This window comes from Mytilus trossulus, unplaced genomic scaffold (assembly GCF_036588685.1).
Source record: "Mytilus trossulus isolate FHL-02 unplaced genomic scaffold, PNRI_Mtr1.1.1.hap1 h1tg000122l__unscaffolded, whole genome shotgun sequence".
Taxonomy (NCBI): Eukaryota; Metazoa; Mollusca; class Bivalvia; order Mytilida; family Mytilidae; genus Mytilus; species Mytilus trossulus.
In genome coordinates this window covers 2,383,512-2,455,600 of record NW_026963298.1, presented here as the reverse complement: position 1 = coordinate 2,455,600, position 72,089 = coordinate 2,383,512, and the positions used below count along the sequence as shown (strand labels likewise).

At 31.8% G+C, this 72,089-nt stretch overlaps 2 protein-coding genes across 2 annotated transcripts; both read right to left on the bottom strand.

Moving 5' to 3' along the window:
- Nucleotides 1–14,042: 14,042 nt before the first annotated feature.
- LOC134700149 (perlucin-like protein) lies at nt 14,043–18,381 on the bottom strand. Its single transcript, XM_063561515.1, has 5 exons — nt 18,274–18,381; nt 17,462–17,562; nt 16,515–16,605; nt 15,562–15,769; nt 14,043–14,156 (listed from the first exon to the last, which is right to left on the bottom strand). The coding sequence occupies exons 1-5, from the start codon at nt 18,323–18,325 to the stop codon at nt 14,120–14,122; spliced, it is 489 nt and encodes a 162-aa protein (XP_063417585.1). The 5' UTR covers nt 18,326–18,381; the 3' UTR covers nt 14,043–14,119.
- A 2,584-nt stretch (nt 18,382–20,965) lies between these two features.
- On the bottom strand, nt 20,966–69,661 carry LOC134700111 (BMP-binding endothelial regulator protein-like). Its single transcript, XM_063561484.1, has 13 exons — nt 68,823–69,661; nt 54,951–55,033; nt 42,262–42,453; nt 37,403–37,493; nt 31,563–31,645; nt 30,982–31,081; nt 30,066–30,175; nt 29,111–29,248; nt 28,225–28,329; nt 26,709–26,760; nt 25,122–25,788; nt 24,344–24,474; nt 20,966–22,627 (listed from the first exon to the last, which is right to left on the bottom strand). Exons 1-13 carry the CDS (start codon nt 68,926–68,928, stop codon nt 22,446–22,448), a joined length of 2,040 nt encoding a protein of 679 aa, XP_063417554.1. The 5' UTR covers nt 68,929–69,661; the 3' UTR covers nt 20,966–22,445.
- Nucleotides 69,662–72,089: the final 2,428 nt, after the last annotated feature.

Sequence of the window (72,089 nt, the reverse complement as noted above, 5' to 3'; positions counted from 1 at the left end):
TTTTATATGCAGGGTTGGAGTAAAATAGTTTCCATGAATAAGAAACAATAGATTAATATAACATTGATTTCATCAAAAAGTTCTTAGAATTGTACAGTCCGTTTGTGATACTTCTTCTTTTTTAAATACATACACACAAATATAATAAGACAACTAATTTTCGTTTGTACGATATGTGTTTCCAAATAAAATTTTGCCACTTAAAAAAAAAGTCAAAATTATGTATGTTTGACAATTAAAATCACAATCATTAGACGACATCTTATGATGTACACATTCACATTGAATGTACACCGTACGGGCTTCAACAATAACCAAAACCATCACCGTAACGTAAGGTCAGCCATAAACTTTTAAGGTGCTTGACTTAAACCAATATACAGTTTCTGAAAGCTCAAACTTTAAGTTCGTTTGAAACTTGCATCTCAAATGGCATCAATGATAATGATAATAATGATGATAATATGTGTTTTGCTTTGAATTGATTTCTAAAAACAATTGATAACTTTTGTTTCAGATTTTTGAGTTGGGTTTATTTATCTTTCACCCGAGGTACTTTAATTTAGATTTCATATCGGTTGGACTAGGTCCGCATGCTATATGTTGTATGGACTGACACTAGACCGTGTTAATGTTATTCTTAGACCTATATCTTCCTCTTGAAGAAGAGTAAAATACAGAGTGTCATTGATAATGTGAACATGATATGATATTACTTTTCACACAATATGTGGCGTGTGTAAGATTTATTAATGGAAAATGGACATGAATTTGGCATATCAAAAAAGTAAAATTACTGTACGACTGTGTATATGAATTTCACTTTATGTGGTATTAATTCCAGCAAAACGCCATCCAGAAGGGACGATATAGCTCTGATATAAAAAAAAAAAAAAAAAAAAGACTATTGGACGACCTTCAATAATGGGCAAGACGCAAATATGAAGATCAGCATTAAAAGACCTGTTTGTGATAAAGTAAAACGAACAGTTTGTGTATGTTCAATTATTTATAAGATACCAGACGTATAATGTAATACACTTTTATGTATTGTGTCTGTTTATTCAACGCATCAATGTCATTATAACGGAATTTGATGAGACTGTCATTAAAGTGAGAGGGTTAGCGCTATAGAACCAGGTTTAATCAACCATTTTCTACATTTGAAAATGCCTGCAAAAAGTCAGGAATATGACCGTTCTTGTCCATTCATTGTTGATAAGTTTTGTTATTTGATTTTGCCATGTGATTATAGACTTTTCATATTGATTTTCCTCTAAGTTCAGTATTTTTTGTGATTTTACTTTTTACACAAGACGCACGTTTTGTCTACAAAAGACTCATCGGTGAAGCTAAGATCAAAATAGTACAAACAATTAACAAAAAACATATGATAGATAGAAATAAACAACAATTATTGAATTACAGATTTCGTACTTGATTACGAACAGAAACGATGTTTGATTCCTAACATGTTGTTATTTTTCTTCAAAAAATCTTGGAATGCAAATATTTTATTTGTCAAATGATACCACTAAAACCATTGAATTAATTAATTAAAACAAATATTTCTTCTGTTTCTGTGTTTTAACCAGAAAAAGAGAAGATGTCGTCAAATAACCAATGCGTCCATTCTGCAGATAAGACAACATGACAAACATATTAACAACTGTATGAACTGTACGGTCTACAACATTGGGCAAACACACAAACATGTTTTCATTTTGATGTTAGATCGAACTTTGCCATAAATATCATCCTCTGGCAGGGAACTGTACCAAGTCATGAAAATTGCCATTGTTATAATATAGTTCATGTTTGTGTATGTTGCATTTTTATGTTTCTATTGTGTCGTTGTTCTCCTCTTATTTTTAATGTGTTTCCCTTATTTAAAAAAAATTAAGATAATGTGGTATGATTGCCAATGAGACAATTGTCCAGAAAAAAACAAAATGATACATTTTAGATAATTATAGGCCACCGCACATCCTTCAACAATGAGCAAATTCCATACCGCATAGTCAGCTATAAAAGGCCCCGATATGACAATGTAAAACAATTCAAAAAAGAAAACTACCGGCCTGATTTATATAACAAAAGAACAAAAAACAAATATGCAACACATAAACAATTAAACGACAACCACTGAATTATAGACTCCTGATTTGGGACAGGCACATACATAAATAATGTATTAAACATGTGTTAAATATGAAAGCGGAATCCAAACGCTCCCCCTAACATGGGACAGTGGTATACCAGTTAAACATCAGAACGAACTATAAAAATCAGTTGAAGAGACTTAACTCATCAGATCGACAAAACTTCAAATGGACGTGGCCGGGTACTTGTACATCCCGACAAAAAAAAAGACACTAGGTTTAGTTTGTTACCCTGATTTGTTTCGTTTTTTCTTAATAGATTTATGAATTAAATTTCGAAAAGCGGTATATTACAGCTACCTTTATTAGTCAGGTATCGAAGACTTCGAATTTCCATAAAATTGAACCAACGGTCCTATTTATGTAAGACAATGAACGAAATACTAATATGATGAGTATACATTTCTCTATTTTGAAGATAAAAGGATACAAAAATCGAATATATTCAATACACAGAATCTGACGTTTGTAAATACTTGAAAAATCACTCTTGAATACAAACAGAAACGTATATTCATGTATTACACAATGTGCTATTTTTAATTAATTAAAAATATATAATTGGCGACTGGAAATAAAAGAAATAGACTTTATACTATTCGAATTATCTCGGTTCTTTACATACAGCTAATGATATAACTTGTTATGAATTTTATAACATAAAAATGCATTTTGATTGGTTCTTTTATATACTTGTGATCTAAAGAATTTTAAGTTTTTCATTCTGCCGTCGATAGCCGAAAACTAATGTTGTGTTTTCCGTTAAAAGTTCATCCTGTGAGGCATGGCAACTTCTTTTGATTTATTTGAGCTTTGAAACTTTTGTATCTTTATTTTTCGTCAGTACTTATTTTGTTGACTAATTTCCCTTTTGTTTTTTAAATTTTTTATCAAGTCGTTTGTTGGCAAGAATTTATACATTTTTTTTAAAGTTGCCCTGTCTTACACAGGAGGCTTACCATGCCTTTAACTCGAAAAAAAGCTAGAAAAAAAATATAAATTTTAAGTGAATTTGGTTTTGATCAGGACGTACTCGATGTGTCGGATCCAACTTCTGACATTTTTGATCATGAGACTTCACCTGACGATGAAGTGGATGGATTGGAACATCGGATCCACAATTTAGAAATAAGTATTTCGGAAAAAGAAAGAAAACTTGAGTGAAATCTACTGTAATACCCGGTAAAAAGACCGAGTCAGCGAAAACAAAGGACTCCAGGGACTCCAAAAGTGTTAAAAGGAAGGATGAGATCAATTTAGAAAAATTAAGAAAAAAGAAAGTGTTGACAAAATCAGTAGAGAAGCAATTATCAGATATTTTAAAAAAGAATAATTTAATAGATTTAGTTGATTCTAGTGAAATTGCCCAAGATAGTTCTACTAGTGAGAATGATGTTTCTTCGCATATACGTAAACGTAAAAACAAATCTTTGAAAAAGAAGAGTTCAAAAGTTCCTTTACAATATTCTGATTCCGATTCGGAAGACAGTATTCATGTCCCGAAGATTAAATCGGCTAAGGCCAAAAAGTTTTAAAAGTCGGGTAGCTCAATGGTGACAAAACACAAGTCAAGAGTAATATCAGAGTCTTCTGAAAGTTCTGATTCTGATTCATTTGAGTCTAGTACTGATGATGATACTTCTAGTACATCCGGTACAGATTCGTCATGTAAAAAGAAATCACTTAAAAACATCAACGCATAAAATTCTGATTAGAGGTGTAGAACGTGAGGTTAATCATTTTTGTGCCACTTGTTATAGATTAGACACAATTAAAAGTCATCATCCAGAATGTTCTTCTGCATGTTTTCATAATGAATGACTAAATCAACATGTTCAGTTACCTGATTTTCAAAAGACATTATGGGGTTCTAGACATTCATCTACCAACATTACTTTAATTCTTAAATTTTACATCAATACAACAAAAAAGTAAATGAAAAAAGATTTAGTAAGCTTGATATATATCTAAGATAGCTGCATAGTTTGATGAAAATCCAAGTTGATTTGAAAAAGTTATTAAAAGAATTAAAGTGTACTAGCTCTATTTTGTCCAAATTGCAAATTCTAGCTTTTTTTACCGAGATGACTTTAATTCATAAATTTTACAGCAATACAACAAAATAGTAAATGAAATTGGATTCATAAAGCTTGATATATATCTAAGATAGCTGCATAGTTTGATGACAATCCAAGTTGATTTGAAAAAGTTATTAAAAAAATTAAAGTGTACTATCTCTATTTTGTCCAAATTGCAAATCCTAGCTTTTTTTACCGAGATGACTTTAATTCATGAATTTTACAGCAATACAACAAAATAGTAAATGAAATTGGATTCAGTAAGCTTGATATATATATATCTAAGCTAGCTGCCTAGTTTGATGAAATTCCAAGTTGATTTGTAAAAGTTATAAAAACAATTAATGTGGACTATCTCTATTTTGTCCGAAATTGCAAATCCTAGCATTTTTTACCAACAATTTTAATTCTTAAATTTTACAGCAATACAACAAAAAAGTGAATGAAATGGGATTCAGTAATGACAATCCAAGTTGATTTGAAAAAGTAATAAAAAAAAATTAAAGATGCCTATCTGAATTTATATAATAATTTTTATTTTTACCTATTGTAAATTTTTTTTTTTTTTTCATTTCACAGCCAGTAATCAAACTACCTAATAAGCTTGAATTTTGTAAGATCAATATTTAATTTAGTTAGATTGGCTTCTTTATACTTGTCAAATCTGAATTTGAAGGTCATGACTTGTCGAGACTGGTTCAGACTGAGTCGAGACTAGTCGAAACATGTCGGGACTGGTTCAGACTGAGTCAAGACTGGTCGAGACAGGTCGAGACTGGTTCAGACTGAGTTGAGACAGGCCGAGCCTTGGTCAAGACCATTTCAGACTTATTAATATGGTCGAGACCTAGTCGAGTACACTTAAGAACAGTTAAGTCCAGTCGAGACAATGTCGAGACTAGTCGAGTAAAATATGTGCTCGATTTTACTGGTCGAGCACAACAACTGGTCAATTCAGACTCTGGGCAGTTTGTAGTTTCACTTAAATGCAATCTTTGTTGTAACAGTAATTTGGGTATAGATAATAGGCAAAATGTTGTATCTATTCATAACATTATTAACAAATCTGGATTGTAAAATTTTTAGGGTTGTAGAATTTCAATTTACTCTAAAATTAATAAAAAAAAATTGAGAAGTTTGTTACAAAATTATAGTGACGCTCAGGTTTGTGACTTTTTGGAGTATGGATGGCCGGTGGGTCATGATGGGAGCCCGTTCGGGTCATCTTCTTTCCGTAATCATTCGGGGGCTACTGATTTTCCAGATGATATTGCTAAATATTTGAAAAAGAAAGTTCGTATAAAGCAATTGTTGAACCATTTAAGGCAATCCGTTCAGCTGTCCTTCAGCTTTATCTCCTTTAAATTCCGTTTCTAAAGAGAATTCAATAGAACGCAGGGATATTGTTGACTTGAGCTTTCCAGAGGGCGAGGCGGTTAATTCTGGTATTTTCAAAGATCGTTATTTAGGCGATGAAATTTCAGTTTCGTATCCCACGGTTGAGGATTTTATTATCTTAATTCTAAGAGTAAAGGTCAAGGTTGCAGAATGTTTCAGAGGAACCTGCAACGGGCTTATAGACAATCAGTCGTTGACCCGGGTGATATCCATCTATTAGGTTACAAAGGGAGAGGCCACTTGTATTACGATCGTGTATTAACAATGGGGTTCAGATCTGCGGCATATATATGTATGCGAACAACAAATGCTATTGCATGTATGTGTCAAAACATGGGCATAGATATTTTGAACTATTTAGATGATTTGGCTGGATGTGATATTCATCCAGCAGTGATGATGCTTATGCTAAATTGGGTCTTATTTTACAGAATTGTGGCATTGAAGAATCAATCGATAAAGCTTGTCCGCCTAGTACAAAAATGATGTGTATAGGCATTTTATTTGATTTTGATAACATGACAATGTCTATTGATACCCAAAGACTGTAAGAGATTCTGCAGTTAGTTTCTAATTGTCTCTGTAGCACAAATTGTTCAAGGAGAGAATTACAATCCTTACTGGGAAAATTAAATTATGTATCTCAATGTGTGCGTTCCGGCCAAATTTTTGTGTCAAGGCTGTTAAATTGGTTAAGAGATTTCCCCGATAATGGGAAAATAGTAATTCCAACTGATTTTAAACGTGACTTATTCTGGTGGCAGAAATTTTTGCCCAGTTTAAATGGAATTTCTATGATTTTATCAGATGAATTCTCAATCCCTGATCAATTGTTTTCTGTTGATGCATGTTTGACAGGATGTTGCGGATGGATGGACGGAAGATATTTTTACTGTTCATTTCCGGAGTTTATTTTAGATCAAAACCTGCATATAAATTTATTAGAGATGTTGACGATTGTAGTAGCCTTAAAATATGGGGTAAACATTTCACCAATTTAAAGGTGATTATTTATTGCGATAATATGGTATCAGTACGTATTTTAAATACAGGCGCCACCAGAAATGAGTTCCTGCAGTTGTGTTTACGGGAGGTTTGTTGGAATGCAGCTGTAAATAATTTTGAGTTAAAAGCTATACATATTTCAGGTTGCGATAACCGTTGACCAGATCCTTTGTCTAGATGGGATTTATATTATAAATTTCATTTAGACTTTTACGAAAGGACAAAAGGCATGTCCCTATTAAGAGATTTGATTTCTAAAGAATTGTTTCAGTTTGAACATATTTGGTAATTGTTTATTAGTGTTTTTGTAGATTTGCAAGTACTCAGACGATATATGTTCGTGACTAGGATTTTGGCTTTTGCGAAAGGTATTTTGGTTAAATTTAAAACGCAGAGGAGAGCTTATTTATTGTTTTGTAATTAATTTCATTTAGAACCTTTTGATATTGATTCTGAATTATTATGCACTTATTCAGAGTTTCACATTAGAAGTTTCAGTTCAGCTCAATCTATTCGCAATTATTTAAATGGAGTAAAAGTTCTTTTCCTGTTGTTAGGATTACATGTGTATGTATTTTCGTCTTACGAATTGAAGTTGACGATGAAAGGCTTAGATAGAAAATTAAAACATTTATCTAAACAGGCATTTCCTATTACTTTTCAAAAATATTTGCGAACATTTAAATTTGAATACGCCGCTAGATGCGACATATTGGTGTTTATTTCTTTTTGCTTTATTACTTTTAAGCAGGAAGTCTAATTTAGTTCCAGTATCAACCAAGAAATTTGACAAAATAAACAGCTGTGCAGAGGTGATGTCAAAGTCTTTCCGTCTCTTATAATAGTTGCATTCAAATGGACAAAATCAATTCAGTTGGGTAATCGTATTTTAAGGATACCTTTGCTTGCATATCCTCTATCTAAATTTTGCCCAGTAAATGCGTATTAAAGGATGTGTTCTTTAAATCCTTGCACTTCAGATGATGCCGCTTTTTCTTGTACAAAAAAGGGGAAATGCATAACAATTACTTATAATCAGTTTCAGAATAAACTGAGAGAAATACTTTGTAAAATTGGTTTAAATCCAAAATTATTTTCTTCTCGTAGTTTCCGAAGAGGTGGAGCAACGTTGGCATCGAAAGCAGGGTCCTAGTTCTATCCAATTGATGGGTGATTGGAAAAGCAATTGCTATACTAAATATATTGTCAGTTCTTTGTTTGATAAAATCAATGTAAAATTAAAGACTTTGTTTTAAAATGAAATTTGCTCTTTATATATTTTAGGTATACTCTGGTGTGCGATTCCATAGCAAAGCATGTTAAAACTTTTAGAAGGTGTCACCTGCAAGCCTTTCCTGGAGCAAATATTTGGAATATTTTCAATTTGCTTAAGTGTGGAACAATTCAGGTAAATTATGATATAATTCTGATGCATGTAGGAACCAATAATGTTGGCACCTATGAGGTTGCTGATTTTGATATAGACTATAATGTGCTTATCTCTACAATTGAGAAATTAGTTAAGCCACATACTGTAATAGTTATGTCAGCAATTATTCCACGTTTACTTGATTTTCAGAATACATGTTATTTTGTCACGACTATTAATTCTAGATAAAGAAGATTATGCTTTAAACGTAGTGTTCAGTTTGTAGCTACTTATAAACCTTTTTTGAAGTTTTGGGATGCCAGTTTGTGAACTTTATTCACCCATTTGTAAGTTAAATTTGAATTATTTTGGTAATTTAAAGTTGACAATTTTTTTTGTTCAAGTAATGTCTCATTTTTAAACCAGAGGATGTTAAGTCTGATCTTGTTACTGTTAATCAGAAGGAGCAATCTTATTTTGTGCCTTTTTGTTCAATTGTGCTTACAGTAGTGGGTGATTGTATATATTCTTAAGGGAACATTTTGTTTTCTGGTCAATTTTGTCATAAAGAATAAAGATCTGACCATTCATGTCAGTGGTATTGTTTAATATCTGACCATTCATGTCGGTATTATTATATATTTTGTTTTTGTTAGAAATATCTTGCCATTCATGGCAGTGATATTTTTGATTTCTGACCATTCACGTCAGGGATATTTGTGATTTCTGACATTCATGTCAGGGTTATTTGTGATTTCTGACCATTCATGTCAGTATTTTCATTATTTTTGTTTTCACTCTTATTTGTATATAAGGTGAAACATGGCTTTAGATGAGCCCTGTAACTTAAATAGCTTTTAAATTTTGTTAAGTAGCAATCAATTGGTTTTGGTTGGCCGTTTGGGTTTTGGTGCTGAACATTGATTGAATTAACTTTAACCTCTTTTATTGTTTTTTCATATGAAATTGTAATAATTTGCCAAAATTAAATGTTTTATTTTAATTCTTTTCAATTCTTACTGAGCATTTATTGCTTTGCATCCAGTCGTCTCATATGTTTTATATATCTGCCTCTATTTACTTCGAAATATCAAATTGAAAAACATTATTTCGACATGTTCGATGTGCTGTTTCATCAATATCTAATAAATGCATTTAATAAAATGATATGCACTTATATATGAAACTTCAGCATATTTTACACAGCAAATACAATAGATTTTTGTTATATATATATATTTCAAGGAACAATCAAGATTACTATCACAATATTGTGTTTCTTTTTGTTTCTAGATCATAATCCTTGAACCTTTGATAACTATTATGCTTATGTTTGGTATAAGCCTCAATCTGATTCTTCCTGTCCTTATCATTGGAGATTCCTATACATGTATTAATGTGACAATATGTCGTCGCGAGAGAAATAGACTATTAAAAAATGATACAGGAAACAAACAAAGTAAGTAATTTATTTGAACTAAACAAATTAAAAATAATATGCAATTGAGGTTGGGCCTATCCAGATTTTAAAGCAACATACGGTTTAGAAAAAATAATAAAACAAAAATACTAGATCGTAAAATACAAAGATAAACGTGACAACTGCATACTCCAATACATTGAAATGATACATACTCATAGTGACCTGCAAAATAAAATAAGTAGGTGATATATTACTACAAGCAACAGAGCCCGAATGACGGAATTGTAAGCAGTCGCAGAACACCGAATGGCATTTAGCAATACGTAGAACAAATACCGCAAATATTTTTAAGAGAGCCTTGTCATTATTATATACTTATCAATTAATTCTACATTATGACAAATCTTTCTTTTAAGTTACAATTTCTAAAAGATAACGACCCTAAAATTACCACAAATGTAAAAAGACAAATTCATCAAAACATTTATTATTCTTGTAATAGGTTAAAAATGATCATTTATAATGTTCCTTTTGTAATAATTAAGATGTAAGTTGCTACGTGTTCCTTTCAAAACGAATTGTCTTTTATCTGAATTTGTTATTGTGTTTCTGTGAGTTTAAAAGAAGAAGATGTGGTATAATATCCAATGAGACAACACTCCACAAGAAACCAAAATGACATAGCAATTAACAACTATATGCACCTATTTCATGTATTTCCAATGGAAACAAGTAATTGTGCCTCGCCTTTCAATACAATTATTCAAAGCATGATCCCACAAAAAAAGATAAATCCTTACAAACCAGTGTCTATCGATTACCGATAAAGGTCACGTGATTTGAAACCCCTAAATCATGGCTGAAAATAAATTGAAATCATAACAGATACTGTCAATTATTCGTACTGTCTGTTTTTCTGTACATTTAGTTTTGGAAGTTCTCTCAGTTTCAATTTCTAATTCATTTGATGTTCTATAACATTTTTTACCATTTGTTTTAACTTACCACACAGAACTTGGATGCACTGTCGATATACTCTTAGCATAATTTTGTCATATAATCTTGTTAAACCATGATGGACTTAACATTAAGTAGAGTGCATATTCACTAAAAATAATAGTCTACATGAATTTAATTTTTTTGCTGAGATTGGACATAATATACATTTTTGGGCAAAGATTCCTTTTAATAACAAGTCACAAAAATTATCAAAACAATACTAAACTAATAAGACACTAATCGAAAAATGTGCATATGATAAAGTGTACTTCTATTTCTGTATATCTAGTTTTTCTTACTATTTCTGTTCACGAAATATTTTTTTTCGTCAGTTATTTAAGATTTTTTCTTCTAGATACATGCTCACCATTTCCTATCCTATGTTAATGTATGTCGATATAAAGAGTAAAATATGTATGAAATTATTTAAACCATCTAAATCTTACGGTTTACTTAAACTTTCAAAGAGTAAGAAAAAGATTACTATTTTAGGAGCTTATTTCATGTTAAATGTTTGTTAAAACTGCACGACAGGGAAATTAGACAGAATTCGAGACACAGAAAAAAAGTAGAGAATCAGCTGTTTTCACCTGGAATGGGGCTCGCCAAATTGATAGAACACAGTGACGGCTCACACTCTGGAACAGATATTGTTTTAATATTTGAAATTGATTGTATTGGTAAATTGTACAGTAAACGTTATTGGTAAATATGAGTTGTCATCGAAGGAATGATTTAAAAAAAAAAACACTTCTGAAAAATTGAATACTAGCTGCCATAGATGATATGCAAGCGCACATGAAAGGTTGCGTCTTTCTCCGGATTCTCAACGAATATGTTTTGGAAGTCCTGAAACAGGCCATGTCTTTTAGTCGTGAAGATGAAGGCCTCTTCATGGACAAAGTAACTAGAATAGTTTAAAGAGTTAAGTTTGTAACTATACTAAGGTTTACAGGGACATTCAATGTAGGCTTTCCGAATGAATCAGTTCCACAATCTTTGAGACATCTTACTCTCTATTTGAGAACAGATAAGTTGCAGTTGTATCCTTTCGACGACCAGTTGCACAATTGAACTATAGTAGCTGAGAAATGGTTAGTCTTGTCTGCCACTCAACGATATTTCTGGACTGTGTCTTGATGATTGGCAAATATTTTTAAGAGAGCCTTGTCATTATTATATACTTATCAATTAATTCTACATTATGACAAATCTTTCTTTTAAGTTACAATTTCTAAAAGATAACGACCATAAAATTACCACAAATGTAAGAAGACAAATTGATCAAAACATTTATTATTCTTGTAATAGGTTAAAAATGATCATTTATAATGTTCCTTTTGTAATAATTAAGATGTAAGTTGCTACGTGTACCTTTCAAACCGAATTTTCTTTTATCTGAATTTGATATTGTGTTTCTGTGAGTTTAAAAGAAGAAGATGAAGTATCATATCCAATGAGACAACACTCCACAAGAAACCAAAATGACACAGCAATTAACAACTATATGCACCTATTTCCAATGGAAACAAGTAATTGTGCCTCGCCTTTCAATACAATTATTCAAAGCATGTTCCCACAAAAATAAGATAAATCCTTACAAACCAGTGTCTATCGATTACCGATAAAGGTCACGTGACTTGAAACCCCTAAATCATGGCTGAAAATAAATTGAAAGCATAACAGATACTGTCAATTATTTGTACTGTCTGTTTTTCTGTACATTTAGTTTTGGAAGTTCTCTCAGTTTCAATTTCTTATTCATTTGATGTTCTATAACATCTTTTACCATTTGTTTTAACTTACCACACAGAACATGGATGCACTGTCGATATACTCTTAGCATAATTTTGTCATATGATCTTGTTAAACCATGATGGACTTAACATTAAGTAGAGTGCATATTCACTAAAAATAAAAGTTAACATGAATTTATTTTTTTTGCTGAGATTGGACATAATATATATTTTTGGGCAAAGATTCCTTTTAATAACAAGTCACAAAACTTATCAAAACAATACTTAACTAATAAGACACTAATCGCAAAATGTGCATTTGATAAATTGTACTTCTATTTCTGTATATCTAGTTTTTCCTACTATTGCTGTTCACGAATTATTTTTTTTTCGTCAGTTATTTAAGATTTTTTCTTCTAGATACATGCTCACCATTCCCTAACCTATGTTCATAGATGTTAATGTATGTCGATATAAAGAGTAAAATATGTATGAAATTATTTAAACCATCTAAATCTTACGGTTTACTTAAACTTTCAAAGAGTAAGAAAAAAAGCAAATTATAGTTAATATTATATGATTAATTTTCATCAAACAAATGATCTTTGGAATACTGATAATGCCTTAAATCATTTTAGGAAATTTGTACATTAATTATTTAAATGTTCATTGATTATGTAAAATGACTTGTCATTTATAGGGAATATGTAGAATCACTAACGATTTAAGTGATTCTACATATTCCCTGAATAATCAGGGATTTTTACATACTTCCTGATTATACAAATTCCCTGTAAATAGTTATCAAAGGTACCAGGATTATAATTAAGTACGCCAGACGCGCGTTTAGTCTACATCACATTATTTTGGCTTTTTGAAGATCAAAAGAAGACGGTTGTCTTGGTTTTTTATAACTACTGCGATTGGTCGATTTTGCAGTGTCGTACAACAGAAGTTCATCCAATACTCATGTTACGTGTCGCATCTTTTATCTGTAAAAAAAACCTAACAAAACTGTGATAGCAGGTTTTATCTGTTAAACATTAACAAATCTATCTTAGCCGGTTTTATTTGCAATTATACCATCTTATTGCTCTTTATCTCTCACCCATAAAGTTTTTTTTCATATTGCTTTTTTTCTATACTCGATTGTTGTTTAATAAATAGGAAATGTTTGTGGGATTTTTTCTTTTTCTTCTTGGATTGAAACGGGGTTATGAGGTTCGATTGTTGGGTTTTTCCCTAAATCATTTCTTGTAAAGCATATTCTTTTATTAATGACTTCTTTTTTGAACACACAATTACCGTTTAAATCATTTATCTCAGCAATTGATTTTGTTATCAGTAAATTAAAAGCAAACTAAAAATTATTAGTATGGTATATATATACACACATTCATGGGTCTACACTCTGTCGATACCTGTAAATTGGCATTGCAGTGTACAAGGTCATGTTTTTCTCTAACGGTTTCTTGCGTCTTTATACTAAATCCATTGGATGTTGGATGTGTACAGCTTGATAGTTTAGTCTTAGATGCATGATTTTTTTATTAGTTGTTAGGGGCTTTGCACTAGCTGTCAGATAACTGCGAGTACTCTCAGATCTTTTCTAATTGTCTTTTTGTTGTCGGGAGGTACTAGTACATGGCCATGTCCACTTCAGTGTTTGTCCATCTGATGAGTTAAGCCTTTTCAACTGATTTTTATATTTCGTTCTTATGTTGTACTGTTATACCACTGTCCCAGGTTAGGGGGAGGGTCGGGATCCCGCTAACATGTTTAACCCGCCACATTATTTATGTAATTGCAATTTTGTTTTATATATACAAATAAGATTGGGAACAGTTAAGTTGCCAGAAGGAAGCCCTCAAATTTAATGTACTTCTCGATCGACACTTGTGCTGTTAAGTCATCATATGATAAAAGGTAAAAGTCGATTCTAACAATATTTATTTCCCAATAATTGCACCACCAGATCCAGAAATTCTGAAAGGAAATCAGGATTTTGTAAATAGATTACAATAGAAATACGACAGAAAGTTATATATAAACATCATGATAATAATAATACAATAAATTCATACAATCGTGTCTTTCATTAACAGTACAGCAATGATAAAGCCATTCGATAAGGATTTCATCCCACGGTGATTGGTGTCCGAACTATTTTCCACCTATATATACTGTACATAGAAGTAACCTGTTAATTTCGGTAACATTTTACGAATCATTATTATGAAGTAGTTCGAAATGATATAACAGTGTATGATAATAGTATTTGAACTAAATTCTTAATTTATTGAAGTAAATAAAACGTGATGACGGTTTACACACTTTAATCAAAAGGCTAAATTTTAGTAACAAGTCCGTCTTTAAGTGAGCAGTATTCAATTCAATTAAAATTTCACACAAACTCGATTCTACAATCTAACCGATTTGCCACAAAATATTTATAGTGTAGGAAATGTTTAAATTGTGCTATACACAAAATCAGATATATTATATCTATATAAACATAGATACTTTTTCACTCTTTTGGTCTTTTGGAAAATGTTGTTTGTGCTGTTTTTAGACCCTTCTACAACGAAATTTGTTTGACATGCACACGTATAAAAATTGCGGTTTTTATCCAACGCAGTCATAGGTTTGAACGTAGTTTTCAATTTAGACTCGTTTATATAAACATAGATATATACGTATTTCTGGATATTAAGAAAATATTAAGGTTTTATTTTATGACTGGTTTACAAAGTTGAAATATTTGCTGCCTGATTTTAAACACTTGGTCCCACGATTTGAAAGATTATTGTGTGTACCCTCTAATCGTATACGCTATTAAACCAAGAGTTCCAAATGGTGAAGCTGAAATCATCCCTTCGTAATTTTTTACGACGCCATCACGAGTTGGTTGGCCGTTATGGAATTACCGTTTCACAGATGATAACGGATCGGATATATCTTTTATGTCGAAACTACAATCCAATTTCATTTCACAACGAATGTTACCTACCAAAATCACTTATTTACCGTGTTTTTGATAATATGACCATCATGGCTGATGCCATATGTGGAGCAAGATTTGCTTACCCTGACATGTGAGATAACTCTCAGTAATTGGTGGGGTTCGTGATGTTAAGGTGTTAGTTTTTTTTAAATTGTGTCTTGTGTACTATGTTTTGGGTGTTTATCTTTTATCTTATAGTCCTGGTGTTTATTTTTGATTTATGACATCAACTGTACCTCTGGTATCTTTTTTTTTCGTTTATAAAACATAGCATTAGTATATGTTTAAATTAAATGTAAAATGATATAACTTTCTGCAGAAAATATCGGCTTCTTTCGATGATCTTGCGTAATCTACCGACTTTTGCTGAATCGAAAACAAACTTACGACTTTTCACATATATAATAAGAATGCGATGCACATAACCAATCATTCCATTCCCACGAACTCGCTTTCCAAAGTGACAGACAGTCTTCTCCTTGTGAATTATCTGGTTGTGAAGGTATCCAGTCAGTGAAATCGAATGGCTCATCCGTTTCAGCCCACGTCCATTCCCCTTCTATAAGATCGTCCTCACCACCGACCCAAAAGTTAGCTGTGAATGAGTAATGAAATCATTTGTGGTGTTATGGTTCCTCAGTGTTTTATTGTGTGTGCTGTTGTTTATCTTTTTGTTGTTTTTCATGTTTTCATTTGCCAAGGCATTGGAAGCTTATTTTCTTATCTTATGATTTTAAAAATATAATGAGTATATTTCACCTCCTCTCAATTAAGGAACATTAAAATATTGTTAAATACGCTTGATATCTTGACTTTCAAATAATGAAGTTGAAGTTCTGCAATTTACGGTATTTGGACACAACATGTGCAGTGTTGTAACTATATATACTCTATCACAACCTTTTGTAGTTTGATTTATGTGTTGTAACAAAATTAGAGAGAGAGAGAAAAAAAAGAAAGTATGCTGGTTATCCTTATTGGAAATGTGAAGATGTTTTCCCCAGTAAAACATATCATCCTGGACGTGTGCACCTGTCCCAGTTTGAGAATCTTCTTAGTGGTTGTCTTTTATTTATGTGTTTCAGAAGAGTCGATTTAAAGTAGATTAAACCCTTGATTTTTCCTGTAGGAACTGTTTTTCACTTGTCATTTAATGGTCAGATAGATTACTGTTCGGATTGAGCCATGGCTCCGTGTTGAAGGTTGTAATTTTGATCTACAATTGTAAACGGTTATACATTGTGACTTTAAATAACAGTGAGGCACTCATATTACATATTCTTATTTCTAATTACCCCGAACTAAAAAATTCACCTTCACAGACTTAAACCAATACATACCATTTATTATTTTTGACTGAGCTTTAAGAAAAGCGTTTTCGTCTGATGTTTCAATTGTTGCTAAGTAACCTGTATGGGCTTTACACGCACTCTAAAGTTAAAACAGTACACTTTTTATTTGAAAATGTAAAAGAGTTAAGTAAATAAGAAAAAGCAAGGCACACACCACAACTATTTCTCTTTGATGGACGAAGGGGATTTTCCTCCAATGATTAAAAATGTCAAAAACTGTAATATCTTATTTTTGATTTGATGTTTCAAAAAATAAAAATAATCAGTGTTAAAAATAAAAAGTTGTGTATTTTTCTTTAGTAGATTGGTTACATCACTGTACAATGTTAGCGGGAGGGTTAGAGCACTTGCAAATATATATTAACCAAGTATATTTCTAATACTTTTTTTTTTAAAAAGAGTTTGTAATTTATTGGCTGTCCTTTGTTATTGTATATCAAAATTGTTTTGCGTTTAATGTTTTATTTATAAATAAAAACATTCATTTCCTCGACTAAATTAATCTACATTTGCCATTGGTGGGCTTTTCATATATTATGCAATAGGGGATTTGTGTATTGTTGAAAGCTGTACTGTGACCTATATTAAGCTGCTTATATTCATCGTTTAGTCTAAGTTGGTTACATATCTAATTGTTTTTTAATGTTAATTCTTATCACTGGGAAATTATCAACCATTAGACTTGGAACGATATTTTGGACTATATTATGGAGTCCACCGTTTATCCCTGGACGATTGGTCATTGTAAACATAGGGCCCCTTGTGTTTACTCCGAAATTCCTAGGTTATACAAGGTTAATTATATAAAGGTAGGTGATTTTCAAAAATGTATTTCAAATCTTAAAAAAAACACGATATTTTGAGTTTAAAGAGACAAACCTTTAAGTAAGATATAACAAGAAAGTATCGTCCTAAGATTTCATTTGTCTACTTACAGATGCGTCATACCAGCTTACTAGATGTTTAAAGAAACCATAACAGTGTCCACTATGAGGTAGCCATCCATGTGGGCAGTTTGATATGAGAAGACTGTCAACTATATAAAGGATCGTTTTCATTTTTGTGATAAAAATCAGTTAGATCGTAGTCATTTTCTGAGCATTCTTTTTAAAAATGTTGAAAGAAAAGTGGTTGTTTTTTTACAAATATGTATCGTGTTAATCAAGCTTTATTTTATATATAACAGACACGTACAAATGTTGCAACTGAAAGATAAAACATTTTAAAAACAAAATTACGGATTTTGTTGGTCCTCAATGATCTTCAACTTCGTACTTTATATGGTATCTCAACATCTTTTGATGCGAGCGTTACTGATGAGTCTTATGTAGACGAAAAGGGCGTCTTGCAAAAATATAAAATGTTCATCCTGGTATTTATGATAAGTTTATTTAGACACCCCAAATACCTAAATTAGCCGAATTTACATTAAGCGTTATCATATTCTATCACGTTATGAAACCTATGAGTATCTTACGAATCAACTTAAAATGTGCTCTTGAATATTTGACCAATCAATAATTTTTAACAACATCAAGTCATTTTGTTCTATGAATCCATGTTAACTACATTAGTTTGAGAATGTTGATACAATGGCAGAGAAATTCTTTAGCTTTACTTTAACAAATAAAACACAACTTTGTAAAATAGATGTATAACCATGGTTATTAAATTTTGCGATTGAAGCTACTTATCTAGTAACATAATAAACACAAAAATTCATTATTAAAAAATTAATATATCTCACCATCAACAAATCGTACAAATAGTACTATCAACACATATCCAACCAATTTCATGATTTGTAAGAGGTATTCCGTTTGTGATTCGTATGTCCGAATTCAATGTATTGACCTTATATAACCTTTATAATAATCATGTCGTTCATAGATAATTTTATCAAGACCTACATAAGTTCCTTGTACGTTCTGTAAATTTAGAAATGGATACGTGTGGTTTATATTACGATTATAATACAATTGACAAGTTTGCAAAATTAGGTATTCCTTTTAAGGAAATTTTGACTACCAAATAGTGCAACCTATACATTTAGACTTTCTAGTAACACTAGACAAATTCTTTATATAGATTCGTTAACATAAAAAGTTAATTTTGAATAAAGTGGTGAATCAATGTTAAGTAAATGAAATTGAGAAAAACAAAACTAGATTTACCCCTTCATATGATATTCTAAGACAGTCATCACTGAAAACTTTTGTTGTAATCCTTTTGAAAATAAGATAAAACAAACAACAAAAATTCAGGCTTGTAATTTGATGTCAGAAGCAGATCAGTGATATATTCATTCGTGTATATAAGTAACTATTGACAGCGTGGTGACTACCTTGTTCTAATCTTTACAATAGAACATAAAACAAGCTAGCTCAACATGCAGTTATGTCTACTTCTAATCTGTCTTTATATTTAAAAGATTTCTGTGACGGTCAGTTGTACTTGGTTAAACTTTTAGGAATGTTTGGTCCTTAATGCTCTTCGACTTCGTACTTGGGTTGGGCCTTTTAACCATTTTTTTTATTCTAGCGTCACAGACGAGTCTTATGAAGTCGAAACGCGTCGAGACGAAACAATTTAATCCTGGTATCTATGACGAGTTAATTTGAAAACATTAAGAATGAGTTCAATTTTCCAATGTACAGGTAGCAATAACTCGACAGCGCCTGCATATAGAACATATATATTAAAGTTTAATTGATATTGAAAAGTTTGTGGTTACTATCAATATGTACTAAATAGTTGGTTTCCTTCTAACAAGGAAGTTATTAAACTAAGGGTTTCATGTGTTGAATTTGATGACAGATTTAATCATCGCCATCACTTTTTTCTTGTCTATTATAGACAGATGACCGCTTATAGGTTTCAATTGTCGTAACAACAACTCGGTTTTCTCGAAATGAAATTTATCACCGAAATTATGAGTAACACAACCAGTGTCACAAATGGAACAGGGATACTTCCGGAACAGCCGAGATACTATGAGTTTATTTACAACCACTGGGTCGATGCGACTGCTGGTGGAGATTTATTTCCCCGAGGGTATCACAAGCCTAGTAGTCAGCAATGTTTGTGCTGACATTAATTGTCATTGATATGGTTATATTTATAAATTTATTGTTTACCATTTTATTTTTTTTTAAATACTAAGACTGTTCTACCTCAAGCATAGATTACACTAGCTGTATTTGGCTAAACTTTAAGAAATGTCGGTCCTCAATGCTCTTCAGCTTCGAACTTTATTTGGCCTTTTTAATTTTATTGGATTCGAGCGTCACTGATGAGTCTTTTTTATACGAAACGAGCGTCTGGCGTATATACTAGATTTAGTCCTGGTATCTATGATGAGTTTTATTTAAAGGATGTTGTGTTGTACTTATGATTTTGGATTGTTGTGTATTTGTACTTTTAATTGTCAAATGTTTGCGTGTTTTAACCTATAACAGTTTTGTTTATCCTTTGTTAAAGATCATGTGTTCAAATTCAAATTACATCTTCTTTCAGTTTAACAAAAAAAAACATGTTTATACTTCCATGCATCATAAGATCTTTTCTGGATTTATGTTCATCAGGAACACAGTAAGCCGAATAATTGAAAGGATAAACAAACACTAGTAAGATGACCGATATTAATCATGTTTATGAAATTGGTGACGGTGTATGAATAGATAATATTTATCTTACATATATTGTGTGATCCTTTACGTTATGTCGGGGCTCATGTTGCTTAGTCTGTATTGTTCCTTTTTTTTCTTGTCGTCGTTTTTAATAGAATTTATCATTGATTTGACACTCATAGCTTTTATAGATCCATTTTTTTATAAACTTTTTCAACCAAGAAGTATACAAGATTTAAGGTATAGACCTCTAAATGGATGAATAACAGGAGATGCATAAACTGTTGACAAACCTAGTTTTCCGCCTTTTTGGAGACTTTTAACGTTTATTGTTAGTTACCTAGACTGCGATTTACAAAGTTGCATTATTGGTAAAGTACAGTCGCCTTTATTCAAACCATGTTCAGTTTTATACAAGCCATCGTTTGTGTTTCAATTTTGCTAAAACATTAACAAAAAGGTTAGCTTTGCAAAACTTTTGAGTCCAAATTTAAAAACCCATATCAAAAGCTCAAACTCATGTAACTTATGATGAAAATTTACATGATGCAAATTTACATTTTCTGAGTTTTTAAGCAGTTATTGCCAACATTTTGAAATGCAACTTGTCGTGTTCATCACAGCAAACAAAATTTCGGTGAAAACTCGCATGTATGGATGTACATATTTTGGCGTTATGATTTTAGCAAAGTATCAATACATTATGGTTGTGTCAAATAAAGAAACAAAATAAAAGTTTCTTCAGATCTTTTATAAAAAATACAAATAACATAATAAATAATGTTAAATATTACAATGTACAATCCTGAACATAAACAAAATGATTAGAAAGAACTTTGGCAAAAATGTTCATGGAGTATATTAGGTCAAACATACAAGGAATACACAAAATTATGAATTGAGACAAGTTGTATGAATCAGATTTCCTTTCATATAGGTAACAGGGGCTGTTCCAACCATTTTAAAATAGGGAGGTTCCAACCCAGGATAAGGGGGAGGGGTCATATGTCCCAATTGAACTGCAGTGGTCGGCCAACAAAGGGGGTTCCATCCCCGGAATCCCCCCTGGATCTGCCACCGGGTAACGAAAACTAGTAAGTCCATTTGCTCTTTAACTTTGTACTTATTTGGCTTTATAACTTTTTAGATCTGAGCGTCACTGCTGAGTCTTATGTAGTCGAAACGCGCGTCTTGTGTACTTAATTATAATCCTGATACCTTTGATAACTATCTTAGGAATGACATGAAGTTGTCAGACATTAATTTTGTAAGATATTGACAAAAAAAAGTTTCGTTTATGGTGTGATACATTTGTAAACTCGAGGTATCGTTCTGATTGTACTTCTTTAACGATTATATTTTAAATAATTCTTGGACTTTACTGAGAAATAAAAATTCAGAATGTTTAACGAGCATATTTTGATTAGAATAGCTAAAAGATTGGTTTAATTCAATTTAATTTAGATTCAACTTCAAACGTCATTTGTGTTGGAAAAAAACTAAAAGCTAAAATGCTATTTCTATATATATATTTTTTTAATATCTTTTATGACTGAAAAGAGTATTCTATTCATCTCATTATATGTTTTTCTTGTCTTATTTTATTAAAATCCAATGATAAAACTTTAACCTTTCAAAACATAAACAAAACAGATCGTACACGTGAGAAAAAAGGTTATTCGGAGATAAAAGTTGAATACGTATCTTAAAAATCGTCACTTGCTCGAGTGTTTTGCAATGTTACCAATTCAAAGATACTGTTTTTTCTCCAATCGATCATTGTGTCTTCATATATGTTATGATTTCAATCTGACACCTGTACATCAGACGACATATTTTATATGTATTGAATTTGATTAAAAAAGAAAATAATTATTTACGAAACACTAAACAATTGTTATTGAAAAAAACACAATAATGTTACAAACATCAACGTAAATGCAGACTTCAAATCATTACATTAATTTGGTTTTGAATTACTGTGGATACATTTATTTTCGTGGGTACTAATTTTCGTGGATTGAGGAAAACTTGCATTTTCGTAGATATTTGATTTTGTAGTTTTGCCAATCTCTGTATACGCATCCTATAGAAAAATTGTAAATTCGTTGCATATTTTAATTCGTGGTCACCTGTACCTACAAAACCATGAAAATTGGTATCCCAAAAATAATAATGAATCCACAGTACTACACAATGGAATATCATTACTGGCCATAAATAATTCATTGCACATCACAAGGATTACATATTGAGCAGGACGGACTTATAAGACTAGATTGATCCTGTTTTACCGCGTGGGACAGTCTCTTTTCATAACACACTTCTTGTTTAACAAAACGTGTCCTTTCGGACAAAGGCATTCTGGGGCACAAGTGTCTCTACATATTTTTCGCCTTGTGTATGGATTATCACAGGTTCGTTCACATTTTTTTGTACATTTTTTGAAACGTGCACCTTCTGGGCATTGATCTGAAAAAACAAAGAGCACATTTAGTATTTGCGTTACACATGTATATGAAAACAGATTGTAACAAAAAAAATCACAATCACAAGTAAACTCAAAAGTTGAAAACGCCATTTAAACTTCTAGACTATATCAACAATTACCCTACCTTCATTAGATTTATATAGATATGATTGATTAAAGACATCACGTGGTGACTATGTATATTTAATAAAGGTTGTCCTAACAAAAATATAGGGTTAGTTACCATATGGGGTATGTAAGGAGTTACTTTCCTTTCAAAAAAAGACCCTTATTTTAAACAACACGTTCTTGAAGAAAATTAAGAAAGGAACACTTGATGATGATGGATTGAAATGAGTTAATTGAGTAACACGTTGTTATTGTTGGTATGACGGAGTTAATTCCCTTTCAAAACAAAAAAAAGAAATCTGAAAGGATTTGACAGACAAAGAAATGTAAATATGTAATGAACGATTGAAATAAAATTTGTCAAATAAACATAAAGCTAAAAGTTGTTATTGTTGGCATTGTTTTTCTGTATAGACAAATTGAAGTAGGATCTTAATACCAAGTATTAAAGATTTGATCACTTTGATATGCCGCTTGTCAAAATACCACATTTGAAGATGAATTCGTTAAAGGGTGTGCTATTGATCTAATACGATATATATGGAGTCAGTTAATTTCACCCCATATGGAATGTATTGACCCCATATATATATATATATGAAGGTAGGGTAATTGTTGATATAGTCTAGAAGTTTAAATGGCGTTTTCAACTTCAAGATTAAACATTATCGTCGGTACTTGTAACGCATAACAGACGAAGTTGACATATACAGCAGCCTTTGTGTTAGTGTGTATGTTTGTATATTAACAAATTAACTTGAGCCGACTATTAACTTATCGAAATGTCTACCATCATTAAATATAAATGACTGTATAATATTGGTCTTCGTTTAGTTTGGAATAGTTTTTAACATTGTATGTGTATATAATGTCTTGATTGTCATTTTGTCTGAATTGTGGTAAAGCAAACTATAAATAGCATATATATATATATATATGTGTGTTACAAAAGAGATACTTCTTAGATAGTATTAACAACCCCTCACTTGTAATATTTTCAAAGAATTTAACAAAAATTACAATATGGCTTTTCATTGTTTTTACCAACAGTACTTTTATTTTGTTTGAGTTAAAGTAGAACATGTAGAAAACAAATGATGTTTACATATTGCAAATCTAACGATTTATAACGCATGTCCTTTTTTTTAATTGATCTTTTTAGATTCTGTTACACCAAATACAGATGATTAGTAAATGTAAATCTGATTTAAAATTCATGTTTACACTGAATTATAAAGGTATTGGAAACCAAAAACCATGCACGTGTATGTAAAAATATTATTATTAGTAACATAACATTTGAAATGATCAATTTCTTATGTCATTTTGACAAACATCATGTAAAACGTAACGGAATAGTCTGTGTCTCATCACTAGCTGTCTAACAACTCTTAAACTTCGCATTTTTTTAAACTTCAAAATTGTTTTTATTGGAGTGCCATTGGTTAATTCTTGTGTTAACGACATACGCCTTTCTCGTTACAAATTAAAAACTTGGTATATTTGATCATTTTTTTAACATCGGTAAATTACTATGTGTTCGAAATTCTATTCATACAAGGATGAACATATAAAAAATGTAAACTTACGTGGACATATTATTTCTTCATCCCACTTGGTGGAAATTCCAAATCGTGAACACGCATGTGCATAAGCTTTGAATGATTCACATGCACATATTTGATCTTGTGGACAATCGCACATATCCGTAATACACGATCTAAAAGATAAATGAACTTTCAATATACTAAATCGTTAGTGTTCATTCCACGATTGAGTCACAATGCAGAACTAACATGAATAATTAATTAATTACAGAATAGATAACAGTTATATACAGCTGTTCTATAGTCATAAATCGATCAAGCGAAAATAAATTCGGATCACACAACAAAACCAAGGGAAATAAAGGAACATATTTTACTGTTTGGCCAACTTTTAAGCTAAGATTTTTGGCATATGGTAGCCTGAGAATGGCTTGTAAATGATCTACTACAGTGATTGGTTAACATTCAAAGGCAGTTATCTCTCTGGCAGCCATCGTTTCTACAATAACTGTATTAGTTTAATGTTATAAGCTGTTTGAAAATATTCAATTCGTAATTTTCTTTTCATTTAAGAACACTTCCTCCAAGCAGGTTAAATGCATAGATGGTTGGTCTGTTTCTAAGTCTTTTTTTTTAAATTTTTTAATTGTATTGGTCTTTTTTTGTCATTAAATCTCTCAACATGATAGTTTTTATTCCAGAATTACAATATACATAATCACCACACAAAGATAATAGTTACATCATCTGTAAAAAAAAAATAAGGATTACTTAGTTGTTGAAAAAAAGCTTCTGCTTTGATATCCATTATAGAACAAACCTGTAATAAGGACCAACGTCTACCCGGCGTCGACACTTTGTAAACATGCTTCCCAAAATAGTACTACATTCAGTTTTAGCTCTTTTCAATGCATGCTTTTCAGTATCACACGACGGTAATTTGGTCTCTTGTTTGTCTACAATCGCACATGCAGCCCTACTGCCTACTCTCCAAGTATCTCCGAATTCCTCACTACTTTTGTAAACTTTCTGGTCTCTTCCGCGCATGTCATCATCAGCATTCCCGTTATAATTACCACACAGTCCTTGCATTTTAGTTCTATACCGACTAGCAACAGTGACTTCTACATAGCTATGACCATCCCACACAACTTTCAGACCTATTTTTGATTGAAAGACTATGGATTGTCCCTCTCTATATAGTTTAAAATGAGGTAACTTTGTAAACGGAAGTCGTACCCTCTTCCGGTTTACTTTTACTACCCGTTTTTGATGAAGTCCTACTTTATGTCCTGATATAAATATGGATAACATTTTAGTCCACGTGAACCAAGGCGATGTTCTCGCCTCGTTCCTGACCCGTATAGCAAATGATTTACCCGATTCATCTTCTGCCAAGAGGTATTTACATGGTCCTTGGAAATTAAAAATTTTCCCATCGAATGTTCGGTAATGAGGATCCCCATACACAGTGCAAACACCCTCAACTACAATGATAAATAGGGAATTACAAATATATAATGTATATATCTGTAAAATTACAATTGAATCAATATTACATGCAATGGTTTTAAAATGACCAATTTTAACACAATATATTACTCAATATAAAAAAGGAAATATTGAAGTATTGAGTTATAAAACATCATGTCCCCAATGTATTATAGTATCACCGGTCAATGACGAGACAACATTAAATGCAATTAAACATTTAAATGGACGCAAGCAAATTTTCAACAGTGCTATGCCTGGTGCTACCAAACAATGTTTGCTTTACTACGTTGACGGTTTAAAACTATGGACATCAACATGTTCTTTATTATAAGGTTTATTCTAATAAAATGTTTACACAACCCAATTGTTGTTGAATAAAACTCCACTGCAAACAAGGATACGAAGACCAATTTATCAATATCAAATGTTTTTGCAGCACTTTATAGTAACTAAGGAACCTATTTATTGATATATGTGCTCAGATCTATATAAATTATCGAAACTAATAGCTGTATTTTGAGAGCCAAGTCAAATTACTATTGTATCACCAACCAAGTAGTCAACACTTCGGTGTTGACATGAATATCAATAATGTGGTAATTTTTATAAATTACCTGTTTACAAAACCATGTATTTTTCGAAAAACTAAGAATTTTCTTATCCCAGGCATATATTACCTTAGCCGTAGTTGGCACATTTTTTTTGGAAATTTGGATCCTCAATGCTCTTCAACTTTTTACTTGTTTGGCTTTATACATATTTCGATATGAGCGTCAGTGATAAGTCTTATGAAGACGAAACGCGCGTCTGGCGTACAATATTATAATCCTGGTACCTTTGATAACTATTATGTATTCAAAATAGAAAGAAAATACAATACAAACTAAATATGCATTTCCAATATCAGTCTTACCTTCTACGCACCGTGGACAGCATTCTTCTTTTACATATTGTAATTTATAGCCCTGAAAAATGGATCAAAATTAACTCGTTTTTCAGTAGAAATAATATGAGTTAATTTAAATATTGAAGATTAAGGAAGCTGGCTAGTCATGTTTTAGATTTTTTGTCAGATTTTCGGAATCCTCTGGTTTTATGCATTTTAATGCCTTGAAAACAATTGCCCCCTAACCCCCATTTTTCTTTTTGTAAATCTTTTTCATGTATAATGATAAGCCATTTGTAAAAGTCTTATAAAATTTTAATTACTTTTGAACAGTTTTTGAAACTTCAACTTGTCAATGTTAAATCTTTTAAAAGTCAAGAGAGAATATTTTCCCGCCAAAACTTCAATGGCTAATATCTCGAAAACAAGCACGGTGACCCTTATATTTTGTTTTGCTCTTTGGATTCCTTTATTAATCCCCTTTCTATATAAACTAGTGTTTTGAAAAGTTTATTACTTTGAAACTGACAAGCGAACTCCCTTAAAATGTTAATACAATGGAGACATATATAAGATAAATGTATTGGGATTAATAAAAACGTAACATGTACTAACGGTATAGTATAATCAATGGCCAATATGATAACGAAAATCGAAAATAAACTTAAATTAAATACACTACTAAAGTTTGACGAATAGAACTCTATGGGTATAAATCCAATTTCGAATCTGTTATTAAAAATTTCATAACGAACGTATATGTTAATGTGTTATATTACAAGTATAACCTAAGTTACTGCAGTTCAGTAGTTTGCATAAATCTTGGTGAAGTATATGTAATATGTATTCTCAAACCCAGTTGTTGATTCTTTTTATATTTTCAACTCTGCAGAATACTGTTTTGTATTTTTGCAAAAAGGAAAATAACAAAAGTATCGAACTCAAGGAAAATACAAAACGCAAAGTCATCAATCAATTGGCAAAATCAAAATTTCAAACACATCAAACGAACAGAAACAGCTTTCATATTCTTAATGTTTTTTTGATGATAGCTTTTAGAATAGTATTCTGTTTCATAGTGTTTTGATAATATTTTGTATAACAGTAGAAAACATTAATTGTATTTCTGAAATAGATATCAAATAGTATGAATCATGCATGCTGTACTTTTGAGCTTGTGATACAAATACAAATGACACCACAAAAGTTTTAAACATTTAAGTATGACTGTAATATTTTTTTCTGTCTATGGAGAAATAACATAAAAAAATGTGATGCACACTGAATAACGCGCGAAGTGGGTTATTTAACAGTGTGCACCACATTTTTATGTTATTTCGAATAGACAGAAAAAATATTACACTCATTCCCTATAATTTAATTTTAAATTCCATTTTAAACCGTAGAAAACCATGAAAAAACTTTGATGACGTCACGGTCACATGACTAAATTATGTCTATGGGCTGATAACAAAATAACGTCAGCCAATCAGAAGACGCTTTAAATCCAAAATTCAATGATTTGCTTTGAATCAATACATACCATTGGGCACCAAAGAGTATTTTTACAGTTTTCCATGCGACACCTGGTGGCACCATCATCACAGTAACATGACATACATATATGAGGTTGCCATTTCTGTCCATCCTATTTAAATATAAAATGAAAATTATTTGCTATATACTAGTATGATTTACCTTCATCAGGTATCGTAAAGTAAAAAAGTACGATATTTCAGTTCTTATATAGGGCCAGTTGGAACTTGATTTTCTTGATAATTTGGGTGTCTATATGTAAATTGACCATAGGATTGTATTCCAATTTCTGTCATCCTTTCCGTACTAAAATCATATGTGAATTTGGTGAGTGGAAACTGTATATGTAACCAATCCTATCCTTAAGTTTCCTTTGTTTATCAAACTGAATTTTGAATTCCATGATACTTCTTGATTATTTTTTTTAGGTTTTCTTTAATTTGTATATGCTAAAGCCTCAGTCTTGTCTCTACCTTGTTTTCCCTTGTATCTCATATTTTTGTCAAATTAAATAACATTTGTATACTTACTTTTTTTGTAGATAAAAATCTGTTCAAGATATTCGATTTAATTACGGTAGCAGTAGTTCTTTGCACGATCGTTCTTTTTTGTTTTTAAATCTAAGCATGTACAATATAACACCATTTGTGTAATGTCTGTTTATCTTCTAACTTTTATATTGTCTATGATATATTTGTCTCATTTGATAAATCTTTCTGTAAATTTATATCCCCTGTGCAAACTTTTGTATTTTACATTTTTGCTCACAAAAAGAATGAATAACAACTGTCATATTCCTGACTTGACACGGATATTTTCCTATGTAGAAAGGGGCGGGCTAAACCTTGTTTTATAGATGAATTCGAAACTAAGAATAATTAAGAAAGACAAACCTGTTTATATGTACCCTTGTATTCACACGGATCTTTACTAGGACACACTTTACAACATGAATCTTTTGGTTGGAATGCTCTATCTAGAGAACAGGTTAAAGGTGGGCAAGATTCTCTATCACATATTGCAGTACCTTCCTGTAAACAAAGGAAATATTAAAATATATTGAAGTATAAGTAATAAGCTGGATGTACTACAAATTCATAACTTAAATGTTTTTATTTATAAATAGGATTCAATACAAATATAACAATTAACATTGCACAAACAATTAATAGATGACTTGCATGTACAAACATGACAATGATTTGGGACACTAAACATGTAAAGAAATATTTGAACCTGGCTTATTTTGTTTTCCCCTTTTTCTTTACACATCAGATATAATTAAGCTCTGATAGACACATACTTCTTTTAGCTTTTAAATTTTTGTATACCATTATTTAAATTCTTTACAAACTTGTTTATTACCATGATTACAAATCCATTAGTATAATTGAATGATTTTTAAAGTCGAAATTACGTTATAATTTGAAAATACCTCCCATTAAGCTAGGTGTTACTTGTATATGTGCATTTATGGACATATTGTGTTGGTTTGATTTTATTCCATTCCAAATATTCATCCATACAATCTTTAAAAATGTATACCTTAATATATATATATATCAACACGAATACAAAATTAAGCAAGAAAAACATTGTTTGATGAAAAGAGTTTATAGAGATACTTTAAATACCTGACAGCTAAAAAATATGATACATAGAGAATAAAACATGGCAAAATCCGTATCATACCGTAACGACCCATAAACATATATCAACCTTGTTAAAAAATCAAAAGTAAACAGAATAAAGACAAATTATTGAATAATGAAATGATTCCATCTTTATATCAAAATACTAAAAACAATTAGCATAAAGTATATGAATGAATAATTACTATAGTCTCACCATACATGTACATTTTGTGCAGTTCCCTGGCATAAATAATTGTCCTGTTTTGTAAATTTTGTTTTGAAAGAAGCACCGCCCACCAGGTAAATTGAATATTCTTCTTTCTCCTGAAACAATATATAGTCAGTATAAACTGATGATCATGTTTGGTTTTTATGGTTTTTAATGGTTTTTTTTGTATTTTCTAGTAATGTCTTGTTTTTGTCGGTGGTTTTGGGGTTTTTTTTTGGGGGGGGGGGGGGGAGGGGGAGGTGTGAGATTGAGGGAGCTCACTTTGTTTATCCTCGTTAATAAAGTAACTATTAGCATATTCTAACATTGTTCTAAATTTGTTTTTCCAAATATGTTTTAAATGTCTTTATCAAGATTTATTGATGTATATGGTTTACCAAAGATATATTTTAGTATGCAAGACGTGGGTATTGTCGCTACATGTCGCATTATTTGCTCTCAAATCAAAACAGTTGGAAAACAAACCATTACTTAACTATAGCAAATTGATCAAAAGACGCTGGACAATGTTAATTGCTCTTTATAAATCCATTCGATATTGTATTCGAACATTGAGATGTGTCAAACTCAGTCCCGAATACGTTTATAACTGAAATTATGATTTTTCAAAACCTTAAGGTGGTACCCAACACTTATACTAAAATCAATTTGGCTCGTTTAATTTTCATAAAATTTTGCTCAAGTATTTACTTTTACCCTATAACAAAAATATAAAAATTTCAAAAATTTTGAACCAACCGTTTTGTCAGAAAAATTACACTGGTTATATAGTAAATTGACAAACACTAATTTTGATCATTGAGAAGCTAAATATTCCATTAACAACACAACGTAATTTAAACGTTTAGCTGATTTTACAGAGTTATCTCCCTGTAGTGTTAGGTACCACCTGAATACATACCTGAACACTCAGCACAACATGATCCGTTTGGAGTATATATAACATTAGCTGGACAGTTTAAAACGGGACAAGCTTGCTTTTGACAAACTATGCTTCCTCTCTGTAAAACAGGAAAGACATGAAACATTACTTTTCATGACAATGTCAAATTTAAACTGTATAGTGTATTTATATTTTTCTCCAACTGAACGTTTAACACATGCTGGGTCGTTCCACATATGAAGCAGGATTTGCTTACCCTACCCTTCAAATTTAAACCATTGAAATCGTTTTTCGCATACTCATTTGTTTCAATCGGAAATTGTCCTGTGACTATATTTATAGAATTTGTGTTCTTCGCTGTGAATACCACTGTCACTTTAATATAATAATAATCAATTTAACTATTGTAAGTTTATTGTATTAATTTTGTATGCCATAACCATTTAATGTAAATGTGTTTGTGCTAATGAAAATTGTTTATTGTGATCTTGAATTTAGATACTCCATTTCATATGAGTATTTAATTATTTTCTTCTGCTTTCGGGTATCCGCAAACACAAATCAATATCACCATAACATTGATTTTACTTATTTCATACCTGACATAAGCACTTTGTACATGGGTCTGATTTTAACGTGAAAGACTCGCCATCACTGAGTTGCTTCCCTTGGTATTTACATCCTGAAATAAAAATGCAAACATAAAAAGTAAAAACACAAAAATACTGAACTCCGAGGAAAATTCAAAAAGGAAAATCAAAAATCAAAAGGCAAAATCAAAAGTCCAAACACATCATACAAATGGATAACAACTGTCATATTCCTGACTTGGTACAGGCATTTTCTAATGTAGAAAATGTTTGATTGAACCTGGTTTTATAGCTAGCTAAACCTCTCACTTGTATGACAGTCGCATCAAATTCCATTACATTGTCAACGATGAGTGAATAAAACAATGATATTTCAATTTACGAAAATATTATATGGACAGACATTTTGACAAATGTTCAAACTGTCTGTCCATATAATATTATCAAATCGTAAATTAAAATATCATGTTGTACATTATATTTGTATGAAATGAAAACATCAAGGTTAATAGATAGGTTGCATTACAGTGACACGTCAGTTTGTAGATCGGTAAATTGCGTCATATAGGCTATCAAACAATTAACCATAAAACCAACGACTTCCAGCAAAAGTTTACCTGTAAGATACCTACTAAAATTGAATATTATGTTATATCCAAAATGCTGTTTGACAAGGATTATCATACTTATATTTGTGCTAGAGTTATCTTTCTTTATTCACTTGCAACTTTTAAACTAACGATATAAATGTCATACAAAGTGTTTGCACAAAATAAGAATTTAATAGAATGAAATTCATTAGTTGACATACTCATGTCAAAGTATATGTTTTCGAGATGCAATAACCGCGCCGCTTGTGCGTGTGTGTGTGTGTGTGATTAAAGTTTGAATTTTTTAAAGTTTAAATAACGGCTTACTCTGTACAATTTAAAGTAAACATATTAAAATGATATCATAAAATTAAAGTATCAATAACCTTTTGTTTTTTTATTGAACATAATTATTTTTAAAAAAATGTGTTTACAATTCGTGGAACACAAGTTCAGTTTCTAATGCTCAGTACTTGTGATCATTTGAAAAGTATTTCATACGAAAGCTACGGATATAACCCATCCTGAGAGATAAACAGTCAACAATCCGTGATAGTAAAGCAAACATTGGTTGCGCTCGAATCGATTTTAACTATACTGATACAAGGCAAGTGAAGAAACATACAGTACTCCGCTTCCCATGATACGCCTTGAATATCAAACTTCAGTGCAGGTACGGATTGCTGGTCAAATAATACGCTTCAAATAATATATATTCCCTTCAGAACTACTGATTACTAGTAAATAACTATTCCATACAGAAGCACAACTAACTCCCGGAATAAAAAAAAATCCACTATATGTCGCTGACTTTACAAAAAGAAAATGATTAACCAAGTTATACAGATTGAACGTGCTGTCAAATCAACTTTTAACAGGATAGACAAAAACCAACATGTTTTTGAAATTATTTCAGTCAAGTTGATTTTGTTGTTTTTGTATGTTTCCTCATGTAGTATTTACATTTTGATTACGGTAGATTAATTCCAAACCTCGTGGAATGGCTAAAGAAGTTCAATGTGATTATGAAAAAAGAAAATGATTGCACTGTATGTGGTTATATGTTTGGGGCTTTCAAAACTTTCGAGTGATTTGAGCGTAAACTATTTGTCTATCGTAGAAGAAATCGTGTAGCATTTAAAATGTTAAGCCTGGTACATTGATGATTCTTTTTTTTTAAGAGTACATTTTGATAGTTTACTCAGTCGTATAGATCCAAAGGCCGTATTATTATATCACAGCAAAACGACATCCTGAACAATAATCATTGGCATTAGATAGTTATAAAAGGTACAAGGTACCAGGATTATAATTTTTACGCCAGACGCGCGTTTTGTTTTCATAAGACTCATCAATAACGCTCATATCGAAATATTTATAAAGCCAAACAAGGACAAAGTTAAAGAGCATTAATGATCCAAAACTCCAAAAAGTTGTGCCAAAAACTGTTCAGTACTCTAATTTATATCCTTTTAAACAAATTCCACTTCTTTAAACAAAGAAACCAAATGCCATAAAACTATTGGCAGATCCACCAAATGTCCATAAAACTATTGGCAGATCCACCAAATGTCCATAAAACTATTTGAAGATCTTCCAAATGTCCATAAAACAATTGGCAGATCCACCAAATGTCCATAAAACTATTGGCAGATCCACCAAATGTCCATAAAACTATTGGAAGATCTTCCAAATGTCCATAAAACTATTGGCAGATCCATCAAATGTCCATAAAACTATTGGCAGATCCACCAAATGTCCATAAAACTATTGGCAGATCCACCAAATGTCCATAAAACTTTTGGCAGATCTTCCAAATGTCTATAAAACTATTGGCAGATCCAGAGGAAGTAGGACAGGGTTGAAAATGAACGAATATTAGCCTGAATCATGTGATCCCTCATTTATTTTTGGGTTACACCAAAAGAACGACCCTATATTTACGTGTCTAGATCCGCGCCTAATGAAACAGACTGGATATCCAGGCCTGCAGTTTGTTCATGTTGTTATTGAACACACTTTCTAGGTATTTCACATTTAATTGATACGCAATGCTCTTCAACTTTGTACTTGTTTGTCTTTATAAATATTTTGATTTGAGCGTCACTAATGAGTCTTATGCAGACGAAACGTGTGTCTGGCGTATTAAATTATAATCCTTGTACCTTTGATAACTGTTTCTAGGTATTTTACATTTAACACATTTCAAATTTGTTTTGGTGTTTAAATTTTACTTTGGACTACAAAATGACAAACGTTTATATAACGAGGACAGTTTTAGACACTCTTTTGGAGAGATATCAACCCTATTTTTTACTTATATATTTCTTATTCAGTTTATCATTCTCATAGAACATTAAAGCTATTCTTTCATGTGTGTAACTTCCTACTTATATGTTTTATCTAATATAATCTAGTCTGTCATTCAATATAGTTTTAAAGCATAAAATACAAGAAAAAAATAGTATTTGAGTCTTACCAAATGGGACTAAAAGCATGATGCGAGACTTACACTTAGGACGAGATTATTAACTAAGAGTTTTCAAATTAATTCAAAAGTAAAAGATTTATTTTTCTTTCAAGATGCTTTGTTTAATTAGTCGTTTTCGTTTGCATTTATACGTACTGTACCCAGTTAGACGAATCGTGTCCCATATATGACGTCCCATTTGTTCTTCAAACAAACTAGTTTAAAATGTAAACAAACCTTTTATAAATATGTACGTGGAATTTCAAAAGAATTTTTTGCTTTATCTACAGAAAATTATAATAAGGCATCATATATAAACAGTACGTTATTGATACTTGTATGATAATCATTTTAACATGTATACTTTAAAATGTATACACTCAGTCATTATTTAGACTTAAAAATGTTTAAACACGTGGTTTGTTAAATCCACGACACAAATACACAAACGACGCTATTGCGTCTGGTTTATAAAAAAAAAATCAAATTTTGAGAGTATCCGTTAAGTTTAGAACTGAATGATTGGGTTTATGAAATAGCCAATAATGCTCAAAACATGCAGGGAAAAAAAGAAAGAAAGAAAAGAGAAAAATAAACAATAAAGAATTATGGGCATTACAAAATAAAGAATTAGATATAAATGTCTTTAAAAGTTGTAGAATACAGAAGTGAAGGACCCCATCTATACCCTCGTTATGTTTCTCTCTTATTTATTCAAATCCACATATTATCTAATTCTTAAAGTTTAAATCTCGCCCCTGTCGGGTTGTATTTGAGTAGACAGCAGTTATCTGCCAGTAAGTAAATATTTAGAATGGTTTGAATATAAAGATAAATGCCTTTTGTGGTCTGTTTGATGACGGTAAATTTTAATGACTGCTCAAGAGACTCTATGAAGTACTTGTTTAAGTCAATTTTATCTCTCCGTGCACACCCAGAGGGCGGGTGCAAGACATTAGAAACTTTTCAATAATAGAATGCATTCTGGGACTAGGACGGGTTCAAGAATTTAGAAACATTTAAATAATAGAATAAATTCTGGGGACTAGGGCGGGTGCATCCATTAGAAACTTTTCAATAACAGAATACATTCTGGGGACTAGGGCGGGTGCAAGCCATTTAGAAACTTTTGAACAACAGCAGGCTTTCCTGGACAAAACTAAATGGATTCACTTTTTAAACGATAATTTGAATTGCAAGTACTTTATATGATCGTAATACAAATGTTTATCTACAACACATTGTGCATCTTATGAAATACCTCTGCTGATAGTTGGTTATACCAGACTCGCGTTTCACAAAACATAGCAGTGGAGCGCGAATCTAAGTCATTTGAAAACTAAACTGCATTTGATTTCGAATCTCTCCCATTTTGAAATTCGTGTTTATACTGGCGGAAGCAAGACATTAAGAAACTTTTGAATAATATAATGCATTTCTGTCTGACTGAATGGATATACTTATTCAACGAAAATTTTTAATTTCAAGTACTTTATATGAACTTAATACAAATGATTATTCAAAACAAGTCGCGCCTCTCGTGAAATAACTCCTAATATATATCAAGGATTATAGTTGGGTGCATCAAACAAATAGAAGGGGCGCTGGAATCAAAACAGTTGAAAGATCATACTGCATATTATATCCACTATTTCCGTTATCAATCAAATGGGTATAGAACAAAGATTCATTTACTAGATACAACTTCTAGACTCTTTCTCTTTCTCTCTATTTGAAATTTATTTTGTTCAGGGAACATTACGGTAATCAGAAGGTACAGCATGATTTTTTACACTATTCAATTGATCGTTTTGTCTTTCTAGGATGTAAAAAATAAAACTTTTGTTGTCCTATTTCAAATTTTAATGACTGCTCAAGAGACTCTATGCAGTACTTGTTTAAGTCAAGTTTATCTCTTTGTGTACGCCCAGAGGGCAGATGCAAGAATTTAAAAACTTTTAAATAACAGAATGCATTCCGGGACTAGGACTGGTGCAAGAATTTAGAAACATTTAAATAATAGAATACATTCTGGGACTAGGGCGGGAGCAAGAATTTAGAAACTTTTGAATAATAAAATGCGTTCTGGGGACTAGGGCGGGTGCATCCATTAGAAACTTTTCAATAATAGAATGCATTCTGGGGAATAGGGCGGGTGCATCCATTAGAAACTTTTCAATCATAGAATACCTTCTGGGGACTAGGGCGGGTGCATCCATTAGAAACTATTGAATAATAGAATGCATTCTGGGGAATAGGGCGGGTGCAAGAATTTAGAAACATTTAAATAACAGAATGCATTCTGGGACTAGGGCGGGTGCATCCATTAGAAACTTTTCAATAATAGAATACATTCTGGGGACTAAGGCGGGTGCAAGAACTTAGAAACTTTTGAATAATATAATGCTTTCCTGGACAAAACTAAATGGATTCACTTTTTAAACGATAATTTTGATTCCAAGTACTTTATATGAACGTAATACAAATGTTTATCTAAGGCACATCGTGCATCCTATAAAATACCTATACTTACTTGGGTATGTCAAACTCGAGTCAAAATGGTTTTCTCCATTTTAAAATCAGTGTACAACGAGCTCAACAAGTTTTCAGTACACCTTTCTCCTGATATATTTCCTTAAAAAACTGATTTGCGTTTTCAAAGGTTGATCAATCAGTATATTGCATTCATAAGGTCATGGAAAACATTGTCTAACGTGAAGAGCTTTCTCTCAGTATGTGTGAACATCTGACTTCGATGTGATCACACTATATACATCAAATATACTCACCTATACAAGAGCCACAGCACAGCCCAGACGTGGTAACAGGATTCATACAAGGGGTGTAGCACTTCATTTCTGATCGTGTTATAACTCCAGCCTACAATTGGAAAATTATAAATCATCACTACTGCTGAACATGCAATATTCAAGTGATATTTAGTCTGGCTTGCCGGAAAACCAAACTCAACCTACCATTTTTTACTTAAAATGTCCTGTAAAAAGTCAGAAAATGGCAAATGTTGAATTATAGTTCGTATCTGTATGTGTTTTATTTCTAATGTTGTGTTTCTGTTGTGTCGTAGTTCTCCTCTTATATTTGTTCCGTTTCCCTCTGTTTTAGATTGTAACCCGTATTTTTTTTTTTCTCAATCGATTTCTGAATTTTGAACAGCGGTATACTAGTACTACTGTTGCCTTTATTTATGATAATCAAACAAAACAGTACACAACATAATGATCACATGTTCGTATGCCCAACATAGTTTAGGGTGCTGGGTTAAGTAGAAAGGTCTGCATATGCCCAACATAGTTTAGAGTGCTGGGTTTAGTATGGAGGTCTACATATGCCCAGCATAGTTTAGGGTGCTGGGATTAGTAGGGAGGTCTGCATATGCCCAGCAGAGTTTAGGATGCTGGGTTTAGTATATATATACGTAGGGAGGTCTGCATATGGCCAACATAGTTTAGTGTCCTGGGTTTAGAAGGGAGGTCTGCATTTTTATTTCTGCATTCTTTACTTCGTAATGCCATTATTTTTATTTTTTCTGTATATTTTGACATTTAATTTTATTCTTTTCTTTAAATATGGCACACTTTTCTATATTCTTTATTTCTTAAGGGGGTAGACCTTCGTTCAGGGAGATAACTCTTAAATCGGTTATGTGTTTGTAAAAGTCATCATCAATGTTTTTAAGCATTTACCTGAAACAGATTGGAAATAATCTATGTAACCTAGAAGCTTAGAATATATTTTAGAAAATGGTTGACACAAACGTACTGATGATTTTAAAAGTTATTTCCCTCAACCTAGTTCTACCCTCCTTAATTGTTTAATTTTCTATTATTTTAACTCCATACACATCATCATTGATATTAATTTGACTTAATCAGTAGAAATAAACATCTCAAAATTTTAAATTCCTCACGACCTCAACTTTTTTGTTTTTATTAAATTTAAGTCTTTTATTTTAAATAGGAAGACTTTAATCGCAAGGTTTCAATTTTAACAGTTAGTATTCCCGCACTAAGTTTGATTATAATTTGGGTTTGAAGTATAAAAGGAATGCTTACACAAGATTTTTGTTGTTGTAATTTTTGCACATAAAATGTACAGGGAACTATTCCTATTAGGAGATAGAAAAAGAAGAAATACATGTTATTCTGAGATAAACAACAGCAGTGTTTAGCACTGAGAAACATTTTGATTTAGTTATATTTGAAGATACTGAAAAACATTTTTAATAAATGTTTTAGATTTTTATTTGTACAGATTTTAATTTTAGAACATATCATTTATACAAAGTGGTTGGTAGGCTTGATATAAAATATTTAACAATCAAAAGCTACAAAATAAAATATTTATAATTATGTTGAATGTTTTTCTCTAGGATAAATTAAATGTAAAATTCATGTCAAACAATTTCAAAGTCTAAACGTTAATGTTTTTCAATACAATTATTTCGAATATACCTATTTGAAAAGGATAGTATAACAACCATTATGGCATACAAATGATATTTTTAACTGTACAACATATAAATACACCAATGTGCCGGATTGATGAACACATGTACATATGCTTAAAAGTAAAAACACAAAAATACTTATTTCCGAGGAAAAATCAAAAAGGAAAATCAAAAATCAAAAGGCAAAATCAAAAGTCCACATACATCAAACGAATGGATAACAACTGTCATATTCCTGACTTGGTACAGGCATTTTCTAATGTAGAAAATGGCTGGGGTGGTGTTCTCGAAAGTATCCTAAGATTCGTCCTAAGTCATAGATAAGACCAATTTTAGGACGGACTTAAGATCAACTTAGGACACTCTTAAGTTGTGTCTCGAAGCTATCTCAGACGAATCTTATGTTAGGACGTCCTAAACATATCCTTAGTCGAAATTTTAAATCGTTAAAGATATATGTTAATAAAACATTTATTAATGACGAAAATATTTAAGAAAATTGTTTACGAATTTTATGATAACATGTACAGAATAAATTGCATAATTCCCAATGTAATTGAATAAAAAAAGATTGTTTTTTAAACTTGAAAACAATTTGTTTTGAAAAGAGAATTAAATTTTTAGTATAATCGTATCGTGAAACACGAAGTTCAAAGTTTAAAATCATGCACCTTTTCTTTATATACGAGTTAATAACCGATGGTGCGTTTCATTTCATGTTAATTTTCACGTAAAATAATGAGCAAAAAGCGAAATCCAAACTTTATTACACTAGGATGAAGATAGGATGCTCTTAAGACACCTTGTTGGGTGTCCTAAAGTTAGGACGAAAAATGAGATATATCATAAGTTAAGAGAGCTTCGAGAACACGACTTAGGACAAAGACTTGTCATAAGATAGACTTAGGACACTTCCTAATCCTAAGATAGCTTCGAGAACACCACCCCGTTTTTAAAAGCTTTTGGATTCGAAAGACAAATGACATATCATTGTGTTATGTAAACTATGGTACATTCGTGCAACTGTTAAATTTCTAAAATACTTTTATATAATTATACAGCTGTGTCTTTATAATTTACAACTTATTATTACTTTTTTCACGAACATTTATTTTACTTATTAAATAAATTTCACATTTAAACTTATAACAGTACTTCTTAAAAGTGAAAAGTGAAATAACAAAAGTAAAATATGGAAGCAAAATTCAAAGCGGATTTAATTAAATGGCAAAATCAAAAGCTCAAACACATCAGACGAATGGAAAACAACTGTCATAGTCCTTACGGTGTAAGGCATTTCCGTGCCTAAGTTGTTTTAACATGACTATAATGTTTTGTGTAACTTGGTGATTTCATATAATCCGTGGAAGGGATTATGAGGGAAATACAACAGATAAAATCAAATAATTGTCCGACATTTGGGAAATTTATACAAAATTTAATCTTAAATTTGTTTACAACTTTATTTGTAAAAATACCTATTATATAACATTTGTGGTGTATATATGTACTTTAAGGAATTTAATAAGCATGGTCTTTGTTACACTTCAATTACGCTGTCTCTTTGTTTATTATCATACAGACATGGAATTGTAGAAACATTTTTGAAAATTAAAAATTGTGGTTACATATTGTGCATAGCAAAAAGAAAATTAGCTATCTCACCGCTTGTTCAAGGGTACAAAAACCTTTACAGTACACATGTTAATATTTTCTCTATTATCATGATAATAAGAGTAGGAATTTCTGTTCTATTTTTCTGTTTTTTTAATTGTTTCAAATTTATATGTACGAAACTTATGTGATTATTCTATATAAAAATTAAGATATTTTGAAATTGAAATATAAGAATTTGGTAAAATTTCTAACTACTAATTTCTCATGTTTTGTAATTTATTATTATGCAACTAATTAGAGGTCAGGTTTACGTACATGTATATCGTTTAACTATCTTTAATTTGAATTTTCATATTTTCCTTTGCCGTTAATTCAGTTTTGTACGACCTTTTGGTAAATGGGAATTTATTCACTACGATCTACAGGAAACTTTTCTTTATAGTACTAGTTGAATAATATTTTAAGCTAATAGAACCAATTTATCTTTCTATAAAAATTAATTGAGAATATTAAAGGACATCTTATATATCATTCGATTTTAAATTAATTAGACAATTTAGTCTTTTCTTACACAGTTTAAAAGTGTGCGTCCTCATTCTTCCATTGAAATTTTTAGTAACTACCTTAAAATTGAATTTCAATGTCCAAAAAAAATGTTTGCAAAAAGAAAATTAGCTATCTCACCTCTTGTTCAAGGGTACAAAAACCTTTACAATACAATTAAGCTTTAATTTCAAATTTTCAATCTTTAAAAGCTTAAACAGGCCTTTAAACAGCCAGAAGCCGAAAATTATAACAATCGAAAACTGGTGTCGCTAACCGGTAAATTGACAGGGGGTGTCTTGAAAAGTCAAAGAGGATAATTAATAGCGAAAGTCATTTTCACAAACTTTAATTTTTCAATAATGAACTTGAAAAGAAGATATTTAACACAGACCATCGGCCTATACACGGTTAATTAAGAAAGTGAAATGTCCGGTTGAAATGCTTTTGTTATACACCTCGCGTTTAAGGGGTTGATGAAAAGCTTTTGTTGTACACCTCGTGTTTAAGGGGTTGAGTCATGGTCTCACAATGTACCATTAGTTTGCCACCCTTCAAATGGCTAAACAAATTACACATTAGATTCTCTGATAAACTGAAGATAATAGAGTGCTCCACAATGCATGTTTCATGCTCTTTTGACTGCCTTAAGGGATCGAAAAAAATAACGAATGAGAACTCTGGGATTTTCTATAGTAGAATACAATAGTAAATAGCTTGAATTTGTAAATCTGTTCGTTTAAATTCAGAAAACGTTAGCATTAGCGGATTTGTTTAGAAGAGGTTATACTGCGTAGGTCCCCATATTGATTTGAAAATATATCATTTTGAACATAAATATCAACAAAAATTCTTTTAAAATATTCAATTTTCTGGAATAAAGGCCCTACCCCCGCTATTTCAAACATCCTTGATCCGCTCAGACGTACCGTTTAAATATTTCCGTTTGGTGCTCATTTTCCTACCCCCTTCCTAACCATCAAAATGTACATGAATTACCTCCTCGTATTTTGTACTTACCCTACAGTGTAATGTAACACAAGGGTCATCTGCCTCTACCCACGACTGTCCACTATCAAAAGCCTTGCCCTGGTACTGGCAGCGTTTACACACCTCACAACACTCGTTCTTCTGCCACGGGTTGTCAAACAATATCATGTAACAACCTTCTAAACTCTGACAAACTTCTCTTTCACAACGAACTTCACCGTTCTGAAATATAAAGGCAGAAAAGTTAAAAACGAATAACAGATAAATAAGCAAATGTTGAATGGAATAAAAGTACATCATAAAATAAGACAAAAATACAATTAGGACAGGGATAAAGAATGGCTTTTTCACAGTTATCCTTCATTCAAAAGACGTTTCTATTCTCTAGCTTAATTTATTGTTCTTCCTGTCCCTAATGGTATCAATGGCGTAGATACGTATACTAGCAATAATAGGTTTCTAAACTACCTTTAGCAAAGAGTGTATGCATAGTGTATGATAAAATTAAGTCTCCGACATGTAAAATGAGAAACATTTCCAACGAAAAAAAAAGCATAAGAGTATTGAAAAAAAATAAAGAGGAAAAATTCAAGACTCTGATTTAAATCGTTATTGTGTCAGACGAAAAAATAAATGGTAAAAACAGACCCTTCGAATTAAACTGTAGTTCCCGGAGGTAACTAATATGTTTGTCTAATGCATATACGAAATTGTATCCAGACATATTTACATAATATTAACAAACAAAGTTAGAATGTAAGAAGAAAAAAGCCGCCATTTAAGATCAAGCAGAAGATAATGTCTGTTACAGTATGCAAAATATGGGGGAAAAACATTAAATATGGACATCATATTTGTGTATTCGGAGATTTAATATACTCGGTACAATGAATATCACCGGTGTAAACTAAGACCGACGATTGAAGAAGACATTCTAAAATTTAGTTTCGTATAAATTGAGTCCATATAATGGGTTTTAGATCTTGATAAACTAAAGTTCTAAAATTCATGCACAATCATGAGCACTTAAACTGCGTCTATGACCAAAATTACCAAATATTTATGAGCGTATAAAATTTATTTAATCGTCTCATAAATTTAAAAATGGTAGGCTGAGGTTATTTTTCTAAAAATTCGGAGATAAGGGTATCGTAAATCAAGACCCTTATAAAATATGAATATTAATTCATATTTAAAAACATAGACAACGGTTGTATTCAGTGGTAATAACGAGACAAAATGTACACATTAAAATTCGTAACTAAATATATACGGCAAGATGAGAATATATGAATTCATATTTCAAATGGGACATGTTAACAATAGTTATGGTTAGCGCGGAGTGGTAATTTAAGTAACTGATTATACTTATTACAATGAAATGCTATCTCACACTTGTATCAAAGCTTTGGTGGTCGCATGTCATAGCAGCAATCGGTGGGGTAAGAGGCGGGACCACGGTACTCAATTTGTTGATCAATTAAAGTTTTCAACATTTTTATCTCCTCTCAAAAAGAGATAAATAATTAGTATTCCATGTATATAAATACTGTTTATAAAACAAAATTTAGCAAACAGGAAATCGACAACCTTTAAAATTATTGAATGTCAACGCTGTCCATCTTTTATTAATTGGTCTATTAGGATTATAAAATAAGAAGATACTAGGAAAGGAATGCCAGGTAGACAACCCTCCACCAATAAATGGTCGGTACTCTCTACCAGAGGTTTTCTCCAGAAGATTGTATTTATGGAAATGATAATAATCTTATGAATTATTCACTTATTAGTAAAATATTTTTTTTATCCAAGTAAATGTATCAATTATTTATGTGTTTGATTTGAATTCATTCTTTCATTTTCAATATTATTTTCCTGATATAAATTATTGCTGCATTGAAGACATGTTGGTGACCTTCTGCTGTTGTCTGTTACACATATGGTCGGGTTGTTGTCTCTTTGGCACATTCCCTATTTCCATTCTCAATTTTATTGTATCTATAACACTTATTATTTTAACGGTATTTATTTATTTTTAAGGCTTTTTTTTAATATGTTAGTTGGGTCCTTGATGCTTATCCTCACATATCTATCTGTCTACTGTTTCGTAGACCAGAGTTCGCCATTTTCATCTGTGCAAGTCCGTCATTTATGAATCTACAATTATTCATAATCACTTTGCTATCTTTGGAATTTTCTTATCATTGGGCAGAGAAGTACCTGCAAGTTATGTGCATGTATATACTTTTAAATTCTTTAATTGCAGGGTTAAACAGAGTGACTGGACAGGAGTTATTCAAATACAGGAAGTCGGACCGGATATGACGTAATGACGATGATTGTCAAATGAAAGGAATGCTTCTTACCGTCTATTACATGTCGGTTGTTACCTCCTAATTTAGAACATAGACCAATCATTTACAGGCTACTCAATGAAAATACAAAGTATATACTTCAAAATTCAGTTTTAAATAATTATACTAAGAAAAAACTATTAAGACGCAACTATTTAATTTTGAAAGGACAAGTATAAAAAAATATTTGAAAAGATGGAAGAAGTATCTAGGTATTATAATACTTCAATGATTAGAATAACTATTTCTCCCGATTAAACTAACTGTAAAATATCAGTGACAAGGGAAAGTAATATAATCATTTAATTTGTATAAACAGTGTCTCTTTAACACACTTGTAACTGAGTCAAGAGGGCGGCATTTTGTTCTTGATTGCTCACGCCCCATGAGGATCAATATCAGAGAGAGGTTTACAATTTATTAATGGGTAAAAAAAAGACTGCATTATAACATAGGATTTAAATGGTGTTGTAGTATTAGAACAGTAGTGTCAATACATTATTTATCTTTTCTACAAGTGGTCTATCATTTTTATTGTTGTTTCTCTTGTTAAAACTAAAATATCAATTTTAAAAAGATTAGGATTGAAAGTTTGATTTAGGTAATAGACTCGTAAGGTCTGTAGCGACAGACAGTAATAAAGTATATAAAGTTTGTTGTAATAATGTCTCCTCAATAAAACTTCTTAAATGGTTCGACAGCACTTAATCAGTGTATTGACATGGCTTTGTATGTTAAGATAGGAAAAAATACCCCAGAGGTACCCTAAAGGTAAACCGCAAATGTTTTTATCACTTATCATAGCAGAAGTTCATAACTAGTAATCTTAAGATACATTTATTTTAATTTTACTTTGATAATTTGATAGTTTTCCATTGTTTTAACTGGATTTAGTTTTAAATTATTCCATTATTTTAACTGGATTTAGTATTAAATGATGAGTTTCATATAAAAAAGTGGATGGGGTATGATTGCCAATCAGAAATCTCTCCACAAGAGACCAAAATGATACAGAAATTAACAACTATAGGTCACCGAACGGCCTTCAACAATGAGAAAATCCCATACTGAATATTCGGCTTTAAAAGGTCCCGAAATGACAATGTAAAACAATTCATGTGTTGTATTAATGTTAAAGAAGACAGATTAACAGCATCCCGATTATTTACAAAAATCCGTGACAAAACATATCTAATGACTGAGGACTGGTGTATATCACAGCGGTAGTTGTGGTGCTTAACAAGCCAATTTATATCTGTTTGTTATGCCTCAGCCAAGTTTTTGTTGGGGTTCGTGTTGCTTAGTCTTTAGTTTTCTATGTTGTGCCTGCTGTAGTTTTGTTTGTCTGTTTGACTTTTTATTTTTGGCCATGGCATTGTTAGTTTATTTTAAATCTATGCGTTTGACTGACCCTCATGTGTCTCTCGTCCCTTTTGTGTCTTTCGTCTCTCTCAGACAAACACGTGGTCCATAGAACCACAATACAGGTGATAACTTGATAAATAGTATTTTTATAAGATGATGTGTTTAATCAATATACATATTCATGTTTTTTCCCAAATTGAACTGGGATATTTCAAATACTAATCAAAAATGTACAACCGTTTTTTTTATTTCAAATTTAAAACCGTTATAACCGTTTTGAGTCCCCTTTCAGCTCCTCATTTTAAAGTCTGATAATCAGGGGTTAGACAAGGACGCCGACTCTGATGTTTACTTTTTGTCACTTAATAGTTTTTAAACTAGATATCAATAGCCGTATAATGTAAAGCCATGGCGGTGTTCGACAGGTTTCTATTATACAAGCAAAAGTTTAGCCGTCGACTAGTCTCGGTAGGGTAAAAATAATAGTATTTAATATTTATGATACAACGCTCGCATAATTTGGTAGTTCGGATGAAAGATAAAGTATGTTTTATTTATTTAATGTGCATCGCTAATTTAACCCCACACGAGCAGCTGGGAGAGATTAAAATGGGGTTTAATATAAATCTACTTGCTATTTGTTTATACCCCGATAGGTTAGTATATGACATCATGCGTCCGTCTGTTCGGTGCCGTCCGTATGTCTATGCATCATAGGTTAAAGTCTTTATTTCAGGTAATTAACCATGTAAGTGTGATAATATTAGAAACTTATTACACTTTTTCAATGTGCTATTAGCTTACGAATTATTTTTTCTTTTTTTTTTTTCTTAATATTTTCTAAATCAGATTTTGACTAGTTATCGTCAGTAACGGTTCAAAAAGGGTCAAATTGCGAGCGGTGCGTGTTTGCCAATCAGCTTGTTATGTGTGTCAAAAAGTCTTTCCGTATCGCTTAGTTAATACCAGAAGTTTATTATTAGTCTGCTGATATTAGTCTGCGGAGTAGGTGTATTTGTTTATAAAATAAATTTGTAAATTAACTTTTTACAATTTATACAATTTTGAAAATTCCAATCAAAACCTGCCTTCTTAAAGACTGAAAGTTAGGCAGTTTGTTTTGTTTTAGACGAGTTTGTTTTATAAACTCATAGTTCAAACATACGATTTGTATACAAAACTGATGACAAATTAATTTGTAAGATCAAAACAATTTATAACTGTCTCCTTATCATTTGTCAACATTCCTATGTAAATTTACACAAATAATTTCGTTTACCCTCGTATTAAAGCGATCATTTATAACCGAATAATGAGCCAAAATAAACAAAACAGCTAAGTATCAATCGTGTATTCCGACTCGTGTCGGAGATTAGCGATCATTAACGAGGTTTTACGGTTACATTCGGTAAATTATCATAGGAGGCGCTTATCCTGATTGAAATTTAACAAAGTGAGAAAGCAAACATTCACATTCCAAATAATGGAGTTTATTAACCCGACTCTTGACTTTCAACTTTAAAATATCTTGGTAATAAACTACATAACAAAAATGTTAGAAAATCAATAAAATTATTAATGATGTCAAAAATGTTTTATTGTATATTTGATTACGAACAATGTCAAAACTAGGAGTGAAGTTAAACGCTACGGCCATGATTAAACAGAGTTTAATTTAAATTTGTGCTAATTACACAAACAAATGTGTCCTATGACATTCAAGATTTGTTATTTGGTCTCCATAATACAGGTATACGATCATCCTCTCCAAACCTGTTTTGTTTTCTGATATGTTCTGTATGGTGTATTATGATTCTGCTTGTTGCATGAGTTAACGCACTGGTCATTTTAAAAGAGAGAGTGTTGAGTTCTCAAACACTGGACTGACCCTGACAAAAAAGCATCTATGCAAATGTGTCTTGGAAAAAACCTTATGAAGGATCCTTACATGTGCAACTTGAAAAATGAAGTAATGCACGTATTTTAGAAAGAAAAAAATACCGTACTAGTAATGATTGATTGGTGGCATTTTAACGCTGCGTAATCCCACGAGATTTATGTCACGCAGAACCTGTTTATACCAAATAAGTAAGGTCCCAAAAAAATGTTCAAACGGAAACTGCATATATAGTCGAATGAAAGCTGTACATTTAGATAAAAACTGAATAATAAACCATAAATTAATTGCGTCGCATATTGGGTACTTACTAAACTTAAAATTAAACAGTTTGAGGGGTATTCGGATGAAATGAATACCTAATCATATATCATATCTTTCAATGATATGATAATACCATAAAACACCTGTTCAAAATCAGAACTCAATTTTGTTAATGGAATCTTTTTCTCATACAAATTCCTGTCATACCGATTATATCTATGTTACAAAGACTCGTAAAAGCGCCATTGTTAACCCGGTTCTCAAAAGGCCAATTTCACATAAAGACCCCGTTTTTTGTCAGTCAACCTATTACGTGAAAGGCCATACTTTATCCCATCTCAATCCTACTCAAGACAAAGCTTTCTTTTTGTAACTGCACGAGTTGAAAGTCGTCTGTGTTTTTGTCTTCGGTGTATTATCATTAAGACATTTTGATAGTTTGAGTACCACTTTATATTCTCTGTGAAGAGCCATCTAAACGTTGTGTCAACACAATTAGATAAGTCTGAACAGACGGGTAAAAATAAACAATTGTCCTTTTAAGGAGGTACCCAGCAGTTTGGATAAATATCATGTAGTTTTACATTTTTGATTTTTCATTTCAACATTATTTTTTTCAAATTTAATTCATTTTAAGCCGGTAAATTTCATTATAATTTTCCAAAACAATTGTCTTTTGAAAGAGGTACCCAGCAGTTTGGTTAAATATACTGTGGTTAAACATTTTTCATTTTTCATTTCAACATTTTTTTCTAAATTTAGCCACTATATTTCTGTAAAATTGCCGTTTGGTTAAGTATCTTGTAGTTAAACATTTTTGTTTGATTTTTCATTTTAACATTTTTTTCCAAATTGAGCTACAAGCTAGATTTCTTTAAAATAGTCCTTTAATGGAAGTACTCTGCGTTTTGGTAAATATCATGTAGTTCAACATTTTTCATTTTTCATTTCAACAAAAATTTCCAATTTATTCATATTCAGCCACAAGATTTCATTAACATTTCAAAAACAATTGTCATTTGAAGGAAGTATTTAGCATTTGTTTAATTATCATATAGTTAAACAATTTTGAATTTTCATTTCAACATTTTTTCCAAAATTAGCCACTTGATTTCTTTAAAAATGTTAGTTAAAGGAATTACTCAGCATTTTGGTTGATTATCGTGTAGTCTAAAAAAATTTTATTTCATTTAAACATTGTTTTCCCAAATTTATTCATATTCAGCCGCAAAATTGCATTAACATTTCCCAACATAATTGTCATTTGAAGGAAGTACCCAGCAGTTTGGTTTAATATCATGTAGTTTTGATATTTTCTAATTTTCATTTCAACATTTTTTTCAAGTTTGATCTATATTAAGCCACAAGATGTCAAAATGTCAAATAACCCAACTTATTAATAAGTTCAAATCAATTATATTCTTTAATTCAGTAATGTTATAAAGGTTCTGATGTATTTAAGTTGTTTTTTCCGTATACCTCTTCAGATATTACAATCTTTACAAATGTTCTGCTCTTATTGGTATATTTATGTAGATTAGACCGTCTGTTTTTCTGTCACTAGTAATTTTGGGGCCCTTTATAGCTTGTTGTCGGCGTCAGCTAAGGCTCAGTATGATATGCCGTACATTGACCTAATGGTTTACTTTTTAAAAATTTTCATTTGGATGGAGAGTTGTCTCATTGGCACTCACACCACATCTTCCATTATCTATATATCTTTCTCATAGAAACATTTTTAAAGAAAATGTTCATCGACATATTTGAAGTACAACTTTATAGTAAAACAAGACAAGGTAATTAAAAGTAATGTTCAGCAATAAGATGCAAACAAATGTTTAACATACACACATGCATATCTTCATAAAAAGGAAAGTCGAAATAAAAAGTTAAAGTGCGACGTTTTGTTACCGCTTATGAAACATGTAATGAAATATAATAAGTTCTGCTATATATATTATTAGTCCAAAAAGGTTAAATTCTTCTTGAATTTCAGGTTTCACTAGTAGAATCATAACAGTATTTATACCTGACGGAATAATTCAGATAAACATGGATAAAATGTTTTTCAGTCTACTTAAACAAAATAATAATAATCAGAGGAGGATTAAAGTTGACATGAGGCTCGCCACACCATGCATGTATTGAGCTACAACTGACCAGGAAACAATTTTAACAGCATGAATGAACGTATGAAATGGCAACATTGAACCAAAAACTAATCTCCAGGTCAAGCTGGGAGCAACTTTGACATACCGAGGCTCCCGAAATATCCAAGCTAGTTTAAACTCCTGTCTTGATACCAGAGATGTGTGTGAGAGGGTTATAATCACCCTTCTGATGTACTGCCATTTTTAGCATCACGAGTAAGGATCGAACTCGGGACCTTCAGCACTGTGGCCATCGGTCTTAACCACTAGACCACGAACTCACACAAATGCATGATATCATTGAGAAGCTTAATATTTCTTTAACAAAACAACGTAATTAAAACGTTGAGCTGATTTTACAGATTTACCTCTCTGAAATGTTAGGTACCACATTAAAACGTTCAGCTGATTCTTAAAGAGTTATCTCCCTGTAGTGTTATGTACCACCTTAAAGTACGCATGACATTGAAATGTAAACAATGACACGAATAAAATATCATTGTGAGATGAAGCATGCTTGTAATTGATCACCATAACCAGTCAACAGTAACTGCCAGATATAAACGCTGTCAGTAGGGAATATTGTTTTTAACATATTAATTGATTTTATTTTTTTTGTTTATTGTGAGAGAATATTATTGACATTTATTGCCAGTTCCAAATTTCTTAGTTTAAAAAGGTGGATGTTATTTGTAATGCTAAACCGACTGTAACCTGTAACGACTTATTACATTGACTTTATTATCAAGGGCACAGGTTGCATCTGCGAAGCGGGGCCTGCTTTTCCTTGCCAATGATATGTACTCATTCTCCGTGCGTTTGTATAGGGTTCATCATGGTAAATCATTTGTTTCGGTGTTATGTGGACGATTAAAATCGTAAGCTTAAAACATTTTCTTTATACCTGCCTTGATTGAAAGCTTATCTCCATATTTGTTTTAATTGCGATTGTTTGTGGGCTACCGTTTCCATATACATGTACATTGGAAATATTAAAAAACACATGTTTTATCATTGCCAATGAAACAAATCTCTTCTTAAGACCAAATGATATAGAAGTTAGCAGCTATATGTCATCATACGGCCTTCAACATTGATCAACACATATACCACAAGGTACACGTATAAACGACCCCATCGTATTTTATTCGGAGTGTTTATCTATTCGTCCTGTGTCTTTTGGTCATGGTATTCTCAGTGAATCGTCTTGTGTCTTTTGGTCATGGTATTCTCAGTGAATCGTCCTGCGTCTTTTGGTCATGGTATTCTCAGTGAATCGTTATGTGTCTTTTGGTCATGGTATTGTCAGTGAATCATCTACTGTCTTTTGGTCATGGTATTTTCAGTGAATCGTCGTGTGTCTTTTGATCATGGTATTCTCAGTGAATCGTCCTGTGTCTTTTGGTCTTTGTATTCTCAGTGAACCGTTATGTGTCTTTTGGTCATGGTATTCTCAGTGAATCGTCTTGTGTCTTTTGGTCATGGTATTCTGAAAGAATCGTCCTGTGTCTTTTGGTCATGGCATTCTGAGTAAATCGTCCTGTGACTTTTGGTCATGGTATTCTCAGTGAATCAACCTGTGTCTTTTGGTCATGGTATTCTCAGTGAATCGTTTAGTGTCTTTTGGTCATGGTATTCCCAGTGAATCGTCTAGTGTCTTTTGGTTATGGTATTCTCAGTGAATCGTTCTGTGTCTTTTGTTCATGGTATTCTCAGTGAATCGTCTTGTGTCTTTTGGTCATGGTATTCTGAGTGAATCGTCCTGTGTCTTTTGGTCATGGTATTCTGAGTGAATCATCCTGTGACTTTTGGTCATGGTATTTTCAGTGAATCGTCCTGTGTCTTTTGGTCATGGTATTCTCAGTGAATCGTCTAGTGTCGTTTGGTCATGGTATTCTCAGTGAATCGTCTTGTGTCTTTTGGTCATGGTATTCTCAGTGAATCGTCTAGTGTCTTTTGGTCATGGTATTTTCAGTGAATCGTCTTGTGTCTTTTGGTCATGGTATTCTCAGTGAATCGTTCTGTGTCTTTTGTTCATGGTATTCTGAGTGAATCGTCTTGTGTCTTATGGTGATGGTATTCTCAGTGAATCGTTCTGTGTCTTTTGTTCATGGTATTCTCAGTGAATCGTCTTGTGTCTTTTGGTCATGGTATTCTGAGTGAATCGTCCTGTGTCGTTTGGTCATGGTATTCTGAGTGAATCATCCTGTGACTTTTGGTCATAGTATTCTCAGTGAATCGTCCTGTGTCTTTTGGTCATGATATTCTCAGTGAATCGTCTAGTGTCTTTTGGTCATGGCATTCTCAGTGAATCGTCTAGTGTCTTTTGGTCATGGTATTTTCAGTGAATCGTCTTGTGTCTTTTGGTCATGGTATTCTCAGTGAATCGTTCTGTGTCTTTTGTTCATGGTATTCTGAGTGAATCGTCTTGTGTCTTATGGTGATGGTATTCTCAGTGAATGGTCTGGTGTCTTTTGATCTTGATATTCTCAGTTTATCGTCCTGTGTATTTTGGTCATGGTATTTTCAGTGAATGGTCTTGTGTCTTTTGGTCATGGTATTCTCAGTGAATCGTCTTGCGTTTAAGACTGATGAGTATCCCCCTTTCTTTAAACTGAGACGGCAGTTACGACAATTGTTTTTACAAGTGTTAATATATTTACTACGCGTCCGTCAAGTATTTTATGTTACATAATTTTGTGACTTGATGGGGGTGTAAAATATCTCATTATGTTTTATTGCTTGTATTATGAAATAATTGATCACAAAAGATGTCAGTTACGTTCGAATAGGTGTGAAATAGTATCTATGTTTTTTACATGTGTCTTGTTTGATTTATATGAATACCGTTTCTAGACATAATTTAGACCGTTTATGCTAATTTTTACATTGCTTAATTTGACGAAAAATTATTATGGTAAATATGCGGGGAGGTATGATTGCATGTGTCTTTTAAGTTGTTTTGGCGCGCCTCGAAAGACAGAAAGACAAATTTACACAAGACAATACATATTTATTAGATTTGTCATGCAAACAGGTTGTTGACAATTGCGTCAAGTTTTCTAAAGCCGAATATCAATTCTGCAGCAAGCAGAAAACAAAAAGATAAAAGAGAATTTAGTCCTTAGTGGACAAGATATGGGGGTAGGAATTTGGGGTACCAGGATTTGGAAAATGTAAAATCAGCCCTGGTAGGAATCTTGTCTAATACAAAAAGCGTAAAGAAATAAACTAGAGTTGTCCTTTGAAAAAAAATATTAAAACAGTTGTCCACTTAGCGCTCATTTTGTTCAGTACATATGGTCAATTAGAACTTGGTAATACTCTTGTATCTTATTGTATACTTCATTAGCGCATGTTGTTTAATATTTCCAGCGCATCGGGATTTTATTGTAAGTTTTAGTCTCTGCGCACTTTTCCTATAAATCAGATCAAGAAAATATGATAGTGCGTTTAAATCTTATTTTATGTTTTATCATAAGCACATGCTAGGGGCAGCGGGATCTGATTGTATGCTGTAGTCTAAGCGCACTTTTTTTCAACTTATGGGGTCAACACGAACTTGATAGTAGATTGGAATTTTATTGTAAAATTTAGTCTAATCGCACTTTTTTCAATATTTAAGGTCAACATAAACTTGATAGTTTGTTAAAATCTTATTGTATGTTTTAGCCTACAGGTTTACTTCTAACAAGCAACCCTTTATTTGCACTTAAGCAAAACGAGACCTATCATTTTTCACAAAGATTCTACCTAAACAATCTTTTATGATATAAAAATTATATTAATAAGTTCAGTGCGTGTAAATGAATTGATATTTTATTGAGTCACGTAGCAAATGGTACGATCTAAAATAATCGTGGAAGATTAAATACGTTGTGGTATCTTATGCTTTGATAAAAGGTGCACATATTTTGGTATTCTATTGTGAAAGAGAAAATTAACCCTGTTGGAAACTCATTATAATTGTCTGTTTGGGCGAGAATCTAATTTCGTCATAAAATGACTTTCTGATCATCGGAATGACGGTCACCCACGTGCAACAAACCGACGCATTGCAATGACCCTAATTTTGCACTTCCATTTCAACAATGATTTTGTTTTTCGCAATTTTTCTTTCTATTTTCTTTTAAGACAATGCGTATTTAAATTGCGCTGTAATATATAAATATAAAAAAAAGAATCAGACAGTTGCGTGAAATCTGCAGATTATACAATTTCGAAATGAAGATTTGTAGCTGCGTAATTCAATTACAACATATATTAAAATATATTTATGTGATTTATAAATCCTTATGGCTTTTTCAAGATTTAGATAGGGAGGGTCGTCTTAACTGAAGGTTTTAAACTCTTAACTGATAATGATTTAAAACATATTAAGTTAAAGAAGAGAAGAGGGAGATCATGTACTATATGTACTGCATACAGACTAAAATAAACAAATAATTTCCCCATAGGCGACAATGATAGCATTTTTTTTTTAGATACATACTTTAGAATGTTGAAAAAGTGTACCCAGGGGCGGATCCAGGCATTTTTGAACAAGGGTTTCTATATGTTCCAACTACATATATCCCCATTAAAATGCATTGATCGTCAAAAACGAGGTTCCAACCCTTGGAAAGCCCCATAAGACGCCCAACCCCCCGCTTAATCCGTCATTGGTGTTTAAATCATATCAACACTTACCTTACAAAAACACCGAATACACGGACCCGTAATTCCTTCTATGTAAATGTCTTCTCCTTCCGTATCACACCGAGATATGGTTCCTACAAAATAAAATCAATGTAAATCAAAATGGAGTATCTTTTTTAAGTAGAATTTTATGCGACTGGCATACAAGAGAAAAGATTAGTTAGCAATAAAACAAGGCTTTATCCACCATTTTTCTACATAAGAAAATGTCTGGAATATGACAGTTGTTATCCATTCGTTTGATGTGTTTGAGCTTTTGATTTTGCCATTTGATTAGGAACTTTCCGTTTTGAATTTTCCTCGGAGTTCAGTACTTTTGTGAGTTTACTTTTTCAAAAGGACTTTTGTTAAAAAAAGGGATTAACAACAAAATACCAACGAACTTTTAAAAGGGGAAGTTTATTCAAACTTACAAAAATCAAAAGTAAGGTCTTATCACTTAGCACAATCGATTGAAAACAATTGCCATACTCCTGCCAGTATGCATGAAGACCTTACAAGATATTCGTCTACATTCCCGGGATACCCCTTTATGTTTATTTGTTACGACATGATATATTTTTCATTAGACGTTTTAGCAATCAATTTTATACACTGTCGTTGCGTACGATGTTAGTACTATTTATGTTGTAATCATATATATGTGCTATAATCGAGATGACCTAAACTTTAAAAAGAGGATGTGGCATGATTGCCAATGAGACAACTCTCCACAAGAGACAAAAATTACACAAAAATTAACAACTATAGGTCACCGTATTATACGGCTTTCAACAATGAGCAAAGCACATACCGCATAGTCGGCTATAAAAGGCCCCGAAATTACAAAGTAAAATAATTCAAACGAGAAACTAACGGCCTTAGTTCTGTACAAAAAATGACATGTTTTATGCATTTACGTGTTCTTTTTATATTTTCATCGACAAAACTGTAATATCACTTTCTTTCATTTAAGTTAGTAAATTTTTATTAATTTTCAAATTTTCACATTTTCATCCTTTAAATTTTGTTTCGACAAAGTAACAATCAGAACAATATCAGAATGTACATTTTTATATTGTAGGTCTTAAATATACAGAAAAATAACTTCGTCGTATGTTAACTCAATCAAGCAATTCATATTTTTGCCTGATTTAGCAAATTTTAAATGAATGTTAACTGACAGCCATAATCGGTTATTTAGTAGTTCGTTAAATAACTTCTTTATAATACATCGACATTTAAAAAAAAAGATTGAATGAAATATTTTAAAATTGAAAAATGCGTTAAATAACACAACGCAGAACAGCATGAAATAATACATCTATTTAAAAAAATAAATATGGTCTTTATATTTCAGCAATATATCATATCTCGATCACTCGCAAGCTTATAGACCTTATAGAGCGTCTGGTATTTCGATACATATTTAAAAAAAATATATATATATATCTTTTTCAAATTAACGATGTGTAAGCCTGATTTTGTGTTTGCCAATTGTTAACTTTTTTCAAACGATTATTGTGTTTTATTTTATTGCAAGTTGTGCATCGGGATAAAAAACAAACATGTAAAATACAACTTTGAACTTTAATTTTGGGTGAATGGTTTTTCATTATTCAGACTACAACAATTTGTGTTTCCAATTTTAAAAGCGATTCTCAAAACAAAATAGATTGCATTTACTTATACAAAGATTTAACATCAAGTAAAGGCGATTCTCAAAACAAAATAGATTACATTTACTTGGTTAAAGATTTAACATCAAGTTAAAGCGGTTCTCAAAACAAAATAGATAACATTTACTTGGTCAAAGATTTAACATCAAGTAAAAGCGGTTCTCAAAACAAAATAGAATACATTTACTTGGTCAAAGATTTAACATCAAGTAAAAGCGATTCTCAAAACAAAATAGATTACATTTACTTGGTCAAAGATTTAACATGAATTATGATTGTAACAATCCACAAGAAACAAATTGAAATATATGTAAGCAACTATAGAGCAATATACAGCCTTTAGCTGAAGGACGCCTCCTGGTACGGGAGTTTCTCGCTGCATTGAAGACCTATTGGTGACCTTCTGCCGTTGTCTGTTCTATAGTCGTGTTGTTTTCTCTTTGACAAATTCCCGATTTCCATTCTCAATTTTATTCAATAAGCTCCGCGTACAAGACAAAAGAAAAAAACAATTCAAAAACAAAAACTAACGGCCTGATTTATAGCCAAAACAATAAAGATAGAAAAAAAGTCAGACAGCAACATGAAATTGCCACTGAATCAAATAAAGGCTTCTGGATTAAGCTAAGAACACAGAGAGTGTTACAGGGTTAAGCAAGTGTGTGGGGCTCAGACCCCTACCCCTTTAACGACAGGGAAAATAAATACTTTGGCAATTCAATGCCTTATTCAAAGAGCTCCGGAAAAACAAATTTAAGAGAATTCAATTCAATTCAAAAGCGAAAACTAATGGCATCATTTACGCAAAATCAATAAACGGTAATCAAATATGACAGACAGCAACCAAAGCGACAACCACTGAATTACATGGCGCTGGATTGGGACAAGTACATATAGAGAATGTGTCTTGGTTTAGCGTGTGTGTTGGGGTTCAAACTTCCGCAACAACACACAGAAAACAACGCAAATTACACAGAATTGCAGGTTTTTGGTTGAACCAGCGTGTGGGGACCCAAACTTCCCCTAAGATAGTGGCGTAACATTACAACATGAAAGCAAACTGATAAAGTCATTTTGAAAAGTCTATGGAATGTAAACTCTAACAAATGATGCTCTTGTTCTACTGATGAGTGTCCTATAACGATCAGATACAGAGAATATGCACGCTCCTAGCAATTGTTTATAATATATACATATGCTTCATTACGCTAACGTTCTAGAAATGCCTTTTCCTCATCCTTTTTACAAAACATAAGTCATAATGAGCTCGTACCGCAACGTCACCATAAAGATGACTGCATCTTTCATATGATAAATGTGTTTTAAATCATTTACAAATGAAGCAAACATTCTTTGCTTAAAATATACCCTGAAGAATTAATTTTAATGCAAAAGCGATGAACATTTATCATAAGGTTTAACATTCGGTTGGTTAAATAGTATGTGAAACTTAATACATTACTTTGAAAAGTATAAAGATTTTCATCAAAACTTTAACAAAGTAGTTTGTCCCATTTCAATTTGCCTGTCCGGATAATAGGTTTTCGTGATCGATTTCCTTTTTATATTTTGACATTGTGATGGTAAAGTGCTGATTGTCTGTCATGAAACACCTGGTTATCACCTAGTCAATCTATAAGGTAAAAATGATAGGTAAGAATGGATTAAAGCGAGGCTATATGTACTCATTAAGAACAAATTCATGATTAATGTATGGGGACAATTTGATGATATGGTAAAATTCTCTTACAATAAACAAGGGGGACAATCTACGAAATCTTTATATCTTGTGTGGGTTTTTTTTCTTAAGTAAGCAAGGTTAGTCCGTTAATTTGACGAAATGTACGGACTTACCCGAAGAACGAAATGGACTTGGATTATATGATTGATTTATTCACGCTACAAATTGTTAAAAATTGCAATTCACAAATTCCCCAAACTTATTCTTTTCATTGTCTATGGACTTTTAAAAAACGTTTTCGAGGTGGCTCAATTAAATAAAATCAGCACTTCACTAGTTTGAAAGTGCTTTTTCTGGAGTAGCTGTCATCAAGCCTTGAAGTCCTTGAAGTCTTCAAACTTTCCAGTCAGTTGTTTATATCATTCTCCAAAATCAACCAATCAAAATGCTGGCTTTCGTGTTTCGAGCATGAACTGTGTGCTCCGAGCAGTGAGCAAAGTTTTATGACTTCACCCCCAGAACCGCTAACAGTGGCGTAGCTAGGCTGATGTTGAAGTTATCCCCCCAGTGGGTCAAGGACACAGCCCTGGTAGGGGGACCAGGGTTGAACCCTCCCCCGTAAGCTCCTGGATTTTAGCGTTTTTGAACCATAAATATGAACTGAAAATATTATGAATATTAAGGTGTAGCCAAAGGCATTTTTTTTTAAAGGTCGGATAATTTTGTGAAAAGAAAAGAAACTAAAAAAACAGCAGTGAGCAAAGTTTTATGACTTCAACCCCAGAACCGCTAGTCACCACTGGCTAAGAGTCGAATATTTTAAACCCAAGCCGGATATATAACAGACCCGAAACAGTTGAAGAGATATTTAATCAATCATAACCGATGATAACGAGCTTTCTCCGGAACCCCCCTTTTGTTGGACGATCAATGCTTTTCAATGAGGACATGTAGTTTGAACACCCCCTTTTTACCCTAGGTTTGGAACCCCCTGTTTTTAAAATGACTGGATCCGCCCCCTGACTTCATCATATTTTCTCTTTTTTTCGATGACTTTGTATTAGTATATAATTTTCTTTTTACTCATTTATTTATTGTAATTATATTTTTTGTGAAATTATTTTTGTATGATGGCAAATATTCCAATCCAAATACCATTCTCTATTGTTACAAAATGGAGCAGCATTTGACCGATAGAGGGCGTTGATTGTGTACCAGTTACAAGAGTGTAAGTGATAGAGATCGTTGAACGACAGACAGTGATTCATATCATGTGAATTATATTCCGATAAAAAAAATGTATTAATACAACTCTTATGTTCTCCGTCAATTTTATTGACAAGGTCTAAAAAAATACGATTTATTACAGCGGTTCCTCATTTATACACAATCAAAATTCGTAATTACATCATAAAAGACAGTCCTATCTGTATTACATCTTAGCCAATATGTTGAATATCGTCTGGACACAGATGACCGTAAGAAAAAATAGGAAGCATTATCTTGATTACATCAATGTTATAAGATTTTTCATGACCATTAATTCGTCAAAACGTCCAGAATCAGTAAAGGATGAACACTGTGTCGAGATATAGAAATACAAAGAGGAATTAAGGGGGGTTGAAAAAATATATGATTAAAAGGATGTATTTCAAAAATTCGAGATTTTGCTACATAATATAGAAAAACAGGGCAATAATTAAAAATAAAAGTAATAAGGGGACCAATATTGAAAAAATCAAAAACGAAATTAGAAATTTATGGACTTCTATCCCTTACAGACCTCATGCATCAGGAAACAATGTTTGTTGAGGGATATTACTTGATCAATTCCCATTTGTTTCGTCTAGATACATTTAGAATATTATTTCATTCTTTGGTAAGTGTGAGATGATATCTGATTAGGAAATTGACAACATAGGCGTTGATTTATCTCTTAAAATGATGAGTTCTTCATATTTCTCTATTGATTTTATATCTTCATTCAGTCCTGAAATGAACAGCTTTATGTTTGGCAGTTGTAGATCTTCTTAAATTCATTTACAAATTGTTTTGTTTTTATTCAATTTTGAAATATTAACATGTACATCAAAGTAGTGGTTTATAATAAGCTTGATATAAAGATAAATTGGAATTTAAATTAATTGAAATGCTTTTAACAAATATTGCTTGGATTCACTTTTCAATGATGAAATAGAATATTGTCACATATCAATCAGAGTAACGAAATAATGGACCGATGTTAACAACCAGAACTATTCCTAAGTTGATTTGTGAACAGTGGGGGAGGGGGGGGGAATTCGACGATCTAACGAAAAACGAACTCGTCAGTTTTCTGATTTTCTCAATGTTCGCAATGTTGTCGTAAAGCAGCGGAATAAAACGACTGAATTATCAGCGTTAATGATTTTGACAAAAAGGTCGAAACTTTAGATTAACGAATATGCCAGTTTCTGAATATTCAATTTTATTTTCACCAAACATTTAGGGTTTTAATTCATAAAATTATATATATATGACTTTCATGTTTGTTTGAATACCATATAGAACTATTCGCTTGACAAAAAGAAACTTTAGATTAACGAATGAACCAGCTTCTGAATATTCGTATATAATAGCATTACATAAACATGCTTGAAAATTTTATTTTCACCAAACACTTAGGTTTTTAATTCATAAAATTATATATATGACTTTTCATTTTTGTTTGAATACCATATATAATTATTCTGGTACGCCTTTTAAAGTTCCTCTATACAACAGTATGTGTGTCAATGCCACTCGTATGTCAATTCAATGGGGAAAATTCCTCGACGTTATACGAACAATAAGAATATAATTTTTACAATACACTTATGCCTTTGTGGTAAGATAAAAATACTATAAGATAAAGGACAAACTATTTTACCAAAATAGACCATCTTCTTTCCTTTGAACAGAAACAAAATTGGGTCCTTTAAGATAACATCAGTTCAGTAGTATGATTATTATTATTGTCTGAAACAGACAAAATATTAAATCTATAATATTGCGACATCACCACAATGATATTTTTTGTTAGTCATCATTTTAACCAGAAATTACGCGGAGTCTTAAAATAATAAAATAAACGATTTTGTTTATTTGTATTTAGTATGGTAGTATGTAGATGTGGTACGATTGCAACTAAAATTATCCACAAGAAATTAAAATGACATAGCAGCCGTAGTAGTTAACAACCTTAGGTTACCGTAGGTCTTCAATAATGAGCAGAACCGATACTGCAGTGTCGTGTTTAATTGCACTCATTGATATGTCGTAGTGTCTTATTTTCATTTACAAGAAATGTTGAACCAAAATCAATGATATGTTTCTTATATTATACCTTTTTTGCGTTAATTTTCTATTGAAAGTTTCAGTCAGAAATGAAAGGACCAATAATAAATTGTCATAAGTTTTGTGCTGATCAGATGTTCCTCCAGGACTGAAATAAGAGAAGCTTTGCTGTTAGTTCCAAAAATGTTCCAAAGACCAGTATAATTAGTAGTTGTAAGCTTTGGACCAGTGAAACGAACAGCTCTAACATACAAATATAATATGAAGCAACAAATAACTTGATACCACCGAATTAAAGCCTAGTACCCGACGAGTGGGACAGTAAGGTGATAGTATAGCATATAAAAAGAGAGACGAAAGATACCAGAGAGACAGTCAAACTCATAGATCGAAAATAAACTGACAACCCCATGGCTAAAAATAAAAAAGACGAACAGACAAAAAATAGTACAAAAGACACAACCTATAGAAAACGATAATAAAGACTAAGCAACACGAACCCTACCAAATCTGAATGGGGATGATATCAGGTGCTCCGGAAGGGTGAGCAGATCCTGCTCTCCATATGGCACCTGTCGTGTTGCTTATGTTATTTTAAATCCGGTAAAAAGTCAATTCGGTAGATCACATTCGTGAAAAGGAAAGGGTATTGTAAAAGAGGGACGAAAGATACCAAAGGGACAGTCAAACTCATAAATCTAAAACAAGCTGACAACGCCATGGCTAAAAATGAAAAAGACAAACAGAAAAACAATAGTACACATAACACAACATAGAAAACTAAAGAATAAACAACACGAACCCCACCAAAAACTAGGGGTGATCGCAGGTGCTCCGGAAGGGTAAGCAGATCCTGCTCCACATGTGGCACCCGTCGTGTTGCTTATGTGATTACAAATCCGGTAAATAGTCTTATTCGGTAGGTCACATTCATGAAAGGGAAGGGGATTGTAGTTACGACGTAAGGAACATATCCGATATCATTTGTGAAACGGTTATCCAATAACGGTCCACCAACTCGTGATGGCGTCCGTAAAATTTACGAAAGGATGATTTCAACTTCACCATTTGGAACTCTTGTTTTAATAGCTTCCTTGTGAGCAGCAATCCTATATCAAGGAAATTATGTTAAGAAATACAAGCACGGGAATACAAATACATTTAAAAAGAGGTTTATTTCAATAGTTTACACGCGTATTCAAGTACTTTTACATCTTTGCTTTCGGTGTCTTTGTGGTTTTACATTCTCAAGAAAGGGCTTCGGATGCACGTAGGTTTTCAAGTGTTATATTCATTTCCACTGCAAGTCACTTGAAATGTTTTAATTGTACTTGCTAGTTTTATATTTATGTACATGTTCTAACTTAAATTTTAATGCCAATTGTCATATACAGAAAAACATAGCCTAACTGTTATATTCTGTCACACTTATCATTACCCCAGCTAACTATTTAACTATTTATCGTGATTTTGCGGGTAGAAAATGTGTTTGATGCTATATTTTTCTCGGAGCTATTTACAGTAATGATATTTTAATGCGATATTTATGACTTGAACCAGACGATATTTAACGTCGAAGTGATCAGCGGTCCTTAGTGCATTTCAAATAAAAGAAAGAGGTAAACGTTAGAGGCTTGTACGAGAAGGGTCATCATCCCTGTATCATGACTTTGCAACTCTTAGTCAACATACATGTAGGTTATATATACTAGTATACACTTATGATGAACTCACACGAAGCGCTATATGTACTTTGGTTTCAACCAATCGACAAGAACATGCATTGAATATTTGTCACTGGACGTTAAGCAAACCAATAATTAAAGAAATGAATGAATATATAAATTTTCAGTCCTAGGTCAAAATATTTAAAAAAAAAAAAAAAAAAAAAATTATAAAAATAAACGCCTGTTGGTAATAAATAGTGGTAGCTTATCTAAAATAATTTTCAAGTGTTAAAATTTTCTAAAACTTTCATAAGTGTTTTCTCTAAAACATTCCAGTAAGCATTTATGATAGAAAAGTTAATTTGTCACTGAAAAGAAGAGAGTAGAATGATAACAGAGGGACATTCAAACTAATAGTCGAAAATAAACCAGTCAGTGGCGGATCCAGGGGGTCTGGTGGTTGAAACCCCCTTTTTGGGGACGATCAATATATTTGAATGGGAACATGTGGTCCAACCCCTCCCCCTTTTTTTATCCTGGGTTGGGACCCCCCCCCCCCCCCCCTTTAAAATTGCTGCATCCGCCCCTGCAAGGTTTTTTTGGCTTTGAACTAAAAAATTGTAGGTGTCAGTAACTGCGAATAATCTCAGATATGTACTTAATGTCTTTTTGTTGTTAAGATGTACAAGTACTCAGCCACGTCCGTTCTGTGTGTTTTTTTAGATGTGTGTCTATGTGTATCCATCTGATGAGCTATACCTTTTTCGACAGACTTTTTTATTTCGTTTTTTGTTGTACTTTGACAACACTGTACTCATTAGTTTGGGTGAGGGTTGGTGGTCCTCTAAACATGTTTAACAATGCCACAGTTCATTCTTATGTTGTACTGGTAAACCACTGTCCTAGGTTAGGGGGAGGGTTGGAATCCCGCTAACATGTTTAACCCATTTTTGTCTTTTGTGGAAAGTTGTCTAATTGGCAATCATGCCACATCTTCTTTTTTACACATTTTGAATATATGTGTTATTTGGTCTCTCCCTCTGAATAGTTACATGTATTATTTGAAAAGCAACTCGCTGCTATTAATTGACGAATGTTTAGTCTCTTTTTCTCTCTTTCAATGATTTATAATTTAATATATACAAATATTCAATTACAGAGATCATAAAACAAGCAAATGCAACAATTGTCGTCCACCAAGATGCCGCGAACGTTTGTTTTCTTAATCTGTGACATAAAACAAATCTGACAAAACCAATTCATGATTTATAATAGCATTGTTGACATTTAAAATAAACTTTAAAATATTCAATATCTAATCCTAAACGTTAATTTGTACTTCTATTGTTTCGTATCGATATGTAAATAAAAAAAATTACAATCCATTTCTATTTTTAAATTAATTAATACAATGATGAAATCTATCTAGAAGTCGATCAATTTTATAAAAGTACGAAATATGATTAATAAAACATCTGCTCTCTGTATGATAATATGCAGCCATATATTAAATTGGAAAAAGATGCAAATTTAGTCATTATTTCAATAAATATTCCCTACTACGAATACCAATGAACCCCGGAACTGCAGTAAAAACAGTTAAATTAGATTTTTAGATCATTATTATCATAGGTGAATATCACTTTGCGGTCCCTGATATATGACTTAATTTCTTTTAAACTCAATTCATATACAGCACGTATATACATATACATATACATATGTACGTATGATTTTTTACCATGTGTATAGTTTTGTAATATGGTAAGCTAAAAGCTCAGGCAAGAATATACAGGAAAGGCAATTTTACATAACGAATTTATAAACAAATATAAAAAAGAAGATGTGGTATTATTGCCAATGAGACAACTATCCACAAAAGACCAAAATGAAACAAACATTATCAACTATAGGTAACCGTACGGCCTTCAACAATGAGCAAAGCCCTTACCGCATAGTCAGCTATAAAAGGTCCAGATACGACAATGTCAAACAATTCAAACGACAAAACTAACGGCCTCATTTATGTAAAAAATGAACGAAAAACAAATATGTAACACATAAACAAACGACAACCACTGAATTACAGGCTCCTGAAGTCCAGGTAGAATTCTCTGGTGAATTTTAATAAATAAATTGGTGGTACCACAATGGACAAATGCTTAAAATGGTGAACATTTTTTTTTAATTTTCATTTAAAATATTTTCTGGTTCTTTATTTTAATAATTACAGCCAGATTAAGAAAGCATCACAATGTGAAACATTTAGTATTTATTTATATTAGCAGGCCTTCTGTGTACATAGACGTGTTTGTGAGTAATCTTAAAAGAAATAAGGGTTCAAGCGATATCTCGAATTTGTCTATTTACTAATGGTGTAACATCACTTCATAACAAAAAGTAATATAAAAAAATATTGAACTCTGAGAATGGATAACAAGCGTCATATTCCTGACTTGGTAGAGGAACCTATTTTCACTTTGAAAATATTATATGGTTGATTGAGACGTGAATATTTGTCAATCTGACAGCCACCCAAAACTACGATATATCGGGAGATACAAGGCAGGCACAGATATCCATATAAAACTCAATTGTCAAATGACCAATAAGTTGCTCAAATTTACAAGCAATTGAAAGTTTGGCTTTTGGGTTGTTAGGTATATGTTAGCCTTTCTTCTTGTAAGAATGTGTAAAAAAGTGCATTTCATTGTTTCTTTAATTATTAAGGGGGAATGAAAAAAAATGCAACATTTCTGGTGAAGGAAAATTTAGAAAAGCTTCCATATAGAAATGAAAATAGGTTCCTATTAGTCGAATAGCTCATCACGTGTCTACGTATTTTTACATATCTAGCTTCAGGTCAAATGCTTATGTTTGGGCATTCATAATGATTGTTAATCTAAACAAAAAAGCGTTTCAACGTTATTTTATACCTTCTAGGTTCCGTTTGGTCAAAAAAAAATCCCAACGTGGCTACGTACTTTTACATTTCTCGATTTCCAATGTTTACATTTGATCTTCTCTTGTGGAGATTGATTAAAAAACTGCTTCTCTGGCTATTTCATTTTGGCTTCCTTTTGGTCAAATAGCCTCTAACGTAGCTACATGTACGTATTTTTACATTCCTAGCTTGTAAATGTTTAATTTTAAGCATTCCCTATGAGATAAATCTAGAAAAACTCTCGCTATTCCCTTTTAATAGGTTCCTTTTGGTCGAATAGCCTCCAACGTAGGTTCGTATGTTAAAGTCCCTTGTTTTCAAATGTTTACTTTTGTAGCATTCCCGAAGAAGGCAAATCTAGAAAATCACTTCTTTGGCTGTTTCTTTTGATTAAGTAGCTCCTAGCCTTTTTTACGTCTCTATCTTTCAAATGTTTACTTTTTTTAGCAAAGGAAAATTTAGAAAAGCGCTTCGGACACATGGAATTTTAGTTTTAATTAACTTAAGTTTGATCGTTGACGCAGGATTAATGCATTTGAAAATTGACTTTACGTCTTATATTTAAGAAACAGTATGCGACACCCATCATCCCTGTATAATAAGTTTATCAAAGTTAATACAGTGAAACCTGGCTAAACCGAACCTCTTCAGGACTTTAGATTAAGTTCGGTTTTGGTCGATGTCTGGTTTTATCAGGTTCTCATCGCATACATTTTGATATGACTGTGTTTATGAACATCTTTCGTTGATACAGGATTTCGGTTTATGCAGGATTCGGTTTAGCCAGGTTTCGCTGTACTTGTGTTTGGCATTTACTTACGATGAAATTGGATCTAGGATTATTATCTTAAATGATATTTTTCTTTATAAAGAGAGTCACGAGTAATTTATTTCAGCAACAATATAACACGGCAGGTCATAATTTTTAATCGAATTGTACCGGGGTTTTTGTAGATATATTTAGTATACAGAGTGGAAGAATCTTATATGCAGAGCACCTGGTTCGAAATCTTCCTTTTTACAATATTTCTGCTTCTGGTTTAAAATCTTCCTTTTTACAATATTTCTGCTCTTGTGCAGAAGCGTGAGCATGCTTAAGATATGGTTAGCACTGCTTAACATCCGTATCAAACATTCACTTGATCTTAGGACTTTTGTATATTCATTGTTGAAGGCCGCGATGTCATATTTGTAGTATATCTATATCTTATTTTGTTTCTAGTGGGCTAGTTGCCTCTGTTTAATTGCAATCACTTTACATCTTATTTTTATACTTTTCAGATTCAAATTAAAAAGGGTTTATACTTTTAAAACACATACTATACGCTATCCGTAAATAAAATCTTTCGATAAAAAATATTATTTTTTTCTACATGAAGCAAATATCTGTACCAAAATAAGAAATATGACAGCTGTAATTCCGAGCTTCGTTTAATGTGCTTGAGCTTTTGATCTTGTAATTTGATAAAGTGACTTTCCGTTTTGAATTGTATTAGGAGTTCGTTATATTTTTTTAACTTTAATTTATATTAAAGAAAGCATTCGTATACTTAAGAAATGATGTTTCCAAACATCTGAACGAAAGTAAAATCACAAAAATACTGAACTTAGAGGAAAATCAATTCGGAAAGTCCATAATCACACGGCAAAATCAAATAACAAAATGCATCAAAAACGAATGGACAAGAACTGTCATATATTCCTGACTTGGTACAGGCATTTTCAAATGTGGAAAATGATGGATTAAACCTGATTTTATAGCGCTAAACCTAAATGCAGTTAAAAAGTTTCAAATAATTATTTAGGTGAAACTTTTAAAATATTTCATCAAACAAACAAAAATACTGAATTTTTCTAAATCTAAATTTGTGGGTAAGTTGTCTTTGTTATATTTATTGTACATGTATGATTTTTAAGTTTCTACACACGCGTTCATTTTAAAAGTTTTCTTTTGTTTATCTTATTTAATAGGCTTATACCTAATAAGCCTTGCAAATAGAAGAACGCTGCTAGACGGTTTAACTGAATTCCAAAATAAAACATACGAATATATCTGCAATTTCTTTGGCTAGCAGTTGGTCAATTTTAAACGAAAGGGTATTATAAAACTAAAATTTGTAGCAATTGTTAGCGACTGCAATTTTTAACCGAATAAGTTTCATAGAGGAATGCAAATGTATGAATGTATTAATAATGAAAATATAATAAATACTTTTATTTGTTATTGCTTTTGATAATTTTCTGTTTTGGAAATTGGCTTTTGACATCAAAGTTTTTCTATTTATTACTTTGATATAAATATTTTCAGAACTATCCGTTTAACTAATGAAAATGCACTGTTAAATCTATCTATAATATTGTTTGCAGACATTGAGACAATTAGAACAGAACATATTTTTATAAAAGGATTTTATGACATTGATTTTATGAAAAACCCGACCAAGAAAAAAAGTAAATTGTTATAGAATGACAATAATAAATTTGTAAGTATAGGTAGGCAAAATATATAACAGGTGAGAGTTAAGAAAATTGACATATCTAATAATGTAAAAAGGTGTAATAAGAAATTAGCATAATAATGTAATTATAGTTACTTACCTACTAATTGGGATCCGACAGGTGCGAATAAAAATGTCAGTGTATGTAGTATCCAAAAAATCACAAAACACTGATGATTTCTGTAATTAATCGTCAAAATAAGCATAGTCAAAATTACACATCGGAACTTCCCGGCAGTTCACGATCATTCTACTATGGTCAAAATTACTTTCTTGTTATAAAGTTACAAAAACACACCACGTAAACTATATACTTAAAGATGTAAATTAAGAAGTAAATTATCCCTTTTGGTTCGTAAAAATATCAACTGCTTCCTAATTAAGTTAAACTCCCAGGTAGAGAGGTTTTTTTTAACAGTTACGGGATATGTCGCCAGGTTTTAGTCCGTTTCACACCCTGGTAGACATACATGTTCCTAAGATTTCTCGATGATAACGATCTTAATTCGTTTTAAAACTTTCTCAAATATTTTCTTCAAGATAAACCAGTAATTAAATTCTTTATCTCGTTAACTGATCATACCATTAAAGTATTCCTTAAATAGCCTCAGGAAAAATCCGTGTTAATATCAAGAATATTATCGCAAAAAATTAAAATGTCATTTGTTTCTTCTCTTTATCATCGGGTAATAATCAAAATTGCTTAATTACCCTCAAGAAGTCCTCTGTCGATATGCAGGAGATATTAATTGACACAGATCACTTTCATCAGGACGATCGCTAACATCAGAGACCATGTCCTGCCTACTTCCCAACCGCAATCCACTTGGGTTTTATTTTAAGTTCTTCTCAGATCTGATAGTTTTCATAATAAACCTCAAAAAAGATAATTCATAAATATTATTCATGACTTAAGAAAATTATGTCGTCTGCAGTACAAACTTTTATCTTCTTTATCCAATAGTTAAATTTACATTTTTTCACCATAATAGGACATATTTTGATTGGTTACCTTACAACAATTGGGCGTGGTCAATAAGAAAGTTAATAACATTAATATAGTATGCAGTACAAATATTTGCAGACGACCAACATTTCACGTGGATTTATTTAGTTAATGGAGCCATTTTACCGTCAGAACTTTAAATGTATTGCTGTTTATTTCTTTTGCACATCATCATAAAATTTGTCATATCCTTTTGAAGATTTTTATATTAATAAAAATATTTTACATTTAATTTGAAACATTATAGCTGATCGTGTTTTATGAGAAGTAACTATCCATGAACGATAGGAGAGAAATCTTAAGTGATCAAAATGGAAATGAATTTCATTGACAAAAATCTACGGTCGACTTCGTAAAGATATTTGACTTTTTGTAAGTACAGGTGTTTCAGTACATTAGTATTTGTAATAAAGACAAAGAAATTTAACATTACAATTTTGTATTTTTTTTAATAAAATTGTTTTGATTCCAATTGATAATTTGTGCATTTCGAGTTCAGCGAAAAATCAATTCAGAATTAGCTGTTCCCGTTTTTCAGTGATTAGATTATTTTGGTATGAAAGCGATCAGCATATTTGTGGACTCTTCTGAGATCAGCATATTTGTGTACTCTTCTGAGATCAGCATATTTTGAAGTTCAGTGCAATTCAACTCTCCATTCGTGATTTGTCCTTGTGAAAGCGATTTGATTGTTTAAGTATTACAGAAATCAGACTATTGTGGAATACATCTTTCCAATGTTAAAGGTGGTGTTCGGGCATGAACGACCCTCTAAAACAAAGTCGGTGTTTTGATTATTCAATATGAACCGTAGAGACATGTATACGTCCTCTTCCCAACAGTGTACCAGTGAGGAAGGTTAAGTTCTCATCTTCCAATGGCATTTCATCAAATGTTTTTGTCACAGTTTACGAAACAACAAGAACCATGGGAATCTTGTATTAACATGTCTGTTAATAACCATGGGATTCTTGTATTAACATGTCTGTTAATAACCATGGGATTCTTGTATTAAAATGTCTGTTAATAACCATGGGATTATTGTATTAACATGTCTGTTAATAACCATGGGATTCTTGTATTTTACATGTCTGTTAATAACCATGGGATTCTTGTATTAACATGTCTGTTAATATTTTATTTTCAAAATATTACAAAGGATGAGACACACGTAAAAACAAACATTTGAAGTCTTCGTTAGCATTTAAATAAAAACAATGTATCAACACCCATTCTGCGAGACACACATATGTTGACGCACTGTGCTATTCTTTAGAATATTGTTTTCATAACAATAAGTTTACCAATTAAGTCTGATAAATATTCAGGGGAGGGGGCTGGGTGTGTGTGGGTGGGGGGCTGAGGGGGCATGTTTCAAATAGGCTACTTGGTTTTTGTAAATCCAGATTCCTTTAATGGATATTATAAAAATATCAAATAGGCCAATGTTAAAGCGTACTACTCAAAAACAACAATAATAGTTTACACGTTTTAGTGGTTTTGGAAAGTTTCTTGTGGTATTGGTAAATCTGTATACTGGTTGACCACAACTATTAAAACAAAACCTCAGTCTACTGATAATAAATTAAAAAAACAAAATAGATGTAATAAAGATGGATGGGTATGTGTCAGTTATAAAACCACATTTATCATAGAAGAAAAAGAAGCCTATATACAGTGAAAGCTGACTTAACCGAAAACCTGTACAAACCAAGCATTTTCGAATGCACCGTCATATCAAATGATGTGTGTTGTTAACCTGATTAAATCGAACATCGAACAAAATCCTAAGTCGAGAAGAGGTTCGGATTAAACAGATCTCACTGTGTATATGAAGTGATTGATTAAATGTGTTGAATTTCACTCTTCTTTGATAAACGTCTTTTATTTCAACAAATATAATGAAGATGACTACATATACATATTGAATGACTCCAATAAGACAGCAACACAACGGTACACATATTTGCTTATGTTTAAATACAGGCATGCTTCAATCGGAGTTAAATCCATACGGAAACTTAGCTTTTGTTACAACTAAAGGGTAGAAGAGTATGGCTAGGCCTCGTTGACTAAGTGGTATACTGATGTGCAGCTGATGAATCATGTAATGAGTTTGAATCCCGCACTCGACAGGTGCGTTCAACTCTGATCTTAATTGAATACGATTGACATTGTCTGTCGAATGTCGTTGTTTCTCGCCAGGCCATCCGAGCTCTAAAACAAAAACAAACAAAAACGAACTCTAGAAACAATAATAACCCGAGCTCTAGAAACAATCAAATCACGAGCTCTAGAAACATAAAAAAAAACCGAACTCTGGAAACAATAATAACCCGAGCTCTAGAAACAATAAATGAT

Bases quoted from the DNA above. Each gene is read 5' to 3' on its own strand.
- LOC134700149 (XM_063561515.1), bottom strand. From the start codon at position 18,325: ATGAAATTGGTTGGATATGTGTTGATAGTACTATTTGTACGATTTGTT. The intron at 17,563-18,273 runs GTGAGATATATT...TCCTTTATATAG, and splicing joins ATTTGTACGATTTGTTGATG to TTGACAGTCTTCTCATATCA. The intron at 14,157-15,561 runs GTAAGTTTGTTT...ATTTCCTTTCAG, and splicing joins TATTATATATGTGAAAAGTC to AATTTCTGGATCTGGTGGTG.
- LOC134700111 (XM_063561484.1), bottom strand. From the start codon at position 68,928: ATGCTTATTTTGACGATTAATTACAGAAATCATCAGTGTTTTGTGATT. The intron at 31,082-31,562 runs GTATGAAATAAG...CCTGTTTTACAG, and splicing joins GTACAAAGTGCTTATGTCAG to AGAGGAAGCATAGTTTGTCA. The intron at 28,330-29,110 runs GTTTGTCTTTCT...ATATTTAAATAG, and splicing joins ACAAGGGTACATATAAACAG to GATGGACAGAAATGGCAACC.